The sequence below is a fragment of the Pithys albifrons genome, chromosome 4 (genome assembly GCF_047495875.1).
Source record: "Pithys albifrons albifrons isolate INPA30051 chromosome 4, PitAlb_v1, whole genome shotgun sequence".
NCBI lineage: Eukaryota > Metazoa > Chordata > Aves > Passeriformes > Thamnophilidae > Pithys > Pithys albifrons.
The window spans coordinates 6550769-6612011 of record NC_092461.1 but is presented as its reverse complement, the minus strand read 5'-3'; the positions used below and the strand labels follow the sequence as shown (position 1 = coordinate 6612011).

Sequence of the window (61243 nt, the reverse complement as noted above, 5' to 3'; positions counted from 1 at the left end):
GACCTTGTGCACAGGACGAGTCACGCTCTTGGCCAGACCAGAGGTGAACTGTCATGAACGAGGGATGATTATTTATAAAATAGACTTTGAAACTTAACAAGTAGGAAGCGATGGGGACACAAAAATCTTCTAATCAAAACTATGCTTATTCAATCTTCAAATACCTGCACAGCTCAGTAATAGACCTGCCGTTGCAAAAGAGCCCCCCTTGTCACTGTAACCAGTGATGCATCCATGACCAACAGCTGCTACCACCACACCAATAAAGCCCTCAAAAGTCATCCCCAACTTGGGAGGGAGGCCTATGGGGGTAGAAATTGCATTGCCTAACAGCATACACCTCTCCATAGCCAGGAAAATAATTCATCAGAAGAGCAGGTCAGAAATAGACATGGGTAGCCAAAAGTTTCTTTCTGCATAGCTACTACATGGATTTGTAACACTGTATGATTTCCTCCTCTCATGGACCACAGACAAGCTGTACAGCAGCACACAAAGCACCCGTGGTGGCCTGCAGGTATTTATTATTTACTGCAATCTCAGGAGGTCCACGCTAAAAGCAGCCTAGGGAAGCAGGTTGTGTTTTATCCACATGACCCAGTTTCCAGCAGCTCTGTCAAGCACTTCTGTCACCAGCGACAGGACTGACTAATGTTCAGTGAAGTAGGTGATGAGTTACGTGAAACTCTCTTCCAGAGGAAATTAATTTCCACTGAGAGGCTCTGGCTACTTGAACTTTGTTTTAAAAACACTGTTTTAGTGCAGCCTGAGTTAATGAAGAAAGGTAGCTGTCAGGCTGCTGCAATGTTTGTGTTATCTCTCAGCCACCTTTCTTCCAGCAGCAGAAGCAGCAGTGGAATATGAGCACCCACTGAAATGAGCTTCCATTTCCATTCATGTTACTGTTTCTCTTCCTCCTGCCACATCTACTGCTCTACTTTCACCATGATAAATAATCAAACCTACTTTCAATACAATGCTGTTCACAAGGCATCTCTGCCAAGGCCATTCTCAAGCAGAGGAACAGATTGCAAAAAGCACCACATGCTCAGCTTTCTGCCTGGGAACTTAGGTAGGAGATAACATCTATCAGCATTCCTTATGAGTACCCCATCTCCAAAAAAAGTTCCTTTATTCTGCCAAACCTACCACAGTGAATCTCCCTCCATGGTTTCCATCTCTGTGCTCTGTGCTTAACCTACTCTTTGCATGATGGCAGATTTTGGAAGCCCTTAACTGAAACTTTAGTCCAGAGAGTAGGAAAAAAGCAGTATTAAGTGGATTAATCTGAAGAACATGTTTTCCATATTACATCCATACTACAAAATTTACCCTAAAATTTAGCATAAAACACTTTGTGGAACCAGTGTACAACAAGCACTGAATTCACACCCAGGTAGGTTACTGCTTCTAATATCATTTACCACAACATCTCAGTTACAACATCTATTGGCTTTGAACTTGTTCAAAATTATGACTTTCTATGTTTCAGACATGTGGGATAATGTGGAAAAAATGCAAAAGAATCTTTTACTGTGGAGTGGCTGCTATTCCACACTGTTAATGTTAGCACAGAAAATCAGGCAAATATATCTCTGCTCAGCATCCTTTGCATGAACATTGCTGAAAAACACACTTTGGTGCAATCAGATCCTTTGCATTAATCAGAAAACAGCACATGGGTTAAAGCAAAGACTTCACAATATGGGATTTTCTTGTGGTATTTCATATAGTTATTTCAAAGAAAAAAGTGGTAGAGACATAAAGAAAGAAAAGGTGTTTTACTTTGCATTTCTTTGAGGCCCCATGTGTTTTCAAAGAATTAGGTAAAAGCATGTACAAACTGTAAAAAGAATTTAAAAAGCAATGCTCAAAAATAGCAGAATCTGAGACATGTTTAGGCATATGCCTTAGGCTGGTCACAGGAAATTAAAAAAGGGATCTCCCACCTACCTTTTAGCTGGTCCAGAAAATATAGATACAAGACTAACAACTTCTCAGTCTTTACCTTTCTTTACCCTACTCCTTCATACAGTATTTTACTGTATTTGGCTAGACACCATGAAGATGTCCCATGCACTTTCATTATATTAACAGCTCTTCAATAGTGCAGTGACAGGGTTTCCTACAAGAAACCCCAAATATGCAGCTGCTTTCCTTAACGTTTTGAGGTCTCCTGATCAGTATCAAATTCAGCAATGTCTCATTCATTGGAGCGCATATCCAGCCTTCTAACCACTACTTACCCTCCATTAGCATTCAAAATTAATGACTCAGTTTCTCATCAGACTCCTTTAGAAATAGAAGAGGGTTTTTTAACAATTATGAATTCTAAGGAGATTTATTTGTCTTCAGATTTCTCGTGTTGATGATTTTCGCTTCTCAAGTTTTTCTATGTAGTCACCAACATCATAATCTTACTTTTTAAAAGCAGACACATGAAGGTCATGTGAAATAATGTGGCTCCAGAAGTGCTTGCTATATAATCAAAATAAATGTATGAAGGTTTTTTATTTGTTAGCTTTGCATGAAGGTTTTTTTGTCTGTTAGCTTTGCAATCAATTGCATTGAAAGCATTAGCCAAAAACGTCTATGTAAGGGAGAACTTTTGATTGTCTTCTTTGAGTAGAAATGCACACACAGCCACAAGTCTCCATGTCTCACAGAACACATGATATGCACAGGTAGTAAAACTCTAATATATCAAACTAACTTCAGATCTGGGAAAACCTCAGGTTAGTATTCTTTCAAGAATATATTAACACAAAATCATTTATTTCTGCTTTAAACCATTTGAACAGCTAAAAAGTGAGAAGATAGGGGACACCAAAACTTGTTTTATATAACATAAAAGAGTTTTCCTTTTCCATTCCACTTCTAACAAGAAATATTTGGCCAATGTTGTTTTAACTTCTGACAGAAAGATCATGTTAGATTTTCACTGACAGAATAAATGGTCTCAGAAAAACATGTGACTGACAATAACAAAGAAAAAACATGAAAAGACAGTATAAAAAGCTTATGTCACTTCAGCCTTCAAAGTTTTTCCTGTCTTTCTGCAGATACATCTCCATTTTTCTCAGCATTTCACTACAATTACCATGAAGCTGGGATCTGTTCTGTGGGAGAATGATGTCATGGCAATACGGATTCCTAAGACTTTTACATCTGATGTGAGAAAAGGTGCCGTTCTCCCGGTCTAATGGGGACCAGGTTGTAGTCCTGCTATTTGCCTTGTTCATCTGCAGAACAGTGGTGGCAAAACAGCTTGCAAGACAATGTAATTCCAGCTGGGCCCTCTAACCAGATGGGATGCTAAGACAAAACAGCAGCCCAAAGTCGAGGAGTGAATGAAAATCCTGTAGTTACTCTGAGAAGATCAGGGCAGATCTCTGTTAGAAAGAGGTGAAAGCCAACTGTGTGCAGGTATGTGCATAGCCATCAGAAATTAGTATATGTCATCAAGCTAAATTCTCTGTCATAATTAAACTCAGCAGAAGTTCCCATGCATGCTTATTTCCATAATCTTACCCACATTTCTGTGCTGTGCATCAACTCTGGTCAGCACAGCAGGGGCAGGTCACACAGATAAAATCCCTGACATTTTGCAGCTCCTTTTAAAAGTCTGCATCCATGCAGGGATCATGGCAGCTCCTGGACTGACAACCCTGAAGCGGCATGTTGCTGCAGGTTGGAGCAGCTGTGGCACAGTGGGCAGCGCTGTGTGTCCCCTCTGCACCAGCCTGATGCAAACAGACCACAGCAGGGGGGAGTCAGACTTAGAGCCAGTGCTTTGGTTTCTCTGCTGAAAGATGCCAAGCTTGCAGTCATCAATTTATTTTATTCGGGGTCTCTCCCCCGGGCAGGGGCAGGAGCCACCACCTCATGTCACCATCTGGTGAGCAGGCACCGCAAATTTGTACCAACAGTCAAGAAGTTCAAAGGCAGATTCTGGTCTCCACTGCATAGGTAGAGGACAGCTCTGATTTGCAAAGCAGCCTCAGCCTGTCCCTCCAATTTAAGTAGTTCAGAGCCTTTTTCCAAGGAGACAAATGTTTCATTTGCATTTCCCTTTCCCATGTTGGGTACAAGGAACATGTCGCTGACGGCAATCACACAGGCTGAACATCACACAGCACTTCTGAAATCTCCTTTTGCATATTTCGCAATCAAATTAATATGAAAATCCACAGTGGCACAGGTCACCCTCCAAGTCACAGTATTTCCTCAGCAAAGAGAAACATGCAAGACCTAATGTTGTATCATCTGACTGAATGTTGGAAGGTTCCTCAGCACAGTAACTGGTGACACTTGAGGTTTTTTACAAAGTGTTGAAACTTCAGTTTAAGTGAAACACATCTGCTAGCAAAGATATAAGTCATTTTTGAAAACACAGTGTATATTACAGATCCAGACCACTGCCCTTCTTTGAAACCTGGGTAAAAGAAAGGGTCAGCCTCACAAATCTAGATACACAAGAAAATCATCGTTTACCATATACCAATTTCCTAATGCTTGAACTGCCTCCCTCAGCCATGACCTTATCCTCAAACACCTCCCTGTCTGAAAGCCTGGATCCATCCCCCAAACCCTCAGCATCTGAGGGCCTGAAGGACACCAGCCCTGCCACAGCACTTACCCAAGGTCCTGCCTACCCCTCTGAAAGCTGGCAGGAACCACACTGCTTTCTCACAGAAGACAGATCCTGTGCTGGGCAGAAGAGCTATACCTCAAGGATTTGCAATCCCCAGGAAGCCCAGAAGCAGCTTCTTGTCCACCTCTGGGTTCAATGGTATTAAAAATAGGCATGCACCATCTTTTCTTAGTAAATGTACAGGTTTGAGTGTTGCCATCTTTTCATTTGCCTCCAACTTAAAAGCCATCTCATCACTTTGAAAGCTAATGGAGAAACAGAGAAAGAGTGGAAATGTCATACAACCGCTGTATTACCTATGATCAGCTAGTTGGAAAGGAATCAGAGCAAAAGAGATCTTCTGGACCTATGTCCAAGCAAGCTGCTCCCCAAAGGATGCCTTGTATGCAAGTTTGAAAGGATGGGGTATAAAATCAGCATAGGGAAAGGAATCTTTTTTTCTTTTTTTTTCTTTTATTTTTTTTCCAGAATAGTCCTTCAGTTGTGGAGGAGTAAGGATTCACTTTCAGAACTACTATTGTGACTTAATCTTCCTGAATACAATATCACAGGAGGCCAAGCACTCTGCATTTTTAAGGAGTTTTCATAGACTGTTGATCTTAATGTAATCTCTCACAAACGTTTATGGAGAGAGTTTTACTTAATACAGTCTGTGCTCTGTATAAACATCACCATGGTATTAGGCTAACCAAACTCTGAGCTGAACTGGAAGTCGTGTGGGAGCTTTATTTGGGATATTAAAGTAGCACAGTTCAAAGTATGATTTTATTTGCAGTAGACTGCTGGGAATTAGAGATTAGTCATATGGGGATTTTAACAGTTGTGTAGTTATGAGAGGTTGACTCAATGGTTTTCATCTTGTAAAATGTCACTAAACTGTCTTGTTACTTCAAATTACAAGATTAAGTAGCTAAATACTTAAATCCCCAAAGAAAGGCTTGAATTTTTGGGATGGGGGTGCAGGAGAAAAGCACAGAAGGAGGAAAGTCAAAAAGTATCTGCAAACACAATTCCACACTATTCTCACAAGTAACTAGAAAAATGGCACTAGAGCTTCCAAATTTAATTTTCTCTCCATGACCCTGTGTCAGATTCATTCAGTTTACAAGTCGATTTCATATTATTAATTGTCAGCCTTGAAAACTCCACTTGGAATCCACAAATCAAGTTGCATCTCTTTATGTCTCCTAAATCATCAGTAATGAAGATTCTGCCCTTTGTAATTTACCTGTCGGTGCATTGGAGATCCAGACCCAAATCTATCTTGCTCACTCCTGCATGTGCTGGCTCTGGATCTTCTCTGTTGAAACACTGTTGTTTCAACTTGGAGGAGACTAAGACAGACATTTCGCTGGTTGCCTCACTTTTTTTTTCTCTACTCTCTCCAAAAAGCCTCTATGCATTTTATGCATATTGCTGGCATGTCCACAACCTTTGTGAAAGATATGTCTTAAAATATGGAAAAGATGAACTAAATGAAGGATGATATGTGATTACTTGCTGTGTTGCCCTGATCTAAATGTTGATAATCTCAGTAAAAGAGTAGACAGAGAAAAAAAAAGAAAAAAAAAGGAAAAAAAAAAGAGAAAATTATTGGGATGACTGAAACGGCACAGCAGAGTTTCAAAATGTTTTGCATGCACTTGGTTTTATTTCATATGCACACAGGAATCCAGGTTTCTGTGATAACAAAATTCTTGTTGTTTTGCCACCAGTGTCAACAACGATTTGTTATTAGCAGGGAGCACTTGTCCTGCTAGAGGTCCACCTTTCTTCACATTCTAAGCTTGGTATTGATTTAATTTGCCCAATCGTACAAGTGCATAAATTTATTAAAGCTTAAACTTTTAGGAAAATGATAGTGTTTTACATTAGGAAGTGTCACTTAGTGGATTCACATAAGGCAATTGCATGGTGAGTTGAAAAAGAAGCAATCAAGGCTGTGCATGGGAGTTCATGACTTGTGCCTTTCTGCCAGGAATAAAGGCAGAGACAGAACAAACAAACTCTTGTAGCAAAAGCACCATTAATTTTGATTTCTCACACAAAACCAAGATGAGGGACCAGTCATGATATCTTTGCCAACTTGAGACTCTGTGTATTGAAACCTGTGTTACACTGCCTGCTATCCATTTCCTGATAATCATTCTGACCCAGAATGGGCAGAGGTGCTCTGAACCCAGAAACTTCAGATTTACTCCCCCAAACATCAAACCAACTCCAAAATCAATTCAGTAATGATAAGCATAACATTTTGTCTCACACCACTTTGGAGGATGGAAAAATGCCAATGGTCCATGACTTTCACTCCACTTATTCATCAAATTCCTGGGATGGTGAAGCCAGGAGAAAGAAAATCACCACACAAACATTAAGCAAATGCCACTGAAAACTACAACCTGTTAAGAAAAGCTGCCTACATAAGACCTGAACAAATATTGAATGTAGTTGGTTCTCTACTGAACCAAGACTCTCCTTGCAAAACCACCTTCTCCTCAACATGGCAGGATGTCTAAATAGTTGCAGAACTGAGGCCAAGATGTGTTCTTATGATCTTGTCTGTATCTCCTTTTCCCCCTGCCCTTATTTTCAGTTTAGAGGGGTCTAAAATAGTCTCTGTACTTGATTAAACAGAGTAATTCTGGTGTAACTTTAATCTCAGGATTTCACAAAGCACCTGACTTAGGGAAATACAGGGAAGTGTGTCAGGGTAGGTATCAACCTCTGACACACCATGGCAGTTTTTATTTTCCCACAGACTTTTCAAACAAGTGGAGAGTTATGATGGCTCTTCCTCTGGGAGACTGAGTGAGCAAATACACCTCAACCAGTACTGTTTTGTGTCTTGCTCCCTTGTTCTTCAAAGCTTTAGCTTAAGAATGTACACTGTGTAGACTGGTAGCTTTTCTGTCACATCTTTGTACCTAGAATAACCTAGTGGGTCACCTAGTGGTGCCATAATCACTCCTAGAAGCACAAAGGATAGTCATCTTTTATTCTTGCTTTAAGAGGAATAACCCATCCTTACCTTCCTGACTTTCAGATATTAAACCTCTTAATTATTTCTGAACTACCATTAATAATGTCAGGATTTTAATTCCTATTAAATACTAGGACTTGCCCATATACTGTGGCAGCGAGTTCCACTGCTTATCAATCACTGAGAGTTCTTTCCTGAAGACCCCTAAACCTGTTCCCTCCATGAATTTCACCAGATGTCCTTATATTATAGCAGCCCATAGCAGTTCCTTACTCTCTTTCTCCATGCTGTTCACAGCAGACCTCCATGGCAACCCTCAACTGTCTCCCCACAGGTCACTTTTTCCATAAACTGGAGAATGTGACTTACTCTCACACCATATTGATCATCCTTGCTCTTTCCTGAGCACTTTTCAGTCCTACTGCATCCTATTTGAGAGAGTGTGATCAGAATTCCATAGACTTTTATAGGGATGTAGTAATGTGCATCTCCATTCCTTTTCTGATCATGTCCAGCCTTCTATCATGAGGTCATGAGGGAACTGAAACAATATTTTTTTATAATATGGAGGCAGTATGTCTGTGCCCCAGCTGAAACAGCTTTGGTTACAGGGGATCTAGGCTCAGATGATTGAGAGGATGCCATTAATAAAAGCAAATAAATGAAATTAAATAAAATTAGGCAGTGTGTTTATAATTTATTTTAAAACAGGAGATAGTGAGATAATAAAAAAGAAAAATGTATGCAAGCTTTCCTAACACAGTGTTTAGGAGGGGTGAAAAAAAAATCATATTTTATTTTCAAGCTGTGGCTTGAAAAAGTGTCACTGAGGAAACCATACCAGAAATTTAGTATATGTCTATGCTGCACAATGCTAATTTACCCAGCTGAGCTCTGTGCTAATGCAGCAATATTGCTTACAGTACTTAGAGGTAACTATTTTAGGGGTCTCTGAAATCTCTACACCAAACTGCACTGGGAAATACTTCTTTTAGTCTCCAGCACTGCAAGGCACCTTGAAAAGGCAGGTATCACTCTACTGTCTCCTTTAAACCAGTACAACAGTGGCTGCTCTACCCTTGCAGACTTAGCATGTTAAATACATCTTGCAGAAAGACCCCAGGCAGGACAATGTACAAGCTTAAATGTGCATAGATGAATATGCTACAAATTTCACTTCAACAGCCCCACCTGCCTTGTGCACAGACATCCAGTGCATCCCCAAATCCACAGGAACCCAAAACCTCAGGCTGTCAAACCCCCTCTGACAGTCCACAACAACACTCAGTGCTGAGTGGTGCTTGGAGAGGACAAACTCAAACATTTCCAAGTAGCTCTTCAGTGAAACAGGCACCAAAGAATCACGTCTCCTGGACACCGGAGGCTGGTCTGGGAGAAACTCAGTACTCAATTAACAGCTACCCATGACACACACAGCTGACATGATGGGTGATATATTTTTGGCCTTATTTTTGTCTGTCAGCGACCCTTAGTGAATTTTCTCCTTAGCTAATTTTAACCAAATCTGAAAGAAGGTCTGGAGTCTCACAGATAATTATATTTTTATAAGTTTCAAGGAACTGACAGCTGGAGAGAGAATAAAGACCAAAATTAGTGCTTTCCATTAGGGGAAAGCAGGCAAAACTCAGCCACTATATATTCCAGCAAACCTAAGACAGCCAACAAACCTGTACACATTTGGCAGCAGACTAGCACCACTGGTGTTTGCTCTTGCCAGAGCTAGTAGTTTTGCAGCAGTGTATGGTTTAGGACACAAACTCATAAGTGTCCAGGTTTAATTAGTTCTGCTATTCTCATCACAGTTTCTATCCTTTTGTTGTGGTATTGGTAATAGCAGAGCATCACCTGAAATTAGGAGCAGACAAAATTATCTATTTTATTGTAGGGAAAAAAAAAGTCATTATGACATCTAGGAAATTACTTTTATTATTCTTGAAAAGTCTTTTTATTCCAATTTTTAATCCTGCAGTTACTAGAAAGTAAGATTGGACAGCAAAATTTGTAATTATTAGAAAAGGAACTCAAAGCATCATAGGCCAATCTTCTGTTATGTGTCAAATTAAGGGAAAATGTGCTTTGCCTTTAAATTAAAAAGAAAAACAATTCTTGAGGAATAAAAATGTCCCTGTTCAAGGAAGAGTAATAAAGTATGAATGGCTCTCCTTTAGCTGACTGTCTTTGCAAATGAGCAAGAACTCTGAGGTCAATAAACTGCCATTACCCGAGCTTCATAAATCCTCAGCGGCTGGATTTTACCACATAGTTTAAGTTACAAGACCTTAGAAGAGGCCACAAAAAATTCATTTGGAGTATTTATAGGTAAAGACAAGGCCTCCAAACTTCTTCGATTGTTACTTGCAGTGTCAAGATGGAAAAAAACTGCTTGTCACAGGCACAGCCCTCTGGATGTCCAACCATTAATAAAGGCCTATGGTTTTCCTTGTTCATTATCAAGCGCAGCTTTGCTATCAGATCAGATGCAGAAAGTAATGAAAAGCAATAAAAAATTAAGTTAAAACCAGGACCAGAAAAGATACAAACAGCAAATATCCCTGAAACTTGAAGCACAACGTAGAAAGTAAAAAGCAGGAGAGTTGATTAAAACAGGAGGAAAAATATGACACATATGCACTAAGTTGTATGAATCTTACAGAGAGCTCTCCAGGGACTGCAGATGGGATCCTCCTATAATGATTCAGCACCTATATACAACAACATCCAGAACTGTAAAGGATATATAAGAGTACATTTTCAAAGGGGAAAATCAGGAAAAACACAAACAGAATGTCTAGTATAGACTACAAAAATAAAAGACTGTTGAAAAGCATTTTGTGCCTTGTGGAAAAGAAGTCTCAACTTGTCTGAATTGTCCTGTAAATAGAGTGTGAAGGGAATGTCTATATTTGAGTACAGCATCCTGAAAAAAATCTGGAAGTCTAGCTCTAATTAACTATCAGTGAAATTTGGGCTTCTAGGTGCCCTGACCTTCTCAAATTTGGAGCCTGTGCCACTTACACACTTCAGATGAATTTCACTCCTTCACTTCCTTTGAGTGAAGTAAACTCAGCAGGCTGGGCACTGTCTTACATGTTCATCTCCATAATGACCCCAAAATACAAGCAATAGCTTGCCATCCTTCTCTAGAAGAACAGAGAGGCCTCTGTGGCAATGTGCAAATGTGAGAAAGCCACTATGACTGAGCTCTGTGCCAGACCACAGGGGCCATAGGAAAAGCTGTTAATTAATCACTGCTTCTACTATTAATAGGCTGATGGAGGGCATCATTATCAAAAGGAAACATGCTTCAAACAAGCTTTTTCTTGTACTTGCTTGGTTGACAGGGAAGTCATTTGAGCATGTCAGATTAAGGTTACTATTACTTGCTGTCATGGGAAGTCCTTGAAAACAACCTATGCACTTAACAACACACAGCATAGGATAGTATTCAGACCACAGCTTTCCCTCTTCCCATCCCTTTGTACAGCACTTGGTGACCTTAAATATTCTGAGCAGGGACACAAGAAGGCTGTATTAAGAAGGAATTATTAAATATTGATTTATTTTTTTCCTGGCATTGGGTGTCAAGATAAATGCCACAAATTCGTCTGTCCTGTTGCAGCTGACCCAGAAAAAGTGCTTCATCAAGTTCAACTCCATGGAAAAAGAGATAGGGACAATGAAGAAAGAAACTTTTCCATCTTACCCATCATAGATCACTCATGAAAACTCATGAAATAATATTAAGACCGCAATATTTGGCAAAAGGGATTGATGCAAGTGCTTATGCAGCTCACGATCTTCACTGATCCTACACCTGGCAGCTGGGTGTCTTCTCACAGAATGCAGGCCATCCTCTCTCAGTCAGGAATTCCTAGGTTATACTCAGCAACCTGTGGCATTTTTCTACTCAGCTGACATTAACAAAAAACCCCCATGTTTCCTCCAGAGTTCAGTTCTGAATTTTAAGGCCAGTGTGACTTTGCTCAGAACTGGATGAGTTCCAGGCTGAAGGCAAGGAGAGTGCCAGCACTTGTGATCTCATTGAAGCTCAGCTGCAACTCAAACTAGGATACAGTCTTTCTGGCACCTCCAGTGCTACAGGATCCACTTTACAAAGGGAAAGCTGGAGGACATTTTAATGACTTATTCAGGCTGTAGTCAGGTTGCTCACAGTTCCCTGCTGACAATGCAAGGTACTCCTTTGAACTAGGGCTTTAGTTTACAAACATTTTTCCAGAAATTTTGGAGCAACTGACCTCTTTGGAAGAGTCATAGCCCAAAGAGATTGGGCAGTTTTTGTCCTTGGAGGTTTTAACAGCCTGACTGAGTAAAATCCAGGGTAACCTGGTCTAACCTCACTGCTTATCCTACTTTCAGCACAAGGTGGGACTACAGACTTCCAAAGACCAATTTCATCTTGAATTGTTCTCTGATCCTGTGAAAACATGGAAAAATTGTGGAAACACAGTCTCATGCATTTTTTTTCTCCCATAGAGTAAGAGCTGAGATTTTTTCAAAACTTAAAGAAAAAATCCTATTTGCTCTGTGTCTTACCTAGAAATGCTGGTATGGACTAACAGCATTTGGCCAATCCAAAGCATGGATCCTCATTTCAGCCTCTTAAGACCCAAGCCAAGTCCTCTGTTTCATTTTAAATGTTGACATAGTGGTTATTTGCAGTCTGTTTAGGCCTGATGGACTGAAACTATAGGGGGAAAATAGAAGTGAGAATTCGTCAATGACTTCTGTTGGTGAAAAGAGAGAACACTCCCTGACAAATAGCTCTTACTAAGAATTGACATAGGAAGAAGTTTTCCATGGGAATCTGTTGAGGAGCACAGGGAAATACCTGGAAAGCACTGGGATGAAGAAAGACTATTTTTTTCACTGTGTTTTTATGTGCATTTGGATCTCTTCCTTAAAGCAGATGTTTTCAGCTGGAGATGGGTTTAACAGCCATTTTCATATACAGCAAAATAAAGGCAAAACCAAAGTCCATTGTGTATGGAGTGAGGAGTGGCAGCCTGCAAAGTCGTGGCAAAGCTGCTCATGGTATGGAGAGTACTGAGGGAGTTTTGTTTCTGAAAGGGGTACAAAGATGCTTGCTTGGAGTCTTTCTAGTGCATTACAGAGGTATACAAGGTTGTGTAAGACATTTCCTCAAACTCTTACACAAAATCATGGAACCACAGTGTAATTTATTTACAAAACAACCTCTGGAGGTCATCTAGTCCAACTTTCAAAGTTGAATACCTCCAAAGATGAGATACCACAGTGTTTCTGGACAAATTCTTTCAGTGTTTTGCAACCTTGCCTGTGAGAATTTTCCTCCTTACATCTCACTGTAATTTCTCATGCTGCAACTTCTGTCTGTTGCCTCTTGTCCTCCCTCTGCTTATTCCTGTATGTTATATGCCCCAGCCCCTTATATATCTTAGTAGACTCACTCCAACTTGCATCCATCCTCTGGTTGGAGCTCTGAACTGGGAACAGTACACCAGACACAGCCTAACAGGTGCCACACAAAGGAAGATAACCACCTCCCTTGACCTGGTGGACAAGATACTGCTAACACAGCCCAGTCTACAGCTCGTCTTCTGTATTACCAAATGCAGGGCTGCCAGAGGTAGAAGTAGCCAAGATATTTTGCATAGGCTGGCAACAAAGAAAGAAACAGATCCATCCCTCTCCATGTCCCTTTGGAGTTCTTATTGGCACCCCTGCTGCCCAACCCTGGAAACACCTAGGACAGTGGGAGGGCTCAGATCAGTTTACACTGAGGTCTGAAACACGTTTGATGGTTCTTATAGTCAAGGCTTCCTTAAGAGGTGGACAGGCAAAGACATCAGCAGGCAGATGGATTAACAGAGCACACAGGAACCATGTCTGGTGAGAAAAGTGACTAATGGGTGATACAGAGAGGTGCAGCCTCTACTTTTTAAGTAAAAAAGTGAAATCTGCTATATTTACTCTTTTGTGCAAAATCTGAACTCACTTAACTCATGGCTGAAGTACTGTAAAATCATAGTGTGAAATACTGGGAAATGTCAGCTATGCTGCTGAAAAAACCGATCCTGAGCCAAAATTTAGACAAGCCTTAAAGAGCAATTTCCATTGTAATTGTCCTCCCTTCACCAAGTTGCTCTAGAATGGCAATAATTCATTAATTTGCTCCCCACTTTGAAAACTAACAGTTTTTTGAAATGACCATTCCATTTCTGTCACTTGTATTTGTAGTAAGTCATATTTTGCCCTATGACTAGTCCTGTTTATTTCTGGGATGACAGAAGTGGCAAATTTTGGCCCATAATATCTGTGTGCATCAGAAAAAGAGAGTGGAAGGGAGACAGTGAGAAGTGATCAGAGTACCATGTAGAGTAACCACCCACATATGCCTGCACCCCCACAGAAAAGAAGTCTCAGTCTACAAAAAGTTATTAATTGTATTTTAAATATCTACAGGTTAATTGAGCTGTTTTGCAAAAACTGGTTACAGAATCAGTTTTATTCTGTCATTACATTTGGTGAAATTAAAAATCCAATAATATGTTTTAAAAGTCTACTAAGAAGCCCACTAAAGACTATGATGGAGACTAGGACATCCTCACATTCCTTCCCACACTGCCTGCTTTCATTGCATATCAGGAATACTGGCATCAACTTTTCATACAGCTAATTTCCAGACAATATCTTCTTTTTATAAGCTGGCTTGCCCTTCAGTAGTCTTAAGTGAGCACTTTGTATCATAGGATATGAGCCTGGAAAAACATGAAGGTATAAGTCAAGTTTAAAACACAAAAAAAAACCCTTCCAAAACCTACTCATAAAAAGGAGAGATGAAGAACAGAGGAGTTTAAAGAAGTCAAAAAGTTTGATTGTCCCAAATATATTGGTGAAGCTTTTGGCAGGGTGGTGATTAATTTTCCAGTCCCACAAAGTACATCTCAGCCTAACACTACTTGTTCAACAAAGGTTCCCACTGGCCTCACTGGGTTTGGGTCCTTTTGGAGGAAAACCAGCTCCAGGAATCAAAGGACAACTTTGATATTGTACCTGGGAAACCTGACTCTTCTGGGGGTTCTTGCAGAAACTATGTCAAAACATGCAGTAACAGAAAATATACCATACATCTATACACATGCAGACTTGAATAGCACAGTGGTAGGCTGTCCATGCTCTGTAGACTTCCACTCTCTATAAACTTCATAAAATCTTAAAAACAAACAAAAAACACCCTAAAGTAAAAACCCTACATATCTTTAAAATTAAAGCTTGTTCCAGACAGTTTGGTACTGAGGGGCTAGTTCATGTACCAGGAGTACATAGCAGACCCCTTTGAAAAGCTGAGTCTAGACAGTGCCATCAGCACAGAAGTCTTGCTCAATCTCAAAAAAGCCAGCAGACTGGTGAATGCAATGCTATATCCACATCCTTCCAGTTTCCAGATCCCACCTCTGTTCTGCACAGTGTATGGCAAGAGCTTCATAAGAAGCAGAGCATGAAACCATGTTTGCAGGATTTTACCTACAGCGCAGCATCAGATGATCTGTTGCACAGGCACCTGCTGCACCAGACAAATATTGACATATTACCATTAATATTGACCTATTAAGATAGACAAACCGAGATGGAAAGTGAAAAGATGAGCAGCCTATCTCATTTGCTACCCTCAGCAGAGTTGTAGAGCCTAGTTCCAAACTACGAGCCTTTCTCCTCTGCTTCTGTCAAGATGACCCCCTACTTCCCACACAGTTGCTAGATTTGGTCTCTTTGCAGCTTCTCTCCTTTACCCCAGCTCAGAGACAGCAGAAGAAGCCAGTACTAAATGAAGAGCAGGCATATTTTGCAGCCCATCCCTGTGGTCTAGGTAGCAGTGAGAGGTTTCTGAGCATACAAGGATGGAGACAACTATCAACTACACATGGCCTACTTTCCTTCTGCTGGGTCTGACACAGTCACAATAACCTTTGCTACTGACAGACTGCCCCAAGTCACCACCAACACCATCAGTGGAGAGAGCTGAACATGTTTGGATGATTACAGCACTTCTTTGGTTGGATTAGTTTCTCATTAATGAAACACAGTGCTCCACAGCACTAGTTATCAGTGTAAAACTTCATTTGCCATGAAAGCTGTGCAGTCCAGAAAATCCAGGAGTGCAGTACAAATGGTTTTGCAGCACTATAAACAGCACCATAACAGCCAACACCTTCCCACTGTCTTTTCCTTAGTCAGCAGGTGAGGAGGGAGGGACTGCCACCAGCACATCTGCATCACCCAGCTGGGATATTCTGCTGCCACTCCACTGCCAACAGAGCAACATCCTCCCTCTCAGCTGGCAGCTGCTGGGTAAACTACCTTTATAGACCCCTGCTGTCAATCTCAGTACTCTATCGCTTTTGCAGTTGGCTCAGCAATAAAATACCTAATGATGCTGGTGCCTGAATCATCACTGGACTCTGAGACAAATAGCTTGGGTCTCCCTCTGCAGAGCTATTGCTCCAGGCTCTTTGCAGTCTCAAGCAGGCATCAGCACCGGCATGTGTCCCCTGCACACTGTGCCCTGCTTCCATTAGGATGTTTTGCATCAAGATAAATTGGTCTCACCGCCTACTGTGCTGCAAGTGCTTATTCTTAAGAGGGAGTCTCTGATTCCAGCAGAGCCTTCCTCCCGAAGGTGTGGCACTGCGGGAAGGAAAGCCAGCCTTGGTACTGCACTTAGAATGAATGGGAAGAGATGGCTGCTCTTGCTCTTTCATCAAAAGAGCCCCTTCCCAGAGCAGCGCCGTTTTCAGGGATATTTAAGTAGAGCCAAGGTGAGAGAAAGAATATTATTTTATTAATGTATATATGTATTTCTCCCTGTTTCAACGTCAGCACTTGGCACGCCTGATGAGAGATGCAGCAAGGAAACCATTTCAGGTTGAGTGCATCACATACTGACTCACTGCCATGGAGCTCTACACTTCGACAGAATTCCTGGTGAACGATGATGAAATATTCATCAGTTCATATTTGTAAATGGCCCAGCAACATACTGAGTAAATGACCTCCGACGAAGAGCCTCACATTAAAATGGAACAGCAACCAGCCAAAATGAGGGAACTACAAACTACGCATGTGTTTTGTCAGCACAAACAAGCAGCAAACACAAAGAAATATAGTTGAACTCATCATCCTGACAGGGAGAAACAAATGAGAAGCCAGCCTGTTCACTTCAGCAGGATCCACTGGAGATGCTGCCTGTGGCAGGAGTGAGTGGGACAACCTGGGTTAAATATTACTTTCTATCCTCTGTGACAAGCAGAAAGAGAACCAGGCAAGACAGGAGGGTGAGCTGCTTTGTTCTCCCCACATGCTGGCCATGGCTGTTCATCACCTCTATGCCCTACCCCTTGCACCTACACTGAGAAGCATCACTAGTCCTTAACTGTAGGTCGTGGTCCCTAAAATGGAAAACAGAAGCCTGCACCCTCCAGAGCAAATGGGGAGCTTGGTCCTCCCAATAGGACCTGGTGGTGGGCAGGAGCATCCCCACCGTTTGCATTTCTTGCCTTGCCTGCGCGTTTTGAGGCAAGCCCCTGTAGAGAGCTAGCCAGGTTTGCAAGGGGGACAGGCTGAAGGAACAGAGGTGTCATCAAACACTGCTCTTTGCCTGGAGTGCTGTTTGGCAGTGCTGATTTAAAGAGCAAAAGGGTGCATTTTCTGTCCTGCTTTCAGCTCTCATCATTATTCAAGATGCGTGATTTCCAGGGAGGTTGCCAGAGCTGCACTGCACCGCTTGTGATGGTTAATCCTTGTACGGGAAAGCTCCACAATGGAAACTGTGAGGAGAATGCAAAATAAATTAGGAAAATCTAGCAAGCCATCATCAGCCTCCGCAAAATGCAGAGGCACCCAGGCCTGGCCTCCCCCAGACCTTTTGCAAGGCAGTTTCTTGAAACTGAGTTTAAAAACCCATCTGGCGTTGCCCCAGGGCCTCACAGAGAGGTGAGCTCCCATCACCAGGTGGGCGATGCAGCCCTTTTTTTAATCATTTATTTATTAATTAAACGCCCTGTGATAAGGCAGATCTACACGCAGGTCCACACACAGCTCTGCAGGCTCTGAAAGCCCTGGACGGCTAAGAACTTGAACAAACAGCACCATCAGGTGGCTCTCCGGGAAATAGATGTGCAGAACCACCCAGCGCATCTCCAGGCGCACCTGGCCATCCCTCTTCTCTCCTCTTCCAACCCTCCCAGCACAGACGACGCACAGCCCCTCCCAGGAAAATCCGAGTCCAAAATTTTTAGAGAATGCTTCAATGGCAGCAAGACACATCCAGGAAAAGTCCTAAGGGAAAACTTTCAGTATGCTTCCTTCCCCTCTGCCATGCAAGCATTTTACATCCTGTCCTTCCCATTGCTGACAGCTGTATGTATCTCAGCTTTAACTACATGGTTTAACTGAGTCCTTGACAGGCTACGAGGCACCCCGAGCACTAATCTGAGTGAAGCAAAAGTTTTGATCCCCTCCGTCAGCTCCTTCAAATTTGGGGGACACTGGCAAGTTGATGTTTTCCCTTTGAAAGCTAATTTCAGTGTACAAACCCCCTTTGAGGCACTGCTGGCATCCTCTTCCTCCTGCCTGCATAGGGAAAGAGCAGGATGCCTTGTTCAGCCTCAGGCAGGTGCCCTTTCACCAAAGACTGCCTTTGAAATAACTTGGCTCCTTCAGGATCTCTGCTGCCTTCTCTTGCTGCTCACATATTTGGTCAGTGCAAACTGGGAGCAGAAGCATTTTCCACTGGCCAGAGCTGCCTCAATCCCCTGAGAGTCACAAAGCAGATATAGTTCCAACACACATAAAGATAACAGATGAGAATTCAGCTCCTAGACTCCAGACCTCAGGCATTTCACAACCTCTGCCCTCAGACTCCTCCCCATCACCTTTATTTGTCCCCATAAAGAGGAGAGAGCACTGGATAAGACAATCTGAAGGAAAGCAAAATGCTGTTGCTCTCACATACCCACACTATTTCCACGTTTACCAGGGGAGGGACCTATGCTATTTTTCTTCAGGGTGTTCTCCACTTCAGTAAATAATTAGGCATTTCTAATTGTCTCCTAGCAGAACTAGGGTAACTTAAATAGAAATGTATATACATAATATTTTAGTTGTTTCTATTCTTATTTCTTTACACAAATATATCTTATATAAGTAAATATATGTATGTCTTTCTTCAGATACAGAAATAAATATGTAAATAAACACATACACAGTCACATTTACAAAACTAAAAGAAAACTATTTAAAAATGTGGTTACTCAGTTCCTCTAGGGAACACCTCAGTTCACAGTTTCAGCCTTGAGTGCCCAGAGTTAGACCTTACAGCAACAACCCTGAAAAACAGGACTTTCTGTAGCTATGTTTGTGCTTGTGCATATAGAAAGATTGAATAACATACCTAATTTCAGGTCTCTAATTTTCAGAAATTTCCCGTGTTTCCAGTTTTACTGCCCCAAGGGGCACTTCTGTACAAAGCGCATCATCCAGTCACCTTGAAGGGATGTCAAAGCATTGCAAGTTGTTGACAGCCCATCTCAAAATTCTCTGCCTTCTGTAATAAAGAGACCTCTCAATTCCCAGATATGTTCAATGCAATAAAATTTCTGAACATCCCATATAAAGACGATAACAGAGCACCTAGCACAAAAGACAAAAAAAGAAGAGGAAATGAGATTATATTTCCCATCATGGCATCTGCATTAAGCTCAATAGCTGTTTATTTCTACTATAATTGTGCCAAAGTCATTTTGATTTTCATTTTCTTTATGCACCTTGGTCTGAAGCTGAGATATTTTGGGAAAAACAATGCACAAGACAGTACTTAAATGCAATGACAGCGTCTCACCAGTTGCTACTAATGATGTCAGAGGAGGTCAGGTGGGCACAGAAGTATGAATTGTCCCTATATTTGTACACTTTTTGAATGACTAAAGAGCACCCAGGAGAACTGAGGCCTTCCTAGGACAATAGGAACATAGAACACTAAGAAGAAGGAACGTCTTTTTCCTGCCACCTTAATTCTCTTTGCTTTCAAGCTCTTCCTTAGCCCTTGCCTTTTATTTTTCTCTAAAAGAAGAATGAAGTGCTAAGGGAACTCAGCTTGCAGCAGCACTGGATCATGGGAAAGTCTGCACAAGCCACCTCCAGGCACTTCTATAAGTACTTCTTTTCTGCACTGGGTTGTCAGTTGTGCTGCTCTATTCTAAGTGTAGAGCCATGGAGCAAAATGCTTGGGGTGGATTTGTTGGCAGATCAGTAGGGAATCATAACATTCCTGCCAAATTCATTTTCTCATGTGACCTGAGCTTGACTTAGAACATGGATTTCCTACAGAGACAAGTTTGAGCAGTGCCAGGAATTTGAAGGCCAGGTGGTCTGCAAAGCTTTTCCCCAGGCTCTGAGATCCTATTTCCTCACATCATTCTTTCCAGACAGCATGGAGTGCGGGCTGTGGTGCTCACAGCAAACTGAGTCCCTAAAACCAATGCAACTGCTCCTTCCCACCACCACAATCCTCTGGAAAAGACTGCGACAGAAGTGGGAGGAAAGATGAGCACGTTTCTGCTAGGAAACAGATTCAGACAGGCTTTGATCAAGAATGGTAGTGAAACTTTTCTCTGCCAGAGGAAACTAAAAAAAATCCCATTTTTTATCTCAGCAATATCCAAATTGGGCTTAGCTAGTCCAAACTGCCATGTTCTTACTAACTTAGAAAGTCTATATTTGCCTATTTGGGAGGGAAATCTATCATGCAATGGCAGATAGACAGGCTTTTCTGAAGAAAGCTATCCATAGCCATAATGATCTCTTGGGACAAGAAGGTCCATATATTAATTTTAGATTTCAGGCACTCCACATAGTAGAAATACCTTATGGCTCTGATCCATACTGACTTCTCTTAAGGAAACAAAAGCTAGAATGAGCTGGAAGCTCTCCCAGATGATGTTCTCTGAATATTCATTGAGAAAAAGCAGTTTACTCTAAATTATTGCTTGCCCCATCACCAAGAAACTCTTAATAAAGAAAGCAAGTTAGGCTTCCTGACCTCAGATTTCACAAAGTCTGAACCCTCCTCCTTGGCTGAAGCCATCCAGCTCTGTCCCCTGAGGACCTGAGGAAGGGATGGATGTAGCACATCCTTCTACCACACTGAGGAAAGAGAAGCCTGTACTAGCTCTCCTCCCTCCTATCCAGCTTAGATTGAGTTGCAGGTGCCAAGGTCTCCCTTCACAACTAACAGTAATGCTCGACACAGAGGGATAATGTCTTCCACTGAAGCAGCATTTGAAACAGCATAGGTCACTGAGAAAGCAACCTCGCTGCATTCTAGGTGTTGGCATCCTGCTGGCAACATGTAGAACCCTGTGTTATCACAGTCAGAGAAGACCGGGATAAACTCAGGAATAGCCTCACCAAGAGCAACTGCAAACTCCCTCAGAATGCTTCTGGAAGAACATATCTCGGAGAACGTCAGCAGCAGCTATGAAATTCTTTTGCATCAGTCTCACAACTTTCTGGTAGTAGGCTGACCACTTTGAAATTCACTCCTAAAATCCATCAGAATCCAGTTTAAACTTAGTCTTTCTTCCACTGTAGTTTATCTGCTGCCTTGTTTCCATGCATTCAAATGAATCTAACCTCACCACCCATAAGTCAGAAAGCAGAGAAATATTGGCTAGGGAACACTCAGGTACCAAAAGGGATCAAATAGCATTATGCAAGTCAGTGAAATCCAAAATTCTTGCCTAATTTAAGCCCTAGCTTTCTTGCCTGGAAGGGCCTAGCTGCTAGTTCACATCTGTTGCTGGTAACAGACTTGCACTTTCAACTGCCCTCCCTTTTACAGTGCTCTCAGCAAACAGGCACTTCTTTATATACCTGCCAGCACATGACTATGACACCATTTTTAAAGACTTCACGTCAGGTCTCTGTGGAAATCAATTTAGGGCAGAAAGACTATGATCCAGAAGAACAAAGGCAGCTATTTTGGACATTTATCCCTGTGTGCAGATAATTGTTCAGTCCAAAATCCTGCTAAGCTGACAAGTTCCCCAACACAATGCTTGTGCAACTATGAAATGTAACACCATTGCACTGTGTGCATTTGGCTGTAGGTGTGTGATATCTACAGATATCACTTCCTGCCCTTTTAAGTCACCTGTAAACAGAATTTGTCTGCAGAGCCAGAAACTCTGTTCCTTACATCAAACATTAACTAGTACTTGGCTGAGTCTGCTCTGTCACAAGATCCCAAGGCGCATTATCAAAGGAGTGCCTGGACACTGCTGAGCATTTCCTAGGTGGCAAACTGGGTTTATTCTACAGAGAGAGTCACTTCCCCATGAGCACAGAGGAAACTGCATTAGCCAGGATGGAGAAACATTTCCACCAGTTACAAAAGCCAACATCACATGACTCAATTCAAGTGCCCTGGTGTGCTGTTCCTTGCAGCCTAACATGCACTGATCTGCATTGATCCAAAATTACACTCCAGCACCACAGTGTTGGCAAACAAATTCATTCCATCCAGGAGGGCCACTGGGTTTTAACAGAGGCCATCGATCCACTGTGACCCTGACTCAACACCAATTTAAACATATTGCCTGACCAAAGACCTGCTCACGAGCACAGTCATGAAGTAACACAGGAAAGATTGACTTTTGACATAATGAGACCTACCTATTCCATGCTAAACCACAGGCTGTTTCCTCAGCTAATTAAAGGTGCCTCACCAAAGCCATGCACTGAGAGGCAGTGTATCAAAGGGAGAGCTTAGCAGTATAAAACACCCTTTCTTATTCCTTTGAAGCTTCAAAGCTTCTCCCATCTGAGCTTCATCTAAACAGGAGGCCACCTCCATGGCAGGTTGGAGTCTCTTAGCCTAGGACAAGTCCCTATACAAGTCCCTATTTTGAACTCCAGACTCGCAAGAAGTAAAAGAATTCCTTAACCTATACAAGCTATTCTATAAATGGAGCTTTCTTCTAACTGCAGTGTTTGGTCCTGGTGCTGAAAAAATTCCTCTGCTGGCAATGGACATTCCCACAACATTGTACCACGACTTTCATAGGAAGCTTATGAAGTGAAGTGGTATTTTCTGGGGAGAACAGTACTCACCAGAAAATTCCTACCCACCTCAATCCATAACTGCTGCAGTAATAACTCCACACAGCTATTGAGACTGGTTAGTGGAACTGAGGAGGGGAGATGTAGAAGCATATTAATGCCTTTTTTCTTTGCATCAAAGCTTGTTTGGTCTCTTCTACCCCTGCTATGATTTTAGAGACCACATGACTCCAAGGCCAGAATTTCACTTCAGCCTTAGGTAATGTACATTTGCATCATGAGCATGCAATGCAAACCACAAATAGACATATGCATGTATTGTCGTCTCTGCTCTTAGTGGTGCTAAGTCTGCTTTTCTCCTTTTCTCCCATTCCCTTATTCAGTGGTGCACACTGCAGATGACTTGACAAAAATAAGATCCCAAACTCTCAGTCACTCACTCTGTACATATGTCACCTTAGCTGCATCCCAAGTATGGCTTTCCTCTTCTGAGAGCACTAGAACAAACTCATCCTACATTTTCTCCCTGCATGCAAACAAATGCTAGAGGAATAGCACATAAAACTCTCCTTCCTGCTGAGGAATCATAGAATGGTTTGTGGGAACTTTAAGGATCATCTAATCCAACTCCTCTGCAATAAGCAGGTACGTCTGGTACAGCTGGATCAGGTTGCCCAGAACCTGGTCTAATCTGGCCTTGAAAGTTTCCAGGCTTTCCAGTTTCTGGGCAACTGTTCCAATGTTTCACCAAACTCATCATAAAAAATTTCTTCCTTATGTCTAATCTAAATCTATCCTATTTTAGTTTTTAAGCAATACCTTTCATCTTATTGCTACAGACTTAATTAAAAGGTTTGTCCCCATATTTCTTATAGGCCTCCTTTAAGTATTGCAAGGCTGCAATAAGGTGTCCCTGGAGCCTCTTCTTCTCCAAGCTGAACAACCTCAACTCTCTCAGCTTTTCCTCATAGGAGAGGTGTGTAACACTTCCCACTCCTCAGCCAGAAGTTTAACTTTAAAATATATATATAACGTTTTTAATATCTCGAGATATCAAGAGAGTAAGCCACAGACCTGTTCCCAAGAGGTGTCTTTATTAATTTAGGGGGAAAAATAAGGGAACTTGGCAAAGATTCAAAAAGGGCACTACACAAGCTAGACAAAATGCTCCATCACAATACCAACCCAGCACACACTAATCCACAACACTTAAGTCAGAACCCAATCCTTCTACTACACTTTAGTCAAAATGCAATCCGTCCTGCTCCAAGACAAACAAAGCATCAAGAAAGGAGCAAAGAAAGAGAAGCAGAGGGAGAAAGAAGAGAGTAGGAGAAAGAGAAAGAGAGATAGATCATAGACCCACCACTGAACCTCATAGAGGACCAGCTCTCACATGTCCAGGATGGCAGGCCCACGACACATGCCAACCCTATACCTCTGCTTTTATCTGTTCTGGTCTCTATGGCCAAATCTGCAGGTGTGGCCTTTGACTGACACACAAACACACACACACAGACACACAGACACACACACAAACACACACATCCCACTAGGTAGTTCTGACCTAATAATTGCAGATCTGGAGTCTAACAAGGTGTTCCATCTCTCTTTATCATTTCTGTAGCCCTCCTCCAAACCTAAGGAACATGGTTGCTTCATTAGAGCATCTTAATTTCACCCTTTTTCCATGACTGTCCACCAGTTTACTCCAGGAAAGACTAGTTTGTAACGAGAGGGAAAGGCTTCACATTGCACACATCTACTACTTGTGCGTGCCTAAGGTGTGTGTGTTGGTGCAAACGCACACCCTCTCACTTGGTAGCAGATGAGTCAGGAAGCTTTAGTCTGTCTCACAGGCTGTAGACTCCAGATGGAGTTCTGAAAAGTTGTAACAACACACAACTTAGTTTTCTGAACATTTATTAAAATTCTAGAGAGGAGGAAGTTCTTTCCTTTTCACCATACCATTGATGACTCCCGTTTCCTAAAACCTTAAATTTCAAATAGAGCTATTAAAATTAACAAGGTGGGTAACATAGTAGTCTGCTACAATTTAAGCTGTCAAAGTGAAATCAAAACCTGACCTGTATAAAACCATGTAGACTCATGGTATACAATACAAACAGCATCAGTTTTCTACAAGGTACTCCTGAGCTGCAGTCCAACTCCAGGTAGCCACTCAGGGCTTGTGCTGAGAGCATGCCAAGGCTCAGCAAAGTCCAGCTTTACAGTGCTTAGGAAAAGCACTACACAGCAGCCCCATTTGCAAGTCCTGCTTGCATCAAATTTGGTCCCTTTGCAGAAGTCTCAGCCCCAGGTCTTGGTTTGGTTCCAGAACACTTGCAAGGACAAGAAGGGATTGAAAGAGCTGTGTGCCCACCCCAGGTGTTGGGTTAGCAGCCAACAGGGCTGGTGGATCCAGAAACTTTTCCACCCTGTGGAAGGAAAAAGCCCTGAAGTGCTGAGGACCCGCTGGTCTCTTCTCCTGTAGGGCTTACACAGTGCATGAGCCCCATCAGGCACACTGCTGAGAGCATAGCACTTCGAACACTCCCAGCACTGTGGAGATCTCAGAAAACAAAATTCACCTACTCTCAACTGCAGCTGGAAAGGGCATGAGAGGATGGCACATTAGCCTGCATTGCATTTCTACGCCTTGTTCTTTTTAAACTATAAAATACTAGATATGCTATTACAAGCACAGTAGGAAAAGCTGACTTTTATGGAGAGAAAAGGCATCACCTCTGAAAAGTCTTGTCTGTTTGCTGAGAAATTTTCACTCACTTTCTTTGACTAGCAGGAGATCCACGCTGAGAAATATGAAGCTGAAGGCTTTTGTTCAGAATGAATTGCAAAAAAAAAGGAAGATAAATCAGTGAAGCTTTTAATGTAAAGCTTTCCCTCTGGCAACATTCCATTGTATGATGCAGTCATAGAAAGATGCCAAAGGCAAGAAAAAAAGTTTGGTTTGGAAGAAAGAACTTAAACTTAAGTTAGGACTTACCTTATACAGGACCTGCTCAATAGTGGAAAAAAAATCTTTAAATAAAATAAGCTCTTAAAAGGAAACCCCATTGCTAAGGTGAAGTGCTCTACATGTCTATGTTTGAAAAAAGTTTTCAAACATGACTACTTGAGTAGGAACATAGGAACAACATACCCATAACTGTTTTGGCAAAAGTCACAGTGTAGATGCAGCTGTATGAATTCAAGCAAGAGGCTCCTCTGGACTACCAGACCTCATGACTTGCTAAGCCTCTGCAGGGAACCCAGAGAGTAATTAAACCAATTCAAGGGCAAGGATGGTATGAGAGCATAAAACAGCTATTTTGAGGGGGGTGTATGTGAGTGTGTGTGGTTTGCTTATATCAACAGTTATATCAGCAAACTTGTATCAGATGACCCAAGAAGTCACAGACATTAATGTAAGATTTATCTTCTTACCAGTCTGCCTTGTATCTTTTTACTCTTCCCAGTTACATTACAGATAAAATAATTTTCTTGAGAAGGAACAAGAGGTTTTTTCACTCTTTAATACCACAGAAACATCCAAACAAGGTGAAGAGTGCTCTAGATACATGAAGCCACTGCCCCTCTAGGTAAATAACTTTCTTTACAGATATTTTTGAGCTGTTTATCTTGATGGTCAAAGCCTTCAATCAGGCAGATAAAGAAACACGCTTGTTGGCCAGCTAAGCAACATGCCAAAACAGAATTCCCACTGCCAGCACTGATACCACTTCGTTTATATGTAGTTTCTCATCCCACAGGCTTTGGCTGTTTGAAGGGAAAGTAGTTCTCTGAACAGATGGGGTTGGTAATACAGCTCTTTCTAGGAGATATAAGGATTACACAGGGAATGAAATGGCAAAACAGTGTCTGCAGTACACATTGTAAAACTTGAACCACTCCAAGTAAAATTCTCTTCCCACTGAGAACATGATGGGACAGAGTGGAAGTGACAGTGTGGCTTTCCAAAACATTAGCCATATCATAGCTGTTTCCCCTCAGAACATGGGCTACCCAAAACCTGCTTGAGATACACATTCCAATCTCACACTCACAAAAAAATCTTGTGACTTGTCATTTTGAGTCAGTGTCAGAAGCACTGCCAAAAAAAAAAAAAAGATGAAATAGCTGTCTTAAAAGAGCAAGAGAGTCTATGCACCAGACAGGGAAACAGTGCCTGTGTATATCAGAGCCCCTACAAAATCTTATTTGGTTTCCTCTAGATCTGCCCCAGGCATCTTGCTTTCAGTGAGGCAGGAAGACTTGTATCCCACAAGTCCAACATTATTCCATGTTCCCAGTCTGTCTGCCTGTGCTTAGACTGCAATCTCTGCAAGGCAAGGCACAGAATCCTGGATACCTGCAGAGAACCAGCCTTCTGCAAAAACAGACTTGTTTGAGTCAGGCTTGGAAAGTCACAACCAATGGCAACACTGTTCCAACAGGATGGGGCAGGCAGAGGGTATTACAGGTAAACCATTCTAGTACAGACCAAAGCTCCATTTAAATCAGTAACCTGTGCCCAGCAGTGTGGACAAGAAGGCACGCAGAGAAGACTAAGAACAGGTCAAGCATATATGGTATTTCTGCCACAGATTTTTGCAGCTTCCAATGATTTTCATCTCAGGACAGGTCCTGATCCTGATTTTCTTTCTTTATTGAATGATCTCCAGTGGCTCTCTCTTTGAAGCATTTGCCCTACCTTTTCATTTGCTTTGTTCATTGCTATTGAGCATTAAGCTGACATTTTAAGTGAAGGACCATGATGATATCATCCCCCCGCAAAAAAAAACCAGTCTGGAGGTTATCTTCTCATGGTCCTAACCTAAAGTACTTTGCATTTTGTAATAAATTGCTATATCCAATTTTTCACTGTCTTTGTAGACCTTAGTAAGGACTCTTTTTTTATGTGATTCTAGTTTAAATGTATTACAGTAATCCTAGGCATTGTCTCTCCTTACTGTTCCCTTTTCAGTTGCTCTTGCTTTTGTCAACTATCAGCTGGGTACAACTAAAGTCCAGTCAAACCAGGCAGATCTGTAACTCAAATCTCATTGTGTGACTCATACATGTTCCATGCCGAAGGACAGTTGCCTGCATTCTCACTCTAGTCCTGGAGATATAATTTACCATTATGAGAGTATCCAAAAATATGAGGCAAGCTTGAGTCTCATTATTTAAACAAGGTCTCTTGGATTGTACTGAATTGGCTTTTAAATTTAATACATCATGGTTGAAATCTTGGCTCGCTCTTTAATCTGTGGAATTACTTTTATTACCCTCATTCATGCCAGGATTTTGCCTGAAGAACCTCTCTACTGTTTAGCATTATTTCATAATTAACTTGTTAACTTGCCCTCCTGTTTGCTAAAGCACATAAGTTGCCCCATCTTCAACTTTATTCAATGGCAGAGAAAATGACACTTGCAGTCCTCAGAGCAAAAAAGACTGAGGTAGCCAACCCTGTGACACCACAGAGCCAATTTCGTCTTGTCTTCATCTCAGAGAAGACTGTTGCAGACATTTTCTTTTGGGTTGAATGCAGCTTTTAGCATTTTTCCAGTTGATGCTTTGTCCAGGAAAGTCCTTTTTGGCAACTGCAGTTTGAAATTCTACTCCAACCCTGGATCTTAAACTGAACCAGAGAATTTTACTGGAGATGAAGAAACTCTCCCTCCTTTCCTTACTGATCATTCCCTGCCATCTGCAACAGCCACTAATTTCTGCATAAAGCACAGCTTTAGAAGAGCTAGTGCAAATAACAAATGCAGGGTTCCATTAGTGGGCAGTTAAATAACCAAAAAGACAGAAGGAAAAAAATTAACTCTAGGTTTTCCTGCTTGGGTATACTGTTAAATAACACATTCCCAAGAACCCCTGAACAAAATGAACATAAATGTAGTATTTAGCATAGTCAAGCAGAAAGGGTTAATTCCCAAAAGTTTCAAGATTTGCTTGTTTGGTGTCAACTTTGCCAGACACACTTGCCTTCCTTCTAGCAGAAAGATTTGTTACTAGGAAAACATAGAAACCAAACTGTCCATCTTCCACACTGACTTAGTATGAATAGGATGGAGCAACTTGGATTGCAACATTTTGCAGGCAGAGAGGCTGCAAAATAAGCCTGTCTGAAGTTTTGCCCCAAATGCTTTGACTTCAAGAGAAGAAACTGGCAGCAAGAGACAAAATAAACTGTTCTCTGCATTGTTCCAGCGGGCACTGAGGCAGGGCTGTGCCATGCCAGGGGTAGGTGTGATTAGCTCGTTTGTCATTAGTTTAACGCGAAGCAGAAAGCAGAAGTCTAAGCACACGGAAATAGCACCCTCCAATACTGATTAGGCTCTTGTTTATACCACATTGTGGTGAGCTAAGCCTGCATTGGCTCACTTAACCTTTTACAGGCACTAGTGTTGTCACTCCCGTGTCTCTTGGAGAAGGGAACACCTCCCTCCAGCGAGTCAGCAAGAGAAGAGAAGTGATCCCGCAAACTACCACCATCACCATGAAGACATCAAATGCTCTTGTTCTCATCTTAGTCCTGCTTTACATCAATGCCAGCACAGAATGGCCTACGCACACAGTCTGCAAAGAGGACAACTTGGAAATATATTACAAAAGTTGTGGTGAGATTTTTTTTAATTTCCATTTTCTTTTGAGCTACTCAACAAAGTTGTTCCTAGGCAGTGAGAGACACTTAAAAGCCAGGCAATGAATGAAAGGGTTTTACTCCTAAGCCAGCACTGGGGTTTGCATCTAGAATATTTTTAGTTTTTCAAGTATAGCTGGTTTTGGTTCACACAAACACAAATCTACCTGTATTTAGATAGAAGATAATAAAGAGGAATAATTAACTTAATTCAGAATAGCAAACTTGTCAAAGCCCCAGTTCATCATGAATGAGATGGCTAGGATTTTTATCTAGAAGGTAGGTTAAAAAAAAAGAGAGAGAGGAAAACCCTATTTATCTTTTTTTATCCCTGGGGCAAAACAGGCTCTTCAATGATCTGCTGTTTTCCTAATATGCCATGAGACCGTGGTGATGTGCTTTCAGTCCTCCCACTTGGAGTGATAAGGGACCCAGTGTGACAGTGGGAAGGATTCATGTTCTCTGCCACTGCCACCTTGCTTAGCAGACTTCAGCAGCAGCCCCTACCAGAGGCATTTCCCGGGGATCATAGGGTTTTGTTTGCTCTTTAAATCTGTAGAGAAGAAAAGGAGCAAGTGACACTGGAATTGACTGAAAATGAATTCACTGAATGGTGCCTGCTTTCTACCCCTTGCTTTGCTGGCCTTGTGCCTCTCCTATTGTGCTGATCTGCTTTACAACTGGGACAAAGGGAATTAGATTCACAGACGCCTCATTCATTTTCCGCACGTGATGTGAAAAGAGATTCATGGCAAATGAGCACCCTAGAGTTTGTTTTTCCAATTCATCCTGATACAAAGGGTTTTCCCGAGGGCTTTTTCTCCCCTGTAGCTTTCATGCATTTTTGCACACCCATTAAAATAAAGCCAGTGAGGGACAAGAGAAGTAAATAAATATTTGCAATGCTATTCTTTATTGGCCTGCTCCCAGGGGACTAAAGTCAAGCTTCACATACTATAAATGAGTATAATGCACTAAGAAAATATATAATTAAATATTTAACCCAAGCTTTGGTATTACCTTTATTTTAGTAAGAATTTATTACATAAGAGAATTCTGTTCCCTCAACAGGTCTGAGTTAGCATGAGATGCTTTGACACAGAGGTACAGGCTCAGTTTGAGTCAATTCAAATGATGATGAATTTGTTTGCTGGCATGTGCCAGTTAAGAATTGCTTCTTACTATGCACACCATTGGCCTAGCTAACAATATGCATTTGTTTAGAGTCATTTGTTTCTGTCACTTATTTTGGTTTGCAACAAACAGAAAGATAAGAGGTACATCCATTCAGAGGGAATTCACAGCTTGAGAAACACGAGCCAGAGATCAAAAAGGTCAGGTCTTGCCCCTGAGAGTGGTTTTCTGTTCTCCAGTTCACAGCTATGGGAGATGAAGAGATTACACAGACATGGAAAGAACTAAATCAGATTCCTTGTTTGAAGTCAGATTCCTTGCTCCCTTACAGCTCTGTCAGATTCAAGTTTTTGCAGCTCACAACTGCCATCACAATTTTCTGCCCTGCCTTTTTCCAGAGGCTACCACACCTGTAGTATAGACCAGGATGCACCATCTGCATCCCCACTGACCCAGTTAATAGTCTGGTATTTTGCATAAAGGAGAAAAATATAAGGTATTTTGGGTTGAGCCCAAAAATCTACAGGTGAGGAGGATAAATCCAAAACACTGGTCTACAACCACTGTTCTTACTGGGCTCACTGGCAAGCTCACAGTGGTGTCAAAGGTGCTATTCACCCTTCTAGCAGAGAGGAGGCTTTATCTCTGCTTCATTTCCCTGTAAACTATAACTGGATGGGCAGAACATAGCTTCATTTTTCATCTGTGTCCTGCCAGTTGTTCTCACCCAGGAGAAAACAGACTTTTTAGTGCCTAGGTTTGACAAGACCCTTTCCCAACAAGCCTTCTCATGACAAATTTGTAATATCAGCAAACACAGAGTCAATTCTAGGCAAGTGTCCTTGCTCTTTAGCTGCTTCAGAGGAATACTGCCCCACATGCACTCCAGTCTGAGAAATCCCTTTGGTATTTCCTACTCCACTGAAATGTCAGAAGATGACCCATTTTGGGGATACAAAAGCCACAGGGAGGTAACTAGTATGAAATCTTGGGTAAAGTATTCTCTGTTGGCATCCAAAGGGTCAGGATTTCACCTCTATTGTTCCTACTGTAGACTCTAGGATGTTATCAGTGAATTAGGATTAAAGAAAGTGAAGTATAAGGAAATTCAGAGAATTTTTACCAAGTGCTTCACACCTTTATTTCTGGAGCTGAATGCCCTCTATCAACAAATTAATAGAGTCCTGTCTGAGCATTTAAAAAGGAGCCAAGTGCTCATTTTTGCCTTGAAGTTTATCAGATCCTCTCGTATAACACAGTAAGAATCTGACTAAAGCCAAAAATACGACCTAATATAACTGTGATTAATGCAGCAGAGTTTAGGTGGATAACTGAAAATAGAGAAATTGTAGTAATCTCCTGTAGCCAGGAGCAAATCCCAATTGCCTGTCACAAACAATTGTTTCAGCTGCATTCTGCCCTTATGATACATAAGATTCAAGCATGTATCAAGCCCCCAGCCTCAATCCATGCTCTGGATCCTACAGAAAGCATCCCATTCCCAGTAAGCCACATCAGACTGAATGTTCTGTTACCAGGACCCCAAGACATGCATCAAAAAAGAAAGGGCTAGAGGAGATCCTAGTGATCAATAAAAAAGTAATCTAAAAGAAATCAGACTAAAATTCTCAGCAGCAAGTCCATGGCTGAGAGATGGGTGGTCTAAAAGTAAAGTAAATAGACAGTGTGCTGCCTCCTCTATAAAACCGCAGGAGACATAACACCGAGACAGTCTATAAATAGCAAGACATTTCCTATCAGGGCCACTCTTCCTCCCAGGAACAAGTGACAAAAATGAAGGAAGACCTCAAATGACCACAAATCACCCTAGAAACCTGGGCAGAGAACCTGAGATAAAAGCAGTGCAGGCTAACATCTCTGACTGAGAAAAGAGAACCCTAATTGGCAAGTCTATGCACAGACATGAAAAGAACCTGCCACACAAATGGCCAATTCCTATCCCTTTTAATTTTACAGTGATTTTTACAGTAATAATGCCTCTGATATTCCCAGCTACATTTTAAAAGGCAATTGTCTGGGAAGGGAAGGGCAGTTAGGCAACGGTAACAAAGTGCCTGGAGGAGATTCCAGTGCTATTTGAGGAATAGGCATCCACTTGGAAGTGCAAAGTGCAGTGAAGTCAGAGACTACAAAACATAACTCCTCAACACATCTACAAGCACCTGCTTCTAGATCATTCATGTGAGCTTAATTGTCTTAATTAGCCATGAAAACATTCTCACAATATAGTGCTTAAATAGGACCCCCTTCATAGGGGAAAGCAGGTGATTCCTCCTGTAGACACAAGAAAAACACTTTCCAGTTATTTTTACAGCTCTTTCTTGAAGAGTTAGTTGGGCCTACATTAATAAATTAGTGGTTCAGAATGCCAGTTTTTCTTTTGACCAGCAAATCCAGACCAGTATGCTCAGTGATTATTAAAGTTCTATGTTTAGATTAGAACACAGGAGATTTTAGAGCTTCCCACTGCCTGAATCTGTAGATTTCTTTACAGTGTTGCAAAGGAAATTGATAAAGCAGGAAGTTCTTTGGAAGGGTCTGGACACCACCAACAATAAAGGACTTTGTTTTCTATGCATGGGAGTAAATAACAGGGAATTTCAGGGATATCCTCTCCCATTGTCCAATCTTGCTTGCTTTTTCTTCTCTTTTTCATCTGAAGTGAGGTTAACAGCCATTAGCAGAAGTTTCAGGAGAAAATAGCAAAGAAAATCTGCAAAAAAAAAAATCTCACCTCATCCTCTTCAGGGCAAAGATTCTTCTAGACACTTGGTAAAGGGGATTCTTTTTCCATTATTCTTCAGGTTTTTGGCAGACAGATTGAGCCAGATGCTTCTTTTGGACTTACTTGTTTCCCTCAGTCTCCAGCAATTGCTTCTAAATTATTTAAAGCCATACAACACCAACTCCCCTCTGATCTTTTGTTGCATAGATTGCTAGTGGGCAAACAATCAAAGAACTTAAGAATTTAACTTGAAAACAATTTTTTTGTTTGTTTACTGTGTTCAAGCCATCTTAATATCATTGCTTTGCTGCTGTACTCATCTGGTATAACTTACTTATTCCAAGGGGAAGACCAGATGTTGACATGCATATTTCTGGCATCAGATCCTAACAAACTGAAGCTATCATCAGAATCAAGGTAGCATAGTTATGAGTGCACATGCAAATATTCTTCTAAAATTTTGGTCCCTCCATGAATTAAAACTACCTCAGCTATTTAATTCTCTACCTCATTAGCGAGGATTTAAACTTTCTTTCCTATGTGAACTCTTGAGGTAGTTCTGAATGTGATTTTACCCCATCTTTCAGAGATAGAAAAGTATTTGGTAAGTTTTAAAATGCAAATGGCAAAGAGGACAAGGAGACAATTTCATATCTCCAAGGTACTCTGGCAAAAACATTGGATTCAGGCTTTAAACCATTTAGTAAAATCAATATTAATGCTTCCAATGAGACCAGTAGTAGAGAAAATTAACCTCAGCTGAACCTTCCCACCAGGCTTTAAATTTTCTCTATCTAATTTAGTTCTCAGTGGCTTTCTCACAGTGCCAAATTCTTCACCAGATCCATTAAAGTCCTGCATCACAGACTGCAAAGAGGGTTGTTTATGTGTGACATCCTCTCCTGCTTATCTCCAGCTATTAAATCTAAACTGGTTGGTATGTTTTCCACCTACTGACTTTTGACATGTCTTTGGTTGTTGTAGCCACTGAGTCACTGAAGTAATCATAAGCTGAAGGGGCAACAGTTCTCAAGGCAAGCCAGGGAAAATGTGTTCTCCCCTTTGGAAAAAAATGGAAGAGACACACCTAAAAAGTGGTATGTTGCATGACAGTCAATTAGTACTGTGACAAAGGCAACATTGTGATTTACTGCTGGATACTGAATTTGAGTCTTTATGAAGGGAGCACTCTAACATATTAAACAGGTGAGTCACAGCTATTTTAAGTTTGATAAGAGTTTGACATTGGTTCCTGTATGTGCTGGTTTGAAGGTGAACCAGCAAGGGAAAATGAACTCACCACGAGAGAGATTATAAGTCAGAGCTAAAATTTAATAATAATATTATTATAACAACACTGACACACAAGGGAAATTGCTTTCAACTCACAATACCCCAGCAGTATAACCCAGTGTCCTGGGGCACAAACCCAAGGGGGTTTGTTTGCCCTTGTGCTGAGACCCCTGTGGCTCCCCCAAGTCCAGAGCAAAAGGAAAAGAAAAACCTGTTGGTGCAGGCGAGGGCTGTGGTCTGGGCGAGAGCGGTGATCTCCTGCTGTCGAGGTCCTGCTGCTGCTCTGGATCCGACGAGAAGGTTTCCGAGGTCTTCTTACCCACCACTTATGTACCCTCAGGGAGCACTCAGTTCCTCCCCCTGGGCGGGGACTCACACAATGGGTGATTGACTCTGGGAGCCAGAGGGTGTTGAGCTGTTGATGGCCCATTAGCAGCTCCGCCCCCCTCAGGCTGGGTGTGAAGGTGATAATGGCTCCCTGGGCAGCTGCTGCTAATGGCCCATTGTCCTTGGGGAATGAATAGAGGGGGTAGAATACACAGCTTTGATCACCCCCACACAGGGTTAGCTGGTCCCTCCTGCTGAACTAGGACACTGTATTACACAAAGCAAAAATTACCAAGAAGCTCATTAACTGCATAAAGTAGGAGCAAGGACAGACCACAGCTGATGATAGGTGGTCCAGTGTAAATCTTTCTCTTCAGGCCTATGAGGCATCACTACACTTTCTCAATGTTGTCACATCATCTCATACAGAGCTGCCATCAAGACCTCAAATTATCTCTGGACCTTATTATGCTTACAGTTTACCAAGGAAAATAAAGGCAGGAGATCAGGTTTTTACAGCAATTTAGCATTCATCAGCAAAAATATCCAGAATAATCTAAATAAAACTAACACACCTCAAAAATGCAAAAACCACTTCAGCATTATTGTGTGTTGGTGTTACTGTACTAACTTTGAGGACACTTATGGCAACCTAAATCTAGGGAGAAACAGTGGCCATCAGGGACAAGAGGACCAAATGCCCCATACAGATTCATCACTTGCCAAATCCAAAACCTTTGATCTGTTCCAGATGCTGCTTTTAGACTCCTGAGAGTTTCCAGTTGCCCAAAGCTAGGATCTTAAAAACTGCCACAAATTATTTCAATGCTTCAGTTTCCTCTTCAGCTGAAGATGTATGGCTCCTGTCAAATGATCCAGCAGTGATCAGACAGGTGGGAACCCAGCTAGTTTCCTCAGCAGAGGGAACAAGGCATTTCAGCTCCAGCTTATTGCCATGCTCCTGTGGTGGATTTCAACCCATCCTGGGAAAATGGGAACATTTAGCCCATTTATATGCTGCTGATTACTGTTCTGTATAATCAGCAGTATACCCTGCTATCCCAGAGCATGGCATGTGTCTAACAGCAGGGCAGTTTCTACTAATGTTTGGTTCTATTTCTGACACAAGCCTGAAAGTCTGTTGTGAATCCCCAGTCATACTGGCAAGCACTGATGTCCAGAGATCTTCAAGGAGGGCAGTATGAAAAAAATTATTAAAAAAATACTAGAGGAGGGAAGAGACAGATCTGATTAGGAACACAGGCAGTTACTGTAGGCATCTTATTCGTGCAGTGCATGGTGTTTTCTTACCAACAGAAGAACAAAGACTTTCTCTCTCTAATACATTCCCTGCTGGGCCCAAATTAATGCAGTATTTTCTTGTTACATTGCTGTAGCTGAAGCCTGCCCTGTCTGCCTTTCTCTCTCAATCTAACTAGGACAAATCAGGATTATCAAATACAGATCTGTACGTGCTATCCTTCAAAGCCAGCATCTTTCAGTTTTGTCCTCCTAAACAGGCTTGGATAAAGCTTTGTCATACCACACAAAGCCCAGAAATCCCCATTTCCAAATACCACCTCTGGCAAAAGCAAGGTAAGACTCCATGAACTTTTAGACACTGGGCCTCCCCTCAAGCATCAGCAAAGAGCTCTAACAAGCCTGCTCTCAAGACAGGTGGTTCAGGCAAGAAAAGGCAGGGAGACTCAGGGCATCTTTGGCAATGCTGCTTTATGCATGCTAGGGACACCCCCAACCCCAAACACAGGCCTCCAGCTGCAGAGAGCCCCTCACACCTGCCATCTTTACAGGGACTTCCCTCCAACTCATCACATCAGCCTAGTACCAGCATATCCCTTCCTCTCTTTTCAATCTGACATTTGGAGAAGCCTTCTGGGTTACTGTTTCTGGATATTTGCATTTTTGGATGTCTTATACTCAGCAATGAGTTTTATTTGAAATAGCAAGAGATAAAGTCTTTGTCCTTATTTCAACTAATTTTCTAAGACACTGGAGTCACCTGGCTCAAAAACTAAGGCCATGCTCACCAGCCAGTAATGCTTGTGCCTTAATCTAACCATGAAGTACATAATTGCTCTTTGCATTACCAGTCTTCAGTATTCGTGAGAGAGGATCAGAAATAATTCAACTTGCACAAACACTTATTTTTTTAAGCCATACTTTAAGTTTCTTTCACTAGTGATCTGTGTTTTTTTAGTTTATAGATTATATTGAAACCAAATCTTTAGGCTTCTCTCTGCAGCCATGTAAGTTTTATCAGAAAGGAAGCAGAGTTATTCACTCCATTAGTCGTCTTCAAGGGCTTTGGGTTTAAGCTGACCACAAGCTGATACTGCTGTTTGCAAAGGGGAACTGGCACAGACTGTAAACCCACGAAATTTAGGATACAAGATCTTCCCTGTTCCTTCTCCTCTATGTTGTCTAAGCAAGGCAGAAAAAAATCAGTGGTAAAATATACAGTGACTTCTGCAAAGGAGGCCAGAGGGCCTGTTTGAACGAGGCAGAAGCCTGGATCTGGTCATGCCTAAGGCAGGTGTCTTGGGGTGAAGTATTCTCTTAATAAAATAGATGTAACATGAGTCTCACAATTTATTCTACTCTCCTCTGGACAGAGGGTCACTCTGCCCCTACCAGACACACCTGGAAGGAACAGTGGCATGCAGTGAAGGCAGGCCCAAAGGGAAGTTCATTAAATTGAAGGTGCTCAGGAAAATCTAGATGCATAATCAGAGAGCTGCTAATTCACCTGACACTTCTTTCGCAGGGCCTTATAAGTAGATTCCAGTGTCAAATATAACCTTGAGCATTCAGGTTAATTTATTTAAATAGACATTAAAGGGAAATTGTTGAACAAATACATAAAGTCTGAAATCTCAAACAGTTCTTCATTCTTTCCCTCTCCTTTCATCACCTTGAATGCTGTAAAGACTAATGACTTAATTTTATTAAGAGCTCTGAAGGTGAGGAGTGTTGGGTAATTGCTAAGTATGTTTCTTCCTCATGCTAATATCCAGCTCCTCTAGCACCAGTCTGTCCTTATTTGACCCTAGCCAAGTGCAGTTGTGTCATTTCATCTAATTCAGTGGATTATCTTCTCCTAGAAGTGCTATTTTGAAACACCCAAAGCTTACCAATTTGGAGAGTCTTCCCACCACTCCAGGCCTTACAGATGTGGACTCTTACAAGCACAGTTTATCTGCTTGCTGCTGCTTTTCAGTCACACCACTCATTTTTATGCTCATATGGAAACAATGTGATTTTAGAGTAGATTCAGATGAGGCTGAAGCCAGTAGAGGATAGCTACAATATGGGGGAAGGAAGAGAGAAGAATAAAAGACAGAGGCAGTACACCAGCCCAGCAAAATTCCTTTAACAGGTGCTTCCCATCTGGCCACTCAGTTTCTGTAATTCCCTGTTAGTCATCTAGGAGTTCAGGCTGGGAGGGACATAGCCACAGTGGGTTAACACATTATCATTCCCAGCTGTCTGCTTCATCCTGTGCTCTGCAGATCACCTCCCAGAGCACAGGAGGCTGTAAGGGCAGTTCCAGCTCACAGCCCTGTGGCTTTGAGCACACCCATGTTCACCAGGAGCACGAGCCACTGGCCCCACAGCTGTGGTAACCGGCACATGAAAGTGAGTTCCCATCTGTTGTCCCTGTCACTGGGGTTACACCACTGTAAATATGTCTGAGACAACTTTTACCTATGAACCTTCTGCCAAGAACAAAGGCAGGGGAAAAAAAAACTCCAGGAAGAAAAGTTTAGGAACTCATCTGGACTTCTAGGCTGTATTACACACATCTTTTCAGTCTTCTGAGAAAAACCCAGGCAAACCCATCACACTGAGCACCTCAAAACAGGCTGAAATATTGCAGTGTCGTGCCAGTGCAGGTGGTATGCAAGGAAAACCACATCCCAAGTCAATAGAGCAAAAATTCTGCAGCAGGGTACCACCAGATAAGGGTGACATGGGAGGTGGGATGCATCACTAAGCATAAGCCATGTAAGGGGTGATTGGTGGCAAGATGCCAGGTACATCCCAAATTTATCTCTCACCAAGCAGGATTGTACTACAGAAGCCAGTCTTCTGTGAGAGCTGTACATTCAGTGGTAGATACAGTTGGGAGTTCAGCATCAGCCACAATACCTGGTTTAAATAACGGATCTAAGAGGTCTTAGAGGACGTTGTTTAGAAAAGTCAAAGACTTGCCCCATTTCCCAAGAAGTTGCCTGAAAGACTTAGAACCGTGCAGAAAGAAACTTGAGTACAAATCCTGCTCCCAGGCACCTTCGTGCAAGCTGAATATGTTGCAGCCTGAGTCCTTCACATTAGATACACAAAGAATGCCCTTTCCGCCCCTCAGTAAGCAGATTTTCACTGATATACCTCAATGTGTTTGCAAAATTTCCAGCAACGTTTTTAGTGTTGGTAATGTATCAAAGCTGAACTGGAAAAGCAAAACTCTGCAACCAGTTGAAGAGTTTCTAGCTTTAATTATGGAAGAGGGAGCAGATTGAAGGGAGTGGGTGGAGGGAAGTCTGGGAACATACAGTACTGTGCACCACGAAATGTTGCAGGGAAGTGGAAGGCTGAAGGGCAGCCCCACATATTTTAAAGATTTAACAGTAAATGTTATTGCTCTGCACATGTGAAAGACATAACATGTATTTTTTTCAGTCTAACCAGCTCACTTCAGATTGAGGCAAACACAGAAGAATGAGTATTAAAGCTCCATAAGAGACGCAGTGACTCACAGCTGTACATCTGAGATGAAAAGCAAAAATGGCAATTGCCTCGAGTTGCCTTTGCCACAGGAGGGACTCCTCACCATTTAAAGAAAGAGGGGTCCAGAACACTCCCTTAGTGCATAGTGCACAGCTGAATTTACACACTTCTTCACTTATCAAATGGTTAAAACCCACTATTTTCATTAATTTCTTTTTTAGCAGCAACCTTTCTGCCTACATGTTTTGGAATACAGTCTCCCTGGCACCACAGTTTTTTCTTTCACACGCAGCCATTCTTTCAATTGATTTCAGCAGGAGGCCCCCACATACACCACAGTATCTAAGATGTTGGGTTGCAAAGTCTTAGCATGAGTTTCCAGAGGGAGATGGTCAGAAAATTAATTGGGGTTTATTTTGAAAGTGCAAAATTTTACATTTTTCAGCAACACAGTAACAACAACAAAATCCAAGTGCTCCAATTCACAAATTTTGCTGGAATTTCTCATGTGAGGGCTTCCACACTCTCTTCCTCTCTGGGGACCAGATAACACTTCTCTGGATAGATCAGAGCCCTATGCTGCACCACCAGTCACACAGTAAAAGATGTCCATGGCCACAATACACCATGAAATATGTCATCTGGTACGGAGCTCAACCCATAGAAATAAAACATTAGACATCCAAGCTAAAATAACCTTGAGGTCAGAGTCATTGTAAGAAGTCCAAGCTTTCCAGAGAAGTTTGATTTCATGAAAATCCCCTTTCTACCCAGTTATTGATGAGAAATTTTGAACTAAACATTCAATTTCTAGCCCTAAACTCATGATTTAATTTGTTAATTAAAGCACAGCCTATTCACTTTGAAAAGAAAAGAGTATCTTATATTTTGCAGTGCCATGTTTGACCATAATTCCCTCTGGAAATTACAGAACCGACAATTTTAGCCAGCACTATTTGTAGGCCTCAATGCCCAAATTGCTCTGAATCTGAGCAGCTGCTTCCTGAACCTTATCATCACACCATACACAGAACAGAATCTAGAGGGGGTCTTGCAGAAGTCCAGAGGAAAGCGGAAACCAAGCCCTGAGAGATGGTAGAACCCAGAGGGGAAGCAGGAGCAACGGTCCTGGAGAAAAGAGAAGTTTGAAGTGCTTTCTGGCTGGAGCAGGAAACTGCTCTCCTAACTGATTCCAACAGCTTCTGAAGCTGAAAAAAACAAAGTGAGAATTTAGAGGAATATGGAAGGGAGGAAAGAAAACCCTCTGACTTTGCTCTCACTTGATAAACAATTCCAGGAACTACCTTTTTGTCCCAAGCAGATGATTCAACTGCAGAGACTGCTTTAGTGGTGTGGAGGACCAAATCCAGCTCAGGCACAGAGAGCTGTGGGAAATACAAATGCCTTTTACCTCCCTCCTTTAAACAGTTATTTTAATTTACCAGAACTTAGGGTTTGTGTACTCCTTGACAAACTGTGGGCTCACAGAATCTGGCTTAGTTAGGGCCCCCCAGGTCTTCCCAGCGCTTTCATTCATTTCATGATCTTCTCTAAGCAATCAGCTTTTGGTCACACAGACTTGTAGGCTGCCAGCTGCTACAGCTGTGGGGCACTGCTGCAACAACAGGGCTAGGGGATGCTAGCTCAGCCTCACAGAGGACACTGGTGGCTCAAGTTTCACCACAGCATCAAAGGAAAATTGTCCCAACCTGTTATTTTCAATTCAGTGAGAAAATTAGCTCAAGCAACAATAGCTTAGAAAACAGAACTCAGTTCCAAGTCTATATTTGTCACTACCAGCTCTATGCAAACCAAGGAGCCAATGGTTGCTTCTGCTCATGCCACAGTTGCTTCTCTTTTTTCCACAGAGAGGGAAGCTGGATGCACAGGCTGGCTGGAAAGCCATGATGAGGGACAAAACTATGTCTAAAGCAAGCCTTGAAGCTCTAGATATATTTCCAAACTGCCCAAATCTTTCACCTCCAGCCATAGCTTTGGAAAACACTTGCACATTCTGTTGGTTGTGGCAGATGAGCTGTCAGTTGTTGCTGGTGCCTGTCACCAGAGAGTGACACCTTGACAAGCCTTCAGGCATAGCATGAAGTCTCTTGGAGGCTAGCAAGGGAGAAGGTGGAGGTGGTGGGAAAACAATTATGTTTGTACAAAAGTTTTAGAGCTTGATGAAGAAGAAAGAGTACTGTAGGAACTGACAAGAACCACGTTCATGACAATCATTAGTTAAAGGGCTCCTTTTGACCCCAGCTCTGCTAAAGTCTCTCAGAAAGGGAGAAATGTAGAATATTTCTTTGGTTATAAATATCATGGGATGGAGGACCCAGCATAAAGTACTGCAGTATATCAGTTACCCAATTTTATTTTCAATTTTGGATTTTCCATCCCATTTCAGGATTCAGTTTCCTAATGAGCATCACCAAGCCATCTTATGATACAAATTTATTAAAAAATGCCTTCATAACCAATTGTTCATCAGTGCTGAGGAAGGAATGGTAGCACACAGAGCCTGGGAAGAGCAGTTGCACTAAGACTTCACTGTTAAATAAGTATTGACTACCCACTACTGAGGAGAACTTGCTTTCTTTGAACTTGGCTTACTTTCCTACACAGTACATTTTAGTCTCATCTGACTGTGCTTCAGATTGAAGGGGCAGGAAGGACTGAAGTAGCTAAGTAGCTATTGAATACAAGGTATGAGAGTTTTGAGCACTTCTTGGGGAATTTTTAAGGAATATGTCATTTGTTTTTTATAACACTTCTGTGTTCTTGTTTTCTTGCATACAGTCATTACATTTCATTAAAGATACAACTCGTTACCCATTGCTTTGTGTCTTCAAACAGATCCCCAGCAAGATTTTTCTTTAAGCATTGACAAGTGTTCTGATGTTGCAACCCACACCTTTGACATCAGAGCTTCAACGACCCTAAGTAAGTGAATTGCTATTTTCTCATGCCATAAACAGGTAATTCACATGTGAGTGCTGGTATTAAGAAGTAAACAAGGGTGAGAACCTTCCATAAAATATGAATGGGCTTCATTTCTTAGAAATTTCAAAACCTGTACAAGGCTACAGAAATGTCTGTTCTGTTATTGGGTCGGCCTCAGACTATGTATGTCACCCTAAGTAGGTCATATCAGCCCCCAACTTCTATCCTCTCCTACCCTACACATGGATAGCAAAGTCTCCTGGGGAGAGTTTTGTTGAATGGGACGGCTACAACACCTACACTCTTGTGTCAGCACCAGCAGTGCTCACCAAGTTGCTAAGGCTGTGACCCTTGCAGGTAGGAGACTCCCACAGAGCAAGGTGGGGACCCCTCTCTGCCCCTCCTGGGCATATGGAGAAATGTGCTGGGAAAGTGCTAACCTGAGGCAATAGTCATGCCATCAGTTTACCACCTGCACTACCCAAAATTATACCCTTCAATACCTGACTGATCAGCAATAAAAGGTCAAAACTGGGTACAAAAGTTAACATTAGTCATAGCTTGCTTTGTGAAAAGCCACCCTCTTGCAAACCTGTTGGTCTCAAGCTCACCTAGAACCTCTACTACCAGAGCATAAATATAAAAGTGCTGCTGTACATTCCTGATACTGAAAATAAATTTGTGTTCCCAGTGTCTTTTAACCCTTGGGAATGCTTCTGTGAGACGTGCTACCCATTTTCTCAGGAAGCATCAGTTTTTAGGTGGCTACAAAGTTAAACAAGTCTTCAAAAATCACATTACAGGCATGTGTAGATATTGTTCCCACAAGTCAGAGCACAAGACCTCCCCCTAAATAACATGGACCTCACTGGCTTTATGTTAGCAAGCCAGGCACAACCAGGCAACCTCCTAGCACTGCCCAGCTGTTGTACTGGGCCCTGGCACAAGTTTGGCTTGGGCCAGCTACTGGTTTCCCAGACAGAGGTTACAGTTCACAGGTTGCTCCCAGGGGCCCATTGGCTATGATCCATCTGCTTAGGACAACAGAAAAGAAAGTTTAGATGTAAGGACATAAGATTGTTGTAAAGACAACTAGCTATGCTAGTTAACCTCAGAGTCAGAGAATGGTCATGGGTGTAGTTTATTTAACAATAAAGACATATGCTATTATGTCCCTTGTCACATACCTTGAAGGGCTTAGAGACCTGTTCTTGAGCATGGATTTCTATGTATCAGGAGTTCTCAGTGATGAGAAAACATTTAATAGCTCAAACAGCAGGGCAGGAGGGGCGGCCGGTGTGTGTGTGTGTGTGTGAAACTGAATATTTTTAAAATAAAATAATAAATCTGTTTATCCTTGCATTTTCTTTGAGCTTTTCTTTCTGTTTTGTGTGCAGGACACAGCATCAAGGAGCTATACGTCAAGCTGAACCTCATCATAAACGGCAAGAAGGTCTTAACCTACTCGGAGACGCTTTGCGGGCCGGGTCATTCTAAGCTTATTTTCTGTGGAATGAAGAAAGGAGGTAATTTAGGTGGCACTCTAAGTGTTTGATGGCTACTGAATACTCCAAGCAGGATGCACCCGCTGTGCAGTTGAACACACCAATACATGGTAATGTTCTGTTTACTTCAACAGCATGTTAATGGATGACAGAAACACAGTAGGACAGAGACGTTTTAATTTAAGAGCCTGCTTTTCCCTCTAACCTGTTTGTTTGCTTTTCTTTTAATCACAGAATATTGCACAGACATGGGATTTCAAGTCCATAAAAAATAACTGTGGTTATGTGATCCCATCCAATAGCAGAGAGGTTCATAAGCCCTATTTATGGGCACATGGTTGTCATGTGAGCAAGAAGTATAACAAAAATAAAAGCTAGTTCTGTAAACGAAATGGCTGAGCAGACAAATAACCATTCTGAACATGTTCTTCACTATTAAGCAAGTAACACTTCCTGTCCTTAAAAGCTATTTTCAACTTTAAGGGGAATTATGCTTGAATAAGGATATTTGGACCAAGATACTATTTGATATCATGTACAGTTTGCATTTTATTTCTGCTCAGCATGTGCCTGTGTGGCAGTCAGATGAATTCAGTACATGGCAGTCAAACTGCCAACTGGTGAAGTTGGCTTACAGTGGTGTTAACTGCCCCCAGAAAGCAGGCATCTTTGGTCCCAGGTGAGCCTGAGCACCTCAAGGTCCCTTCTGCCACAACCCAGACTGGGTAGTGCCAAGTTAGCCATGCCTGTGTCTGGAAGAGCTATGGTCATGCTTCTGGACTCTAATATCCACATATCTTAAACAGTTATTTTTAAATCCCTCTTACATCATGATCATCTCTTTAGGTTGATTTTTAAAATAAACAGGTAGAGTCGCAGGGAAGTTTGAGTTGTGAAAGCATCAGTTAGTTACAGAAGCTCTGCTTTCCTTCTCTCCACTTGCATCTTCACCCTGATAACACTGCAATAACTCAGGTGAAAGGGCAGTGAGTTTAAAGGCCGTGCACAGCACTACTGCTAAGACAGCCCCTGGAAAATTACTAAGACATTTCACACAGCACAGAAATATCACAAAGAATAATAGAGAAATGCTGCATGAGCAACCAATTATGTAAATCCTGTAAGCCAGATAGAGAAAAAAATTAAATTCAGAAGTTTCTTCAGTTGTGTATTGAATCACAAGAGGAAAAAAGCCATCCACAGACCTACTGAAAAACTATTGTATTCTGATGAAGTGCTAAACATCCTTTAGAGAATACATTAAGGAGAAGTAGAGTCAGCCCTGAGCTGAGCACAAACTGCTATTCAAACATTAAGCCACAAAGCCAAAACCTCCTGGGGTTTCCAAGTACCTTAATCTTAAACTGACAGGCGATTGTTCCTACTAATTGAAGTACATTATGATATAAACCCATTGTTGGTTCTTTAAATAATACTATATATCTTCATTTAGAAGCATCCCTGCTTTAGTGCAAGAACCTCTGCTATGAACTTTTTAGTACACATGTTCTCGTTTGGTAGTTATTTTAATTTAGTAATTAAGTCACAGTGGGAAAGAAGTGAACTTTCTCAGACTAAGGTTCAAACTGAAAAATGTGGTATTTCTTAATTAGTTGACAGTTGATTCCAACCCATGGTTTAGCAATTGAGCTGAAGACCAATTTAAGACAATTCAGGCATAATTTACCATATTAGCACAGCTGTAAATCTGACCTAATACCTATGCAGAGAGGACAACATGTGAATGGCCAAGTATGCAGCCTACCAAAGGTGCAGTGCAGCAGATAGCACTTTCAAATGAAGATTCCCATGAACAGCACTTTTTTTTTTCCTGTTATACAGGCAACATTTCCAACATCTGGCCAGACCTGACCTGAGTTTAAATATAGTTTCACATAGAATTTACTTGCTTTTCTCAAGGAGGCCAAAAATTGCCTGTTCCTCCCTCTCCCAAAATTAGACACAATATTATCCTTCTACAGGCTTCATTTATGCACTCACTCCTGTGCAAGAGCAGAGCAGAATTTACAAGAAAAAGAGACTTAGAAGAACTGGATGTGGCAAAGTCTTGGTTATTTGAGATTTTGGTGGGGGCTTTTTATTTGCTCTCCTATAATGCTACAGTTTTATCATGACTGGGAATACTCTCTGTGCTGGAAAGACTTAACAGAGCTGGAGGCTTCATGTTCGTCAAAATCATATAGTATTAACTATTTTTGTTAAGCAAAGGTCACATCTGGCACTGCTCACTAGGACTCCTAGATAGTATTCCAAGATCCTTTTCTGTGAGCTATATGCCTGTTGTGAAGTTGTTAGCTCAAAGGTTGCAAGAAAATTGGCCATTGTCCATTTAAAAACAAAGCAGCAAGACTGCTACATTCTTTGTGGCATAGCATGAACTCAGATCTTCCTCTTTTATAGTATAAAATTGTGGTTATTCCCCATTTCCTTCAAAGAAAACAGTTACATAAGATTTAACAGATTTCTCAAAGCAATCACTAAAATCAGAGTAAAATATCTACCAGGGCAATATTTAGCAATGTGCCAACCACAACTTGCAGGCTGAAAGAAAGCTTCCTGACAAAAAGATTGCTGCATCCTCTGCAAGTTTCCTTCCAGGACCAACTGACAAAGGCACCATCACAGCACTTGCACAATTCCTTGTGCACACTCCCAAAACACAGAGAAACCCCCACCTTGCTTCAGACCTCCATCCGTTACATTATCGTAGGTGTTAGAGTGGGCAAGTTTCTAAAACGGTATTTGTGAATAAAAGCAGAAAACAGAACATGAATTACAAAACTGGCTATCACATTGAGAGTTTAGGTGCCTGTTTCTGAGAAAGCAGGCTACAGCACAAAGCCTGGTCTTTGGGCTGATGCACAGTTCCATCTTGTTTAGCCCATTCATCTTTTTCCTCCATGGTAAAGAGAGTGAATGTTTCTCACCTGGCTAAGTATTTATGTATGTTTTTCTCACTCAGCTATACATCTATAGCTGGCAGTTACTCAGCTCATTCCTACATCCACAAAACCTGCAGAAGCTGTGTGGCAGTTGCATGGCTGCAAGATCAAGTCCTAGAAGAACTCAAGCATGGAGCATTGAAGTTCTAAAAATATTTAGAACATAAAAAAAGGAAGAGGTGGGTGCAGATGTACAGGGCCTTTATATAGTACAAGAGTGTGAGAACGTATACAGATTTTCAGTGTAAGGAAGATTTGAGAAAAAGGAGTGAGAATTTCATTATAGGAGTTTTGTCAGGAAGGAGAGGCATCTTCATGATAAATGATAACTAGTAACTTGAAGTAATCCTCAGGAAACTTACACACTTGAAGGCTCTGCTTGAGATTGGAAACTACTGCAGTCCTGCTCACTGGCAAAGAAAAGGACTAAGTTACTTTTGGTAGAAACAACAGTGAAAAGCTGCCTCAAAAAATACAATAATGTCACCTTGAATGAGTAGTACATTAGAAATATTTTCTAGGGTGCTCTACAAAAGTCACCTTCAGATAAGTCCTTAAGAAAAAGGGCTGAAAATACATCACTGTTGACAGCATGCTTGACATATAATGTTACTTACTAGCAGACCAATAAAGAAAAGAGGGATTTTTTTTAGTTGGAAAAATGCACTCCTGATTTATGCTCTTCTCAATGTTTGCATACTTTTTACAACTACATTTGGGCTTTCTCTGAAAAGACCAGAGAAATCTTTCAATGAGCTGCTCTGTGTTCGTGACACTTACACTTACTGTTCATCCTCTTCCAATGGAGGAATGTAAAAATGTATAAATATATGGAAAAAAATGTATATGATAAACTACAGTCCGTAAGGCCTTGGAGGATGTTTATACTGCTGGAATTATAGCAGAAATCCTTATGCAACTGGAACATTAAATGGGCTTTGAAAAGCCTGATTCAGCCAGCACAGGCACTGAGGAGGTTGCCATGGTCCAAAGTGAATAGGAATGATAAAATTCAGCAGTTGTATGAATCCATGTTATTTCCTGGTAGACCTCAATAGCTGAAAACAAAAGCTGTCCTTGCTTTTCTGTGAGGACATACTTTCAGAACAGCACAGTTTCCTCCTCCCCATTGAAGCAAGAAAAGTTACAGGAGTTTCCCAGAGGACTGGTTACAGAAACACAGAGAGGCTGAGGTTGAAAAGGATATATGAAGGTCACTTTGCCCAATTCCCACCTACTTGAAGCAAGGCCATCTACAGCCAGTTGCCCAGGACCATGTCCAGATAGGGGTTTTAAATATATTCAAGGATGGAGACTTCACAAGCTCTCCAGGCAACCTCAGTCACACTCATAGTGAAAAAAGTCTTTCCTGATGTTCAGGAGAAATCTGTGTTTCAGTTCGTGCCCACTGCCTCTTGCCCTGCCACTGGGCTCCACTGGAAAGAGCTTAGCTTCATCCTCTTTACAACCCCAGTTCAGTTATTTGTATATATGACTAGTAACTGTAAACCACTGCAAGATTCCTGGTTACAAAGAGCTAAATGAGGCCAGTGCTGAAGCACAAAGCAGTAAACATCGACCTCCAGCTGGACACATAGGACCCAGCTCCATAGTTGATGCTCCCTAAAAGATAATACATCCCATAAGAGTGACTTCTTTGATTACCAAGCAAAGACATATCTACAACACATCAGAGCAATCACAGCAAACTTCTGAGTGGGTTGAGGCAAAGCCCCAAGACTGCATTCATCTGGCTACTTTATTGCAGTGAAGTGAGTGTGGAAAAATAGCTTCTACCTACACTAGATGAAAGATTAGCATTGCCACATTTCAGAAGCAAATTTATGGCCTGATGACTCCTACTTCATTTTAAAATACAGCCTTTGCAGGGCTTACATGCTGCATCTGTATTTTTAGATTCTGAATGGCTCTCTGAGAGGCTAGGTGAGATCCTAATGAGCCATGTGATCCAAGAAGAGTTTCCATGTCCCTGGGGAGAAGGACTTTGGGGAAAGGTGATTGTTCACAGCCCAGTTTCCTCTCTGTTCTCCTCTGCTGCTATCCAAGACTTGCTAGGCTCAGAGTTGCCTGAAAGAAAGGTAGTCATAAAAGGCTCTCTACTGAATGAAAGGGCACACAAAACATGAGCCCCACTATTGCATGGTCCACACCACCCTGAGGGGGCAGCTCACAATATGCCTTAGCACACATCGACACATACAGCATTAAGTCCCAAGGGAGTCACTTATCACTGAAGTCATGCAAGTCTGCAGTGCCTTTAATTCCCATTTAGACTCTATTGAAGTTGTGAACTGAGAAGTGGGCTGTACTGTATTTTTAAAATTCTTGAGTCACTGCTCTCTGCAGTGAAGATGTGTCAGACTCCTGGGCTCTTGCTTCGTGCACAGAAGCAAGCAGTGATGGTGGATGCTTTCTGAAAAGGAAAAGACTTCTTGGTGTCCAGGTGAATAAGTCAGGGATGCAGAGAGGAATGAGTACAGTATAAGTGCTGTAGCATAGTTGATCAGTTTGTGATTGGCAAGCTAAAACATACTTATTGCATTCTCTGTTTTTGTATCAGGTTTGTCAGGGAAACACTGAGTTGTTTTGCATCTTCTCCAGCTCCCAGGATCATCATGGCATTATATTAAACAAACTTCTCCTTTATGCAAAGGTGCAGAATATCGGTGATATCTGAGGTTTCTCCTGTTCTTAGTTTATCTTATAGTCATGACTCTTTCATAAAGTTTTGTTATAAGACTAACATTCATATCATGTGTGGGAAGACCTTCTGTGGAATGTTTTCCAAGTCCGTGCATGGTGAGATGGACCATACCACATAAAGATATTACAAACCTTTTGTCCAACCTTTCAGAAGAAACAATTTAAACCAACAGTGAGACTAGACTAAAACAACTCTAGAAGTGACAAGCATCAAGATGCCAGCACATACTCATATAAACATGATGAAACACTTACTCCTCTGTCACTGTCAAAGTAAAGAATATTTCATGACACCTACAAAAGAGAATCCTTAAACAGTTCTTAAGACTTTTCCATGACTTGTGTGGGGCAAGTTCTGCTAGAAATTCTGAAATACTGAAACATCTACAAGTTTTATTTTCAGTTAAGTCTGAACAGTTTGGCCCACTAAGTTATGAAAAAGTAGGAGGAACTGCAAAACAGCTTGCTAATTCTCTCCATTAATGCCAAAGTTGCCCTTTCTTCAACAGCAAAGAACAAGCATGCCTTGCACGATTAGAGAGATGAGGATTGGAAGGTGGAACTCCTGGGCTCTATTCCAGTCACCAACACAACTTGTGATGACTTTAATACCTCATGTAACTTCTTGGTAAAGGCTCCCTCAGCAGAGAGATAGACATGTTCTTATTACTTTAAGGTCATGTTCAGCAAGCAGTCAGAAGCCCACACCTACTCAAACGCTCAGCTCAGATTGGCTTTTATAAAAGTTACCAAAAAAGTACAGTTCAACTATTGTGCCTGCAGGTGTTTAATAGCTCATGCTAAAGGACTTGAGTCTGGCAATTCCCCCCACCCCTTTCATTTCCCCATTTGCAAGATACATGCTGACGTAGGAACACCCACCTGGCTGTGCAAAGCCATGTCCCTCTCCTCCATTCAGGCAGGGGCTGCACATCCTGCTTGAGTCCGGGTTCTGCCTTGCTTTCCCCACAAGGCAATATATATCCCAGTAGTTCTCTCAGGAGGGCTGTTGCAAGACTATGTGTAGAGCATTTTGTAGTTCCATAACACTTGTTACTGGAGCACTTTAAAATGCCATTACCAAAAAAAAGCAGCTTGTTTCTTTCATGTGCTGCATGTCTAACCACCCATCACCATTGCTGCTTTTCAGAACGCCTCCACTATGAGGGACCAGTCACACTGGGAATTAAAGAAATCCCACAGGTAAGTTGGTCACAGCTGTGCTCCCAATCAGAAAGGCTTTCCAGATGAGGTATGGTCAGAGGTCTACCAGCAATCACATCAAAACATTCCATGCTCTCCTGGTTAGCACACTGGATCTGAGAGTGTCTTACATGACTAATCCTTTCCAATATGAAATTAAGGGGCTTTGTTTATAAAGCATAGGAGAGCCACTATTGTCCAGAGACAGACAGATTTTCTTAGTATAGAAGATCTCCTGTAGCAGCATTAAGTCATGCAGGCATACAGTTATTTAGTAGGCTCCCCCCTTTCTTACTCTCAAAATAGCAAGGAAAGAAGCAGTTCCAAGGGACTCCCAAGAGACCAAAGCTGCAATCTAGCTCAGTTCTTAGTGGACTGAACAATTTTGAGAAGCTCATTCATCCTTGCAGGCTATAAAGGCAATTTAGATAGTTATTGCAATTGAATGTATTCCACAGTACCTCTGTGGTGTCAGGTAGAGAGAGAGGTCTTCTAGGTTGCAGACTAAAGGTACAAGTTACTGAGCCAAGAACACTTTCTCTGGACTTATGGAGCCTTAAAATAAGAAAATAATTTCTTAGAAAGGTGAGAAAACAGGAAATACTCTAGGCACTGCTCTGAATTTCCTGATCATCCATTACAGATGTTTTTTTACCAGCAGCCTTCTCCACACTCAGCTAAATCTCCTTCTAGAAGGTCAACCAAATTACATTGCAAAGAAAGATAGGTCTGAAATGCTGAATGCACCACAGTCTCTCAACTGGGCACAGCATGAAGTTCCATTTGGTCAGTAAATAACAAAGGATGTTTTAGAGACATATAATGAAGAGGTTGGATTGAAGGGAAGAATATCTAGATTATCCAGGCATCTGTTTGAGAATGTGCTGGAGAAAGGATCACAGTCACTACTGCAAGATCATACAGCTCAGGTGGTCAGACAAATGTTGCTTAGAGATTTAGTCAGCGAGGCACAGCATGAGCTCTCAGACCTCCATCAGCAGACAAAAAACCTGTATCAGAGGCCTAAAGATGAGGTCTCAGGCCTGCTCAGTACTGGATGGGTACATGTACAGGAAAAGAAGACAGAGTCAGAACAGGATCAGAACAGGGATACAGAACAAAGACATGAGTCCAAAGAACCAGGCTTGCCAAGACCTGCAGGGATAATAACAAGGATAGTTGGCTTCTTGGAGGATCAAGCCTCCATACCAGCTACCATCTGATATGTCTCAATTTCCTTGGTGATAGCAGCAAACACAATCTTCATTTTCCCAAGGATTTCACACAGGAAGTTGGGCCCCTTATGTAGGCTGACATCCCATCCATTCCTGCCTGCTTCCATAAAGCCTATCCCTAGAGATGCTGTGTTGAGCAATGACTTTTGATCTCACACAGGAGTGTTTGAGCTCACATCAATCATCATCTTGCTCCAGGAGCAGCTTTACTAACATACTGAGGACACTTACCTAGTGAAACCTCTACACAAACTGAGGAATAGATCTTTAAACCAAGAGAAAGCCCTAGAAACATGCACACAGACCAATAAAACTCGAGTTCTGGGCAAACTAGTTGAATTTGGAGCCAGAAATTCCAAGACTGTTCATAATCATCTTTTAATAACAATTTTTCACCACAAGCAAAAAGTTATTCCAGAGGAGAAAAAAAAAATCTAAGTACTAATAAGCAATAGAAATTAGTTATTATGAACTTCTTTCCATTAATTAAATTATAAGCTTGTAGAAAGTATATATGCTTGTGAGAAAGGGAGTAGAAAGCCATTTCTGCTAATTAATCAATCAGGCGAATAACACCATCCTTCCACACTGGCAAAAAAAGTTATTCCATGCAGCAATCATCTTCTGATCATTGCAAAGAACAGCCTCATCTGAGCAGCCTGAGGGATATTTGCACAGCCCACACAGCACATACAACAAGGCTGAATTCTATGAGCATGGAGCTATGGGGCCTCTTGCTAAATGTGGATGTTACACTTCACTTGAACCTCTTTGTGAGGACACAGACCAGGTATTGCTTTAGAAATCACATTGTAAAAGGCAAATGTCAGGAAACCTGACTCATTATAGCCATGCTGCCCTCTACTCCACAACCAGAAGGGTTCTGAGCAGGGCAAGTGTTTCTGTGGTTTAAAGCCAGGAGGTCATTGCCGCCAAACTCACCTATCCTGGGATTTTCTCCCCTCGACCCTCCAGAAAAAAACCCCAGAAATAATTACTGCAGTGCCAGCAATGTAGTGTGAATGAAATCTGGTTCACCTCTCCCTCCAAACCTGTTAAATAAGCTTGTCACCTCCCATAAGCAATGCTTCTCCTGCTCCAAGTGTCTGGAGAGAGCAGTTTTGACCAATAGAAGATAGTCAGGTCTTCTTTAAGGTTCGGGGCTTTTTGCACTGTAATAATACAACTTCTCCCCAAAGCCTGAATCTGTAATTTTAAATATACAATTTGAAATTAAACTACTCCTTGTGTTATTATATAGGAATTCATCATAGACTGAGTAATCTATACACACACATCTCCCAAGGTGCTCTCTCATAAAAATTCATATCAATAACACTGAACAACAAGATGCAAGGAAGAGAAGTGCCAGACAAATGAGCACCTCTTTGCTTTCCAGTTACTAAACAGCACAGGCCATACTGTCCTTGCTCATAAGAAACAGGAGAAGTTGCACAGATTTGAAGGGATTTTTATGCAGCAAAACATTTTGTTCCCTTTGCACTGTTTTAAATTTGAACTTGTGCTTGTCAGCATTGATATCACTGATGAGAGTATTTTGGCAGAAAATATGGGCAAGTTTTCTACCACCTCTGAAACATTTGGACCGGAAAGGTTTTGGAGGAAGTTGATGGGAAAGGGGTTATTCTATTTCTGGGAAGAGGATTTTGAAATAGAAACAGAAGCACTTATATACTACTGATGGGTTAATCTTTTGCTTTGCATTTGTCTCATGCAGGGAGATTACACTATTTCAGCAAGGCTGACTAATGAAGATCATGTCACTGTCGCTTGTGCTGATTTTACTGTGAAGAATTATTTAGACTATTATTAGCAACAAACCAACTTCATGAAAGCTACAGACTACTACCAAAACTATTCAAGCCAAGTGAGCTGCTTGCATGCTACAATGATTCTGAAGAAAATAATCCCCACATGGTGATTCTGGTGGTGTTCCTCTTCATAATTTGCTATTTTCAAGAATTTACTAGATCCTCTAGTGGTAATTTTATCTCCAAATGCACAGTGCAGACTACTTTTTTCTTCTAACATATAAAACTGTAAAGTAGAAAGTATCCAATACCAACATTCTCATCTTAGGATGAAAATAGCACGAGGCAGAAGAGGCGAAAGCCGAAACGCTTTTATCCAGTAAGTTATGGAGTTATCCATTTGTAACACAGGCTAAAGATGACTTTCATATCTATATCATATATTGTGCAGTTACAGCACTCAATATCTTAAATCTTCTCTGGGGCTTTTCTGGAGATTCCTCTAGTACAGATTTTGTTATAACCACAAGACAAAACCATGATGAACATGCCTTTTTTCCAGTGATCCCTGTCCTGTCACTGGAAGCATATCACTCTAGTTTTCTACCCTGGAGTCTACCCAGAATTTTTTGTTTTTTAATGTCTTTTAAGTGATATGTCAGTCATTTTGTACCTAAGCTATTTGCTCTTCTTGCTTCTCAATAAATTCATAATGAAAGAATGTTTTCTCATTTTTCATCATGATTCCAGGATCTCCTCAAAGCTTAAGTGGGGGAGAGGAGTGTGGTGAAGGGGAAGGGGGATGGGGAGATTGAGGGGAACAAGTTAAATGAGCACATTTTAAATACAAAGTATCAGTCATGTTTACATATATATTGTATTCACAGAGGACAAACTGTTCCTTGCTTTGAGCAAAAAGCCCCAGGAGAAGTAACATAATTTACACTCCATGTGCAGCACATCCCCAAATCATCTCATTCCAAGAGCCTTTGGACCTGGCATAGTTGATGGTAGCTAGATAACCTAGACAGGCATTGGGCAGCACATGGGAGTAAGATCTTAGATTGGAGAGGATAGAAACCTGTTTGGGATCCTTTCCTGAAGGGGAAGGTTTGGGAGTACAGTTGAGTTCTGATTTGGAAAGGTATAGGCAGGAATCAGAGACAGTGGAGGGCCCTGGAGCTGAGGACAAGTTTACCAAGAATGGTAATGCACACTGGGGTGCATGCCTCATCTTGGAGAGGTACTTGTGCAGCTAGGGCAGCTGTGGCTCACATCTGGCCACACAGGAGCTCTGACACATGGCCTCCATCCTACACACCCACATTCTGCAGCTCAAACAAATTCCTGAGCAGCAAGAGAATCCCTGCTGCACAGCTAAGCAGCCTAGAACTAGTGGCAAGGAATGGTCTCTTGCTTTCCTCCTGTCCAGCAAAATTCTCACCTGTCATCCCAGTAAAGGAAAGCAAGTCTCTGAGCCCTATTCACAGAAAGGGAGGCTTATGACGTTTCTATTACTCCCTGATTTGGAAAAAAAAGAAAAAAAAAAGAGAGAGAAGAATGAAGGCCAAGGGGTTCACCACAGCTTCAGCCACCAATCCCCAGATCAGGGTTCAGCTCTAAAGTACTGATACTGTTTTGAGAACAGTTTGTCTAAGTTACCACCATTACTGCATTTTAGGTCTTCATAACTAGCAAAACAGTATCACAGTACAGACACAAGCTCATATTTTTCTCCTCACATAGTCAGCAGCTCTTCAGATTCACTTCTTTCCCCATGATATATCAGAAGAGCCATACCTTGTGGAGAAGCTAACAAAACTACATTCAGCAACAGCACTCACACAAGAGTCCACTTGCTGAGCTCCATTCCACCGCAATCACACAACAAAAGCATGACTAAAACCCAGATTCCTGCCACCAAGCTTCTTGGTCTGTTATCTGATGAAAGACTCAGCAGATTAAAAGCAGACACAGTGGTAGTTTAAGCACTTCTACTTGAAACTGATCCCGCAATAGCCAAGATCTTCTTAGCCAAATTCACCAGGCTCCTTATAACCTTGGGCACATCTGAAGGGGCTCCCAAGCCCACCACAGCAAACAAGCCAGCCTTTGTCTCCACGTGGTGTAGAGGCTCCCCTAGGGCATCTGTAGCAGAAGCTGTTGCAGGAGATCACTGCCCCAAAAGGGGGAATTTAACCTCTAAAGCATCAGACTTCTGCCCCTTGAGATCTTCCATCACTGACCCCTCACTGCCCAGCTCATATATAAACATTCAGAGCCTGACTCCCAGAATCAGCGAACAACACATGGCTTCCTATCCAAAAATTGATTGTCCTTTTTCTATTGGAATTAAACTGAAAATCCAAGACTAAGTCTTACAACCACATTCCACTACTTAAACTGGAGCTTTCTCCATAGCAGGAGGAATGTATGTTTGCCATACCACAGAGTCAGGGAGATTCATCGTCTAAAAATTGTTCAGGGCTTGGTAGCTCAAGGTCTCAGTTGTTCCCTAAATTACAAAGGGCTTTAATCCTTCTGCTTAAGAAATGCCTTGGTTTCTTCCTTGCTTTCCTGTTTCTAATCAGACACCATTGTGCATTGTCAAGCAACAAAAACAGAGTTCATCTTCACTGATCCCAGCACAGCTAATGAATCCCTTGCTGGCCCAGAAAGTCTGTGGTTTATTCACACTATCCCATCTGAATTCAAACACATTTGGCAGTTACTGCAGTCATCTTTCTGAAATAGCCTCAAAAAGCTTAGTGAGGGCATTGTAGCAACAATCAGAGTCTGAATATAGCTCAGCTGTGCACAGGTGAGAGCAACATCCCACAGGGATTTGCAGCCTGAGCAAGGTGGCAACTGAGTTTGGCCAAAACAAAATCTGCACATTTCCTCACAGCTCTCCTTGAAGTGAGGGGAATGAGACACAAGTAAATTCCATGGTCAGATTCTGGGCCAGATTCTTAGCCCTTGCTGGCAAGATTGGAAGTGTCTTTATGGTGTTACTTTTGTTACGTTGAAAGATGCTGCTCTTTCCATAAAGATCCATTGTTCAAACTTCTCATACATCACCTCCTACATTCTTCAGTGTAGCCCTAAAATAATCCCAGAGTGGATCCTTTTTATTATTTTGATAGTGTCCTGCATCATGAGGAAAGAGAATAAGGGGAACAGGGATATCTGAAGGATGTTATTCCAGCCAAAATCTAGATTTTGTCCCAGAGGACACTGGAAAGGTAAAGCATGACCCTATCTTTACCTCCAGCTCTCATCCAATGGACCATGATGAAGAAGCCACCTAAAGCATAGACCTCAGTCTCTTCAGTGGATTATTCTGAAGTAACCTTCTCAGGACTGACAAATGCTTCAGTGAGACAGATGGGACTGGAGTCTGCTCCCCAGGAGCTCCTAAAGGGCTCAGGCAAACACAATGATCAGTGCGCTACAAATACACTCACTGATCAGTTAAAGCTGAGATGAAACAGCTACCACAATGTTTCTACCAAGTCATGCACAGTCTAGTCACAGAGACTTCTGCATCTCAGCAGGCAAAGTCCCAGACTGCCAGACACAAACAGATCTCCCATCACACCAGCACATCCCTAGTTCAGTGTGAAAGTCCACCTACAAATCTAGCTCTTGCCCACCCAGTCTCCTTATGTGGCTGTACACTGCTGAGACCCTCAGTTCTGTGCAGCAGCAGGATGGGGCACATACTGCAGTGTTCAACCAGCCTAGAACAGGAAAGCCTTCCTGGACCTCACACTGTATATTCAGGACCTTCCTGAAAGAATGCTGACTGTGGCAAATACGAGGGCAGAAAGTCACACCTTGTACCCTGGGACAGCAAGGGGAAAGTCTTGCTTGGATTGCTCTACCAGTCTTACTGATTCCTTCAGCTTCCCCTCCATACCCACACCTCCTGGGAGGCACCCAAAAACAAGCACTCTGGCCTAGGGTTCGCTGAATAATGTGGAGCTATTTAAAAATAGGAAGTGTAAAAAGGTGTTTTATGAAGCAATTCCCTGCAGACTAACAAACACAGGATTAAATTCCTGCAGTCTGCTCTCTTCCCTTGCTGCTCAGCCTGGTCTCCCCTTCAAGGCAGGGATGCTCTGTGGTTCTTCAGCACTGCACTGACCCAGGAAGGAGACCCACTCATAATCATGAGAGATACATTCAAGACCAGCTTCCCTCTTGCTTCTCTTGTGCAAGCAGATTATGAGCTGGCCTTAAACTGAATCTTAGCTCAAGCACCCTAGTCTCTACAATGATCTCCGCAGCAAAGTACAAACTAAATAAAAGGAATATGTAAGGGACAAAAATGGTGAGGGAAAAAAAAACATGGAAAGAATTCAGAAGTAAAGGTGCTTTAGCTCTGTCAACATATAAAGTGAGACGCAAGATGTTTGCACAGAACGATCCTGATCCTGAGGACTTACAGCCTTCTCCTCTGTCTCTCTCATGACTACTGTGTTCCTCACCTGTGTACCTCCTCCCAGAAGCTCTTCACATGTTTCCCCAGCCAGTGAGACTGAGCAAGAACACCACATTCACCAAGTGAGCATCCCCCACCAGACACCAACCATGGAGCGAGAAAGGATCAGAGAAGAGAGGTTTGTTCCAGCCAAGAGACTCATTGCCAAGAGGTATTCAAGCAGCTCTTGTTGGGTGAGAAAAGGAGAACCCAGAACAAAGGGATCAGACAGAGAAGAGGCTCTGGAAGGGCAGAGCCTGAGGCTCAAGGTGATTTCTGCCAGCAGGGCTTTTTGTTGATAAGGGTTACAGAGCTACTCAGTCTGCCAGGCAAGAGCCTGCAAATGGGAAAGCATTCCCCGTTGGCCCTGTGATAATGCCTGTACTACCTGGTTATACAATAAGCCTTAGGTTGTTTTCCTAAACCAGGCAGTGGCTGGAAAAGCTAAAATAAGCTACTGTTGTCTCACACTGCAGTAAAGCAGCCTCACATATAATTTTTCTCCCTCCTGATACCTTTCCTTTTCCACTGAGCTGCACAGATGACACTGATGCCATCAATGCAAGATCAGGGCACTCCCAGACCATGCAGGCAACAACTTAAAAGAAGTTCAAACTCCAACCACTTTGATCAGAGGAGTGGCTCCATCAGAGCCAAAATAAATGTTTGCTGATAATCCTGTGCCCTCTGTTTACTTGTGTGGCTCCCATTTTATTAGCCTTCCTATGGTAAATTTTACAGCTGGGGTTAGCAGAGTGATAAAATGCATAGATTATATTCTTCACTGTTGTTAATTTGCTTCTCCCCAATTTAATGCAACTTTACCTTGAAAAACCAAGTACTTTGATCCAGGATGCTTTCTTGTCCCTTGCAAAGCTTCACTTCCTTCTACTACTTGGTAATCATCAGTTCAGAAAACAACAGCCTGTTCCAGGGTGGGAGGAGGGCGAGTCATAATCTGATTTCCCTACTGAATGCTTGAGATGCTCTTTACAAGAGCCTTCAAATCAGAGATCCTCCTCAATCGCTGCACCACCATTTCAAGTTATGCCCCAGCTATTTCTCACTCTGAAAGCCAAAAGAGAAGACAGCAGAAAAAAGGGGATTGCTTTGCATTTATTTTTCCAAGTTCAAACTCCTCGAATTGAAGACTACATTAATCTGGATCACTTAGCTGGAGACACCTTTGTTCTATCCAGATAAAAATCAAAGATGAACCAATTTATTAACTGTGGCAAAGCAAAAGCTGAAAAAGCTGTCAGTAGCTCTCTAGTCCCAACATGGAATTCCTATTGCTTTGCAGCAGGCTGAGAAATTACTGTTCAGTCTTCAATGCTGAATTTTATGAATGGAAAACAGTTTTGCCCCAGAGCTTGTATTTATTATTCATAGTTTGGTTTGCTCCCTAAAAATAGGAAAGCAACATCAAATTCAAAGTCTCCCTGGATGTTAGGGAACTGCAGACCCAGATCAGGAGCATACAATACTTTTCAATTTCTAATTCTTTTGTTCAGCATCTCCAAGGGTAAACACATGACAAGAACCATGAGAGTTCAAAAAAACATTACTACCTTGTGGATGATGAGTACAAACAAACAGGCCTAGAGCTACTATTGCAATGAGCTTTGGTACTGCAATTGCAGAAGGTAGTAAGTAAACAACACTGCAGGATTTTTTTCACCTCCAAGTCACTGCTGCTTGCTTACACAGTCCTCTTGTATAGTATTGTCTACAACAGTTAACTGCTCCCACTGACCAGCAAAAAAGAGCAAAATGAACACAAACCTCAATTACAGCCAAACTAAGAAACTAAGCAGACTCTTGGGTGAGCAGAGCTAACAGACAATGAAGACTTCTGATGTCAGGGGATGACGCCAAATCAAGCAAAGCACTTTTGTCTGGAAAAAGCAGTGGCCAAAGGATGGATTAAATGGAGGAAGTTTCCAGACACAGACTGGGACCACCCAGCAGAGAGGACTGGTAAGACAAAGACGCATCATGACCTATTTTAAAGACCAAAATTATTAAGCTGTACCTAGACGATATGAGGGCTCCAGCAGCAAAATTAACTGAAGGCATTCCTGTTTGTATCAAGACCCTAGACCAGTGTTATAGCTTTATTTACTTATTTTAGGTTCAGGAAATTCTCTGGCCTGGCTCATCCCACAAATCCTTCATCTGGGTTGAAGGATTGAGGTCCCAGGGTGCAGCATTCCTCACATCAAAAGCACTGCTAAGGTTTCTGCATGCCCCACCACAGGTTGAAGTGCTGCTCAGGAGCCACTACCACACTACCAGTTTTTTCCATTACAGTGATTTCAAGATGTTCCTGCCTCCTGTCCTTCCTCAGTAGTAACTACACCCACAGGAAACACTGTAGAACGAGATGGAGAGGAGGATGGGGAGCACCAGAAAATACAGATATAAATCCAAAGAATTTGCCAAAGTGGTACACTGGAGGGAAGATTAGAAAGCCAGTCTGTTGTATTATGTAAATGATTACATTTTCTACCAACTAGAGCAAAAAACCCCAACATCCATGCTGTTACTGGAATGTCTGCAAAGATAAATTGTTCCATTAGAGAGCGAAAATGGTGCCTGTATCTATAAGGTCCTGCACATCTCTAGTAGTCTTGAGAGCATGTTGAAGCAGCCAATGTGCCTTAGGAAGTGAACCCTGCTGTGGAAGGCCTGCCTCAGCCGCAGTGGGAGCCATCACAAGCACAGCATCCA

General features: G+C 41.9%; 1 protein-coding gene across 1 annotated transcript; it reads left to right on the top strand.

Moving 5' to 3' along the window:
* The first annotated feature begins 29019 nt into the window (after window positions 1-29019).
* Window positions 29020-54116, top strand: LY86 (lymphocyte antigen 86). The gene is made up of 5 exons (XM_071552977.1): window positions 29020-29407; window positions 42536-42622; window positions 44020-44148; window positions 50965-51017; window positions 53991-54116. Exons 1-5 carry the CDS (start codon window positions 29287-29289, stop codon window positions 54084-54086), a joined length of 486 nt encoding a protein of 161 aa, XP_071409078.1. The 5' UTR covers window positions 29020-29286; the 3' UTR covers window positions 54087-54116.
* Window positions 54117-61243: the final 7127 nt, after the last annotated feature.

Coding starts and splice junctions, on each gene's coding strand:
- LY86 (XM_071552977.1), top strand. CDS start 29,287: ATGAAGACATCAAATGCTCTTGTTCTCATCTTAGTCCTGCTTTACATC. Junction 29,408..42,535: donor AATATATTACAAAAGTTGTG/GTGAGATTTTTT, acceptor GTCTTCAAACAG/ATCCCCAGCAAGATTTTTCT. Junction 44,149..50,964: donor CTGTGGAATGAAGAAAGGAG/GTAATTTAGGTG, acceptor GCTGCTTTTCAG/AACGCCTCCACTATGAGGGA.